The sequence below is a fragment of the Salvia splendens genome, chromosome 15 (assembly GCF_004379255.2).
Source record: "Salvia splendens isolate huo1 chromosome 15, SspV2, whole genome shotgun sequence".
Taxonomy (NCBI): Eukaryota; Viridiplantae; Streptophyta; class Magnoliopsida; order Lamiales; family Lamiaceae; genus Salvia; species Salvia splendens.
Genome location: NC_056046.1, coordinates 21228793 through 21300881, shown reverse-complemented (window position 1 = coordinate 21300881; position 72089 = coordinate 21228793). Strand labels below are relative to the sequence as shown.

The 72089-nt window shown below is 38.0% G+C and overlaps 5 long non-coding RNA genes and 1 other non-coding gene across 15 annotated transcripts; 1 reads left to right on the top strand and 5 right to left on the bottom strand.

Annotated features, from left to right (window-relative positions):
• Positions 1–4952: 4952 nt before the first annotated feature.
• LOC121769594 lies at positions 4953–5045 on the bottom strand. Its single transcript, XR_006043623.1, has one exon. It is a non-coding gene; the product is annotated as a small nucleolar RNA snoR128 (small nucleolar RNA).
• Positions 5046–16481: 11436 nt separating this feature from the next.
• Positions 16482–25770, top strand: LOC121767428. Its single transcript, XR_006043104.1, has 4 exons — positions 16482–16718; positions 16809–17000; positions 24417–24486; positions 25464–25770. It is a non-coding gene; the product is annotated as an uncharacterized LOC121767428 (long non-coding RNA).
• LOC121767427 lies at positions 23436–25275 on the bottom strand. Its single transcript, XR_006043103.1, has 4 exons — positions 25186–25275; positions 24427–24522; positions 24048–24141; positions 23436–23701 (listed from the first exon to the last, which is right to left on the bottom strand). It is a non-coding gene; the product is annotated as an uncharacterized LOC121767427 (long non-coding RNA).
• On the bottom strand, positions 25383–34644 carry LOC121767425. Of its 7 annotated transcripts, none has more exons than XR_006043097.1 (7): positions 34623–34644; positions 34294–34409; positions 34137–34209; positions 28869–28967; positions 28720–28789; positions 25779–28184; positions 25383–25500 (listed from the first exon to the last, which is right to left on the bottom strand). It is a non-coding gene; the product is annotated as an uncharacterized LOC121767425 (long non-coding RNA). The 7 variants fall into 7 exon arrangements; XR_006043094.1 differs by lacking the exons at positions 34137–34209; positions 34294–34409; positions 34623–34644 and adding exons at positions 29270–29367; positions 30167–30914 and having other exon boundaries at positions 25779–26126; positions 26522–28184; XR_006043093.1 differs by lacking the exons at positions 34137–34209; positions 34294–34409; positions 34623–34644 and adding exons at positions 29270–29367; positions 30167–30911 and having other exon boundaries at positions 25779–26610; positions 28133–28184.
• Positions 34645–34655: 11 nt separating this feature from the next.
• Positions 34656–38769, bottom strand: LOC121767426. 4 transcript variants are annotated; one of them, XR_006043101.1, is made up of 7 exons: positions 38075–38769; positions 37956–37990; positions 37634–37832; positions 35189–35286; positions 34976–35067; positions 34805–34887; positions 34656–34721 (listed from the first exon to the last, which is right to left on the bottom strand). It is a non-coding gene; the product is annotated as an uncharacterized LOC121767426 (long non-coding RNA). The 4 variants fall into 4 exon arrangements; XR_006043102.1 differs by lacking the exon at positions 37956–37990 and having other exon boundaries at positions 37634–37813; positions 38075–38768; XR_006043099.1 differs by lacking the exon at positions 37956–37990 and having other exon boundaries at positions 38075–38766.
• An 11202-nt stretch (positions 38770–49971) lies between these two features.
• On the bottom strand, positions 49972–50793 carry LOC121767820. The gene is made up of 2 exons (XR_006043209.1): positions 50655–50793; positions 49972–50117 (listed from the first exon to the last, which is right to left on the bottom strand). It is a non-coding gene; the product is annotated as an uncharacterized LOC121767820 (long non-coding RNA).
• Positions 50794–72089: the final 21296 nt, after the last annotated feature.

Genomic DNA, 72089 nt, shown 5'->3' with positions numbered 1-72089 from the left:
TGGTTTTGAAGCTTGTTTCCGCTGGGTTTGAAGTGAATCGTGTGAAAGAAGGGCAAATTGAAAAGTTTTTTAAGTGTTCAACCCAAACATTTCTCCTTCACATACATTATGCAAAAGAGTAAATTACATAAGCATAAGCAGTACCTTGATATTTCACTTTTGCACAAAAATGATACCTGATTTTTATTTTATGTCGTTTTTTGTATCTCTTGGCAAAAATAATTTTAGGTACCAAACATGTGATTTTTGAACCATGGTTTTTGAAAATTTAAATTAAATGGCACTCCCTCTATCCCACTGTAGTACATTTTGTATTGAGCACTCATTTTGAAAAAATAATACTAATAAATAGTTAAAGTAGAGAGAGAGTAAAGTAAGAAAGTAGTACATTATTATGTCTAGTACTTTACTCTCTCTCCACTTTAACTATTTGTCATTTTTTTCAAAACGAATGCTCAAAACGAAACGCTTCTACTACAGTGGGACGAATGGAGTACCAAATATGTGATCTTTTTTCTTCCTTCCGTCTTTCTTTTTTCTTCTAAAGTTTCTATTTCTTCTTCTTTATCTTCCTTTCTTCTTTCTTCTTTCTTCTTTCTTTTTTCTACTTTAGTTTCAATTTCTTCTTCGTTCTATTTTCTTTTTTTCTTTTTTTTACTGTGATATAATGAGCTCGAAATAATTGGGTATGTTTTCTGAAACTAATGATCGTATGAAGACAAAACCTTTTAATTTATCTTTATTTCTCCCATTATTAAGATTTTTTTGGAAAAAAAAATAAATGTCATGAAGAAGAATGATACGCATAGCATGTTATTCTATAAATAAATGTTTGAATAATGAGATTGAATATCAAACAAGTTTTTCGTATAAAATCATGATCCACTATTATATCTACTAATGTTTAACTAATAATTATTTTATTAAAAATGAAATTGTGATACATAGAATCATACTTTACTTTTATTTTAAAAAATTAAAATTTTTGCCTACAGACTGGGTACACAAATTATATAAAGAAGAAATGAATTAGGGAAGAGAGATAAATGAATTAGGGAAGAAGAAGAGAAGAAAAAAAGACAAGATTTTTATAATATCATTTAGATCCTTTTATAATGTACTATGTTAAAAATATCCTCTTCGGCAAAAATGAGAAAATGTGATTTTTGGAGGGCCTTTAGCTGCGAAAATATCACTAAAGTACCAAAAATGTGATTTTTAGTTACCAAAAATAATATAAAATAAATATCAGATACCATTTTTTTTTTGCAAAACTGAAAAATCATGTACTATTTATGTAGTTTACTCTATGCAAAAAGATCACTCATATCCTACACATGCATAGAAGGGACGTCTCTGACGCAGAGATGCATCGGCGATAGAATTGTCGAAATTGCCCTTTGAAGGCTTTGAGGGCATTTTCGCCAGAAAAAAAGTCTGAAAATACCTTAAATGATAATAATTCTAGTTGACAGACCTAAAATTATAGTTTTACAAAGTTCGTGGGCCATAAAAATTATTCACTCTATTAAATAGAAGTCGACTAGTTTTAGCGGAACACCCAAATTGACAAAAGTTAACTACTCGCTCAGTCCCACCACAAGTGATCAACTTTTCATTTCGAATTGTCCCACCTCAAGTGATTAATTTTCTTTTTTAACTAAAAACAAAACTTCAACCGTCCTTAATTTATTCACCCTCTCTTACTTTATTATCTTTTTATTTCTCTTACTTTATTCTTCCACTTTAACTCAATATAAATCATTTTCTTAAATCTTGTGTCCAAAAAAAATTGTCACTTGTAATGGGACAGAGAGAGTATTTTTTGAAGAGGTATGAAGTTTTCCCTTCGTTCCGGCTAAGATGTCATATTTCTTAATCGGCACGAGATTTTAGGAGTTGTTGGTTAATGTGTTTAATTAAAATAAAGAGAGTTGAATATTTAATAGTTAAGAGAAAAAATGATTGGGTGTATTAATTGGAGAGAGAAAGTTTTTAAAAATAATAATATGTCATTTTATTTGAGACAAACTAAAAAGGAAAATATGTATAGAAGGAGTATTGGGGTTATTAAAGTAATACTTACTTCCTTTATAAAGAATAGAAGAGCTAGTGATTGGCTGGTGGTCAACAAAATACTTGAAACTGAATATCTAATCCAAATTAATTTAAAATTTAAAATTCGATTCAATTTTTTTAAGATTTTGATTCGAATCGGTTTAAATTTATTAACAAAATTCCTTTTCACTTTAGTTCAAACCAAAAGTTGAATTTAGTTTTAATATAGACTTAAATTTGATATTTGATTTAAACGTTATATATTTTAATATTAAATTTATATCCAAATTTTATACTCTCTTTGGATCTCTTTTTTTAGTTCGTTTTTGAAAATGATGAACTTACTAATTTAGATAATATAAACACTACTAAATTTAGGGAAGAACTACCACAATTTCACATCATATACAATAAAACTTAATTCTTGCCCACTCAAGAGCAACTCTCCATCTCACATCACAATGAACCCACTCTTGAGTCAAAAGATTACTTATTTAAAACTCTGCATTCTTCCTATGAATACTACTTAGAACAAAAGTCATGTTCCTTCTACTTCTAATAAATCACAAGTCACAACACATCAATCTATCTCATGTCTTAAACGATTGTCGTTAAGTCATCAATATTGTATGTCTGGCTATTATATATTTCGAATCAATAAAGTTTTTCAACAAAAATAATAGAAACAATTAGTAACATCAATACATATATCAAAATCAAAATGTCTTTCATATTTGGTTGCAATACGGCTTTAGGTACATTACATGTGGGATAAATTTAGATAGGAAAGCTCAAATCACATCCCTCTATTCTCAAAGCACAACTACGTCATAGTATTTCGTACCAATACCCACAAACTTAGGGATTTTTATACATTACACAACAATTCAAAGTTTAAGCTTTGAGCATTCATATATTTCTCTTCTTTTAGATCACATTTCCTTTTTCTTTATTCTTTTAGTCTTTGACTTTTTCTTGATATAGATTGTCTTTTTCAACATAAATTACTCCCGCCGTCCCACTTTAGGACTTTCAGTTTATCATTTTTGGATGTCTCACTTTCGGAGTCCTGATTGAAATATTTCATAAATAGTATTAGGCCTCACATTCTACAAACTTTTTTCCACTCACATTTTATTACTCCCTCCATCTGACATTAGGAGTCTCATTTATGGGTGGCACGAGTTTTAAGAAATGTTAAGAAAAACGGGTGGAAAAAAAGTTAGTGGAATAAGGGTCTCACTTATATATATTAGTTTTAAATGAAATGTGAGTGGAATAAGTTAGTAGAAGGTGGGACCCTATTACCATTTATGATAAAAGTGAACCGGGACTCCTATTCACGGACGGACTAAAATGAAAAAACGGGACTTCTATTCGCGGACATAGGAAGTATAAAACTAATACTTCCTTCGTCCATGAAAAATAGTCTCATTTTGCCATTTTAAAATGTCCACAAAATATAATCCCATTTCTAAAAATAGAAAGTTTCTCTTTAATACTGTACCTACTTTTTTCCCTCTCTCCCATACTTATTCTACTTTTTCTCTATATCTCTCTTACTTTACCTACTTTTTCTCTATATCTCTCTTACTTTACCTACTTTTTCTCCCTCTCTTATTTTATCAATTTTCATTAAAACTCGCGCCGTCCACAAATATGACAATTGTTTTTGGACGGAAGGAGTATATAAAAGTAGGACTTACATTCCACTATCTTTTTTCACCAACTTTCATTTACATTTCTTAAAACTCGTGTCAAACTCAAATGAGACTCCTAAAGTGAGACAGAGGGAGTAGTAAATGATAACCCAACACCACTTTACATCTGAAGGGTAAAATATGTACCACTTCAATGAATATTTGAACCAGCATCTTACTACCAATAAGCACTTCAAGGACAGTGAAAAAGGCTGAAAAAAGGGACTATAAAAATGATACTCCAGTTCATAACGTGTATACCAGCATGACTGGCAAAGACAAGCTGAATTGTTGGAGCTTAACAGGTCATTGCTTGCTTAATTATAACATAACACCATGAATATGATCATAGGCTACTGAGAGATAAAGACTAAAGGGGTCAATTCCAACAGAGCTACAAATTTTGAAATTTTTGCCCAGAAATTCAAGAATCCCACTAAAACAGAATGCACTCTCGTATCCTCGGAGATTAAAACATGCTTTGTCAAAACAAAATTTAGGACATGCAATGACGATATTATAATATTTCCACAACAGAAAAAACATACTACTATTTGTTACAGAAGGATCCATTACTCACGTAGCTAAGCAAAATCCCAATTTCCAGTATATTATTTGTCCTTGGAACCAAGCACCTGTTGCTTAATCTGTTCAACCGTAGCAAACAACTCATCTCTATTCTCCTGAAAATAGAGATGACCTATTCGGATTGGCACCAGCAAAGGTATATGCAAGATTTATTTATTAAAAAATTTAGGATGCCAACCTTGAAGATAAGGTAGCGAGAGCTGAACCAGATCGTGTAGCCAAGCCCAACAAGTTCCAACACTTTTGGGACCTAAAAATTGATCAAATTTCAGAAATATTTTGGTTAGTAAAGGTTTCGTCAGCATGCATCATAGAAAAGTATGTTAAGGCTGAGTAGGCATTACTTACCAATGGAATAGAATCAACGGCACCAACAAAAGCAGCAGCTAGCCAAAGGGCGACAGCACCACCACCTCAAAACACAAGAATTGAAGATGTGTCCTCATAATCCAACTGCAACAGAAGGGCATATATGAATCATGAGACTCAAATAGTATCACACGATAACTTATTTAGGCCCATAGGAGTTTTCAAGTTTTGGGAAACAAATGCAGACATCTTTAGGGTTAAAATATGAGGGAATTATAGGAAAATTAAAATAAAAGGATGCTCAGGTAACCGCTCAGCACTGACATGATTGTCAATGTTTCATCAAGCATTCATGAGCTTCTCAAAAACTGAAAGTACTCATCATAGCAATCAAGCTCTCATCATCAAGATATTCAGCTTGCAACAACTATACATTAAAGAGACTCAGTGGATAGGTTGTCAAAAGGTTATATTTTATTACTAGCTTCTACATTCACATTAAATATGAAACTCACCACATTAACCTCACAGGATTTTTAACTACCAAGAAATTATTAAAAATTGGAAATCCCATTAAAATCTGGACATTACACACAATTTAGATAGCAACCATTTACTAGCTATAATCCGGGATCAATGAATACTATGTAAAAAGGAAGCACCTTAATATCGAATTCCTCCAAGAACTTCAAAAACTGCAGATTATCAACAAAAGAGCCTTCTTGCGGAGCTTCATTTTGCTGAGTTTCATAATCGTCGATATTTTCACCAACATCAGTTTTTTCCACAGTTATATCACCATCCGGAAGTCCTCCCCGCCAAGGTCTCCTCAAGTGTGGTTGATCTCAGAGATGAACTAGTACGGCATCTCAATCCTATTTTAACAGCCAATTTTCCCCAAAATCAATACAAATTATTTACAGAACTGACAAATGAAATCGTTGCTTACAAACAGAATGTTCATAAACAATTAAGAAAATTTAACTGAAAATACAATAGGCGAAATCCAGACTCTGCTTCTTTCCACTAATCTACACTACGGTGAAATACTCGCATAGGGAAAAGAATTGAGCAACGCTAACCATCGAATTACAGTAAACTGTGAATAATTCAGAATTTAAGAACAGCAATCTAAAATATCGAGTAGCGCCACTCCAAAATCATAACAAAAACAAAAATATTCGAATACACAACGAAATTAAAGAGAGGGGGCTTAATCGTTCTGAAACAGACAGAATTCGCATTTCGATAAGCAGAATCCATGAGGAAAACTGAGAATCGAGTAAACTGACCGCAGTTGAACCTGGTTGGCTTGAGCAGGGAAGGAAATTGAGGTTTGCAGTGAACGGACTGAATTTGATTGGCAGTGAGAAGCTTGGGATGGGGGGAAGCAACAGTCGAGATGCCTCGAGCTGTGCAAAGCTTCAAAGTTGAGTTCATGATTGAATTGGAAGGAGAGAGTTAGGTTTGTTGGTAATATCAAATGAATATTCACTAGAGTTTCAACGTCCACTTGTTTACCTAATTATAGAAATAAATAATATAATATAATTGTTTATTTATTAAAATATAATAAACAAGTCTAAAGCTTCTTACTAAGAAGGTTAAAGTAGGGAAATTCGATGAATCCTCATGAGTTTTCCAGTAGGGGACTTGGCTAGATCTAGTAAGAAGAAAAATGTATTCACAACCTAGATAGGCTTTGACTACCTATTGGTATGGTTGCGATGTTTGTGATAATTCTCTCTTACCTAAGAAGATATTAGTAACACCGGTGTGGTAAAGCATTAAAATGATCTAATACGAAATGTATTCTTTATTGCTATCTACTGAAATAATATATTTCAGAAATTTTAGTATTTTCTAGACTATGAAATTAATATCAATATTGTTTATTTAATCAGACGCCACTTTGACTTATCAATATGGGAGAGTTTGTACGTAACTCAAACATGATATCTTCGGTGGTAGTAATGGAATAACATGAAGGTATTGGAATATTATTTCATAGAATTCGCGTGCCCAGTGTGGTATGATTAAATCCCTAAGAGGTGTTTGAAAAAGGAATTTATTATTCAGAAATCTGGGCAGTTGGAATTTATTTCCACGAATAATAAATAAAGTTTCAAACTAGAAAAACTCTTTGGATAATTAACTTAATTCAAGTCACGTAGCAGACAAAAGAATTAAATTGATGGATTAAGATAATCTTAAACGCGGGAAATATTATAAAATAAAATAGACCCAAGTTATTTGTAATTTGTTGATTTAGATGGGAGTGCAATATTATTTTTTAGTGGAACAAAATAATATTCCATTGATAATATATTAAATCATGAGTCAATTGATTTAATTAGATATTTATCTAATGGGTGAGCCCAACATCTAAATTGCTCCGTGGATCCTCACTCTAGCCCAAACCTAGTCCAAGCTTATAAATGGGGATGTGATGTGGAAACCCTAGCACACAAGACATAACACAATTCTCCTACTCTAAACCCTAGCCGCCACTCACGTGGCTTCTCTCTCTCCCTCACCTCGATTTTCGAGCCTCACCAAAGGGAGAGCTAGGGTTTTGATTCTTGTCTTATCTTTATCATTCTAATCCATAGAATTGAATCGAGGTAGATTGTTTTGTGTAGTGTTCTTCCTAGATCTCATCAAACTATTATTGATTCTTCGATATCCGCCCACACGGATGAATAATCAAGGACATGGGAATAGAGTGAAAGATTCATGGTCGATAAATCAAGGATCTCCGGGTGGTGCAGCTAGCAACGTCAATCCTATGATGGATCAAGAGGTAACAATCGAATCTACGTCAAATTGCATGTTTACGTGTTTATTTGATGTATTAATCTATAGGTCTAAGTTAATTGCATGAAATTGGAATCGAATGCATAATCACCTAAATAGATCCGTAAGGACCTGTTTGTTTTCCGTGTCTTCCGTTGCGGTAGTCCCAACATCTGATCCCTAGGGTACCGTCCTCTCAAAATGTCATTCCTGCCCTTGGCTTTTGGTAGGGGTTTTTAGCTCCATCTTCTATGCGGGAACTCATGTTGGCTCCGGTTGATCTGACTTGATCCGTTCATGCAGCAGTTCTACTCCTTTTCCTCGATTCGTCTGTCCGCCTTGTTGATCAGTTCATCCTTTGAATATGGCGGATTTTCACACACACCTGACTCATATTCGCATGTTAGATAGTAGAATTGGGTGCAATTTTATCACGGAACACGTGCATGAAACGAGCTTCATCGTACAATTTTTACAAATATCTTTGTTTTGGCTACTAATACTTTCATCGGAAGAGCTTTGGGTTTCTTCTTTCACATAATCAGTTTCGTTGTCAGATTCTCTTAGGAGACTATTAATTTGATTCCTAATCAATTTAATATTTTTCTTCTTCTTTTTCCAACATTGATTTTCAGTATGACCTGGCTTATTGCAAAACCAACATTTTATTTCATTATTATTTCCGGGTGTAAAGTCTCGTTTAGGTTTTTGCTTCCTATATTTATTCTTATGAGGTCGTCTAATGAAAGGTTTCTTATATTCTACTTCATATTTTCTTCTTTTAAATGTTTTTGTCTTCTTTTTTAATCTAGAAGAAGAAGCTTCTACCTTTTCTATTCCAAATATTTCACAAAAACATCCTAACTCATTCTTGGTTTTCAGCTTGTCTTTTCTATATTTATTTTGAAGTTTTAACTATGAACATAAGGCTAATCCTTCTTTTTTGATAAAGGCAAACAGTTGTCCAAACGTTATATCTGTGAAAGGTATATTTTCTGATCCTATATCATTTTTGAGTTTTTGTATTATTCTTTCTCCAAATAATTTTGGTAATCCCATTATGAATCAATCTTTCCAAAAAGCTTGGTTACAATCATCTCTTCTAAGGACTTGGGTGAGGAAAACATATTTGTACCATCTATAATCCGATAGAGATGGGCATCTAAGGTTGGTTAAAACAATGGATGAACTTGTATATTCTTCTCTGGGGTTTCCTATAAAATACATGGCAATAGTTATTACCAAAGCATCACTGACTTCCTTCATTACTCCATTATGATCTTCAATATTTATTTTATGATTTAATATTTCTAACTTGGATACAAGACTAAGTGCATTATCCCACCAATGTTTTAATTGCCCAGTAAAACCATTAACTATTAAGGCACATGCTGTTTCTTCTTCTTGTCCGTTGTGTTTGTATGTTGTTTTTTCCATTACCATTTCTTGGAGAGTGTTTAAAATTTCATATTCTGACTTTCCATCTATATTCCATTCAGTTATGGAAGATCCATCATAACTATATTTATAAAAAAGTCATCTTTCTTCATACTGTAGGTCTGCCGGGGAAGGCCTATAATAATAGTTTTTATTATAATTAGTATTTTGTCTTTTGTTCCTGAAAATTTTATTTATTCTATTTGGGTCCTCCTCTTTTTCATTAAAAACTTCTTCTAATCTTTCAAAACTAGCTTCTGACGAAGAGCAACTTGACTGGCTAGGATTTGATTCATCTTCTTCATTAATTTCATCAAGAACATTAATTTCAGAAGTGCTTACTAATTGACAGACCCTTGATCTATCGGACTAGAGCACCAACGATTTGTAGGGAAACGAAGAACAGGAATGATTACGAAGAATAAGATAAACCATAGTTGAGGTGCTAGGGGGCGATTTCCGCCAGAACCGGGAATGAGAATAAATTTTAACTTTATTTCTCAATGAATGAAAATACGATAATTATTCTATTATATAGAATTCTAAACCCTAACATATGTCTTGCTAATCAAGAAACATAATTAAAATACAAGATTACAAAAGATATGGAGAATAAATAAAGATAACCAACTAAAATAGAAGATATGCAAAATAAATAAAATCAAGAAGATATGTTGGACGAGATATGCTTGACGAGATTCACAAGATGACGAGATTCACAAGATCGAGGACCCTATAAACTCTCCCACCGTTGAAAACCACCTTGCCCTCAAGGTGGGTGATGAAATAAAAGCACGAGTGTCTCGTCCAAGGTGAAATTACTCTCAAAATCTCCAGGGTCAAAAATACGAATTCCTTTCATCGCACCAAGTAGGACACTAATTCTCTTCCGTAATAGCTATCATTGTACCCAATAAGGATCTCCTTCCAACCGAATTGCTTGACAATTGTTGCATCAACGAAGTAACCATCCACAATCGTCTCTGGATAATCATCTAAAACGTTCTCTGATCTGTCCTTTGTGCTAGCCACCTCTCTCACCAATGCATCAACTCCTTTAAGAGCTACTAACTTCCTTATAAAACCACGAGAAGCACTCCAATAAGAACATGGGTGACTCCTTCTCAAGGTGGATGTACTCTCAAAATCTCCTGGGTCGAAAACACACACTCCTTTCTTCTCACCAAACTAAAGAAGTTCACGTCCCCATCGTGTTGAAGCAGTAGAGAGAGTCGACGACATCGGCCATGTTACGTAAATATCATAATGCCTCTAGAATGCTCTTGGGTCTCGGCCTGAACAAGACAAGGATACTTCGTGACCCAATCTGGACTTGCGTGCATATCCGACGGAGTTCACAGCTGACTCGCTGCTTTTGCGCGTGTTTGGAGTAGCGAAAGCGGCTGAAGTTACTCGCAACAGTGACTGCTTGTTCGTGACAGCAGTGCTGATCCGTGACAGCAGTGAGTCCACGGCAGAAGCATTAGCAGCACGGCTGGAACATGTCGTTCGGTCAGGCGGCACTTTCAAACTTATAGTAATGTTTCTGCCCAAATGCAACGTATCATCGCACGACAAAAATGAGTGGGTATCAGCAGCGAAAGCTTCAGTTAAATTATAAGATATATTATGCCCCGCTACACCATTTCTGCCCAAATGCCCCACTTCTTTCCCTTGTATCATCTAAAGTAATGCATAGCAGTTCAACATGTTGTTTTCCTTGAGCAGCTGCTGCATCGTCCTTTCCATAATCATTTTCATGAAACCTCTTGTTACATCCCGCCTCCATAGTCTTGTAAACCATCAAATCCTCAAGATTCGGTGGAATAGAGGATGCGTAAGCATGCTTCATGCACTCCTCCATATTCTGTCGAGCCATCTTTTCATCAAGAACAATGCTAGAGTCCAATATGCAATATGCACCTACATAAACTGGTTCACTCGTAGCAGTCTTTGAATTCTCAACAATATAGGGGATCCCAAGATTAACCTGATCAAATACACAAGAACCTGCCTCCTCAAAGAATGCCGAAGCAAATACCTCCTCGGCAATAGCTTCCGAATTCTCATAGCAATTTATTGTATCAAAACCAATTCCATTAGAAATAATATTGTTGGTCGATTCCATAGTTGGAGGCTGATCAACCAACTGATCATCATCAACAACATGTGAAACCTCATCCTCTAATTCGGGAGCAAAGTGGGTAGTCTCCATACCTACGTTATATGCTTCCGAAATCGTATCACACGAGACATCATCAACGCTGCAGAGAGTTGGCGCTGCATCAGTTATTGAAGAATCCAACATGACTTCTTTCGGTGCATCAACAATAGGCTCAGATTGATGGACATCGTCCACCATATGTGAATCACCCACAAGTAACTCCGGAGTAAAACGATGATAGACCGCCACCAAGAAATCCTCCCACGAACCATCAATGTCAGTTTTTTTATAATTATGAAACCAATCGGTCACCGGCGGATTGAACAAGTATTTCGTAAGATAAAGGCGATCATCGAGCGGAGTGTAGTGGTGGTTGTAATACTCTTGGATCTTACGGAACCAATCTGAGGCATTCTCTCCGTCGAAACGTGGTGGCTCGAGGCGGAGTCGTGGTACGGCCCAGGGTTTTGATACCCAGCGGTGGGTTTGTGACTGGCGGCGGAAGAGACCAGCCCTGCTGCGGTGTCATCACCGACTGCTGGTCCGGCGGCTCCTTCGGTCTCTGATTCGGAGGTGAGCGCTCGGCAAGGCTGCTCGGAGGCTCCTCGGTCAGTGTGTGCTGTCTGAAATTGGCTAGAAATTCGCCGTGAGCAGCTACTAGACGGCGTAAGTCCATGAGCGTCTCAGTGATATCGCAGAGAGCATGTTGTTGTGATTCCATAGTTCGTCGAAAATCGTGAGAAAGTGGATTGGTTTTTTTTTTTTAGAGAGATTTTGGGGAAGATTTTGGCGAGAGATTTGAGGGAATTTGAGAGTAGGAATGGGATGGAGGAAGAGTAAACAATGGAAGCACCAATTGATAGACCCTTGATCTATCGGACTAGAGCACCAACGATTTGTAGGGAAACGAAGAACAGGAATGATTACGAAGAACAAGATAAACCCTAGTTGAGGTGCTAGGGGGCGATTTCTGCCAGAACCGGGAATGAGAATAAGTTTTAACTTTATTTTTCAATGAATGAAAATACGATAGAATTCTATTATATAGAATTCTAAACCCTAACATATGTCTTGCTAATCAAGAAACATAATTAAAATAAAAGATTACAAAAGATATGGAGAATAAATAAAGATAACTAACTAAAATAGAAGATATACTAAATAAATAAAATCAAGAAGATATGTTGGACGAGATATGCTTGACGAGATTCACAAGATCGAGGACCCTATCACTAATTCAGATAATTTATTAGATATTTTCGATAGAATTTTATCAGTATTATTGTTGAATTTAATTTCTTTTTTCTTTTCTTTTCAGGATATCGTTATTTAAAAAAAAAAGGATTACAAGTGTCATTTAAAAGGCTTTGCTTTACATGTGCACTATCGGGATATTTATTATTAGCTAACATATCAAGTTGATTAGCTATGGTGCTTAAGATTTGGTTTGAATAGTTATTTTGTTGTATGAATTTTTTATGTCTTCATTTTCAATTCGATCTTTTGAATTTCTATTTTTCTTAAAAGAGTCGGCTGTTATTTCCCCTTTATAGGATTGTATGGTCATAGTTTGTAATGGTGGGTGAACAACAGTTATCGTAGTATTATTATGTAAACTCCATTTCTTATTTAGACTAGTATTGACATCAGCGGTTCATTTTTTGAAGCAATCATACTATCCCTCAGTAGAGAAGAAGATAGCAATAAAATCGTAGAACAAAAAGTTAGATTTTAATTCACTTCATATTAAGGGTTCAATTAGAAAGGTCTAATTTGTCATTAAAATAGCTAATTTTTCCAAAAATAGAAATTTGTCATCATGATTGTGACATACCAAAAAGAAAAGTGTATCATCTTAGTTGGAACGGAGTAATAAAATGTGCGTGAAATGTGTTTGTGAATATGGGGTCCATGACCAAAACCAGTGAAAAGTAAGAGTACCAATCAATTGAGTATAGACGAAAAAAAGGAAACTGGAGTCAATAATGGGGGCGGAGGGAGTATATAAAAATGGAATTTCCATTATGAAATTTTAATAAACTAGGAAAATGAAAATATTTTTTTTATTTGTGTTGAGTAATTAGAGTAATGAAAAGATTTTTATTTATTTATGCAATAATAAGAAAATGAAAACTTGATTTATATAAATAAATTTAAAACAAGTCGTTTCACTATAGTAAGTAAATATATGACATAGTCACATGATACTATTATAAAACAATCCAATAGTATATGCTTCACCAGTTTAATATTATTAGCAATCTATACGTATATAAAAGGGGAGTTTTGGAAAAAAAAAATTCAAGAATGCCATTGTAAGCTGAATAAGATAGTTATTGAGCATGTTTCCTCACAAGTTGAAATAATTATTAAGTTATACTTAGATCAGGTGAATAAATGGTTCACCTACCACATCTTCTGATGAGAGCATGCTAAGGTGAATGCAGCTTGATTTTTCGTCTCAACGAGAAGGTGATGAACCAATAGGTCAAAACACGCTATGCAGTTATTTTAGGACTCCCTAAATCCTAGAATGAGTACTTTGATGGAGACCAAGAGTAAGCTTATGCTCCACTTACTTTGTGAGGTATGACTACTTCCTTTCATTATTTAATACAAATTATGATCTCAAATGTTGAAATGACTACTGCCTTTGTAAAATAACCATGCAGTGCGGACAAAGCTAGGGTGTTGAGAATTTGTTGCAAAGCTGCAGTTTCTGTAGCATATATCTTGAATGATTGTTCATCATGTCACGTTATATCATGTATTTGTGCGAAGTAAAACTTTCCGTTCTCTGTGGTCTTGAACAACAAAAAGAATTACTATCAAATACTACTTTATATTCAATGGCCAACAACTTTTCTACTCTTTAAAAGTATCTATTTAGCTGATTTGATCTTCTTGTTTTCATTTGTTTCTAGTGGAGATAAATACTCTATTATATGTTCTATCAAATTAATTTTCTCCCTGCCGAAACAACAACAACGTTACTTGTCATAGGGAGTCTTATGCTTCTAGACTTTTTCCAATTCTAAATTATAATGACTTCTATTTGAGCTTCTAGTATGATTATATCCCTATTAGCTCTTACTTGTCCTTATTTTTAACATGCTAGCCATACCATTTTATTCATCTTTGCGTGAAACAAATTGTTGGCATCTCTAAATTGCTAGGGTATTAGTATGCTTTGTAGTTTGTAACAACCCACGCTTTGAAAAGATTTATGAGATTAAAATAAAAGCACGTTGCAGATATTTAGACCTAGAAACCTAAAGAATCATACATTGAGTTAAGAAAATCTAGAAGAGACATACGATAATTGTTGTGTGTTATATACAAATCATTTTCAACGACTCTCAAAATAATAAAAGTTTGTAATATCCGATGAATGCATCAGCAGTCTCATAAATCTAATATTACAAAAGAATCAAATCCTAATATATTATAATTTGAGGAGAGAGATGTGCAAGACTCAGATAACCCCGTTCAATGGTTGCACTTTACTCCAAGGAATAGCCAAGGTTCTTTGAATGAGTGTTCCTACATGAGGAGAAAGAGTTAGAAGGAGGAGATGATATGCATTTATTATCCATATCAAGAGAAATCATTTGCAGATTTCCAAATCTATTATCAAATCCATAGGTATTTGATACAAAGATCGAACACCCAAACTTCTCTTCACACACACCCACACACCAACATATCGAACAGGAGAATAGGAGTAAGAGATAGAAATATTGCAGACGATTATAGTGTCAAATCCTACAATCCAACATCAAAAAGGTAAACCCCAAGCCGTTCTTTCTTTCATATATGTACAAGCATGCACATATAAATCAGCAACTAGAATCAGCCTAACTGAAATTCACAAACAGAAGTTCAACATGATTTCACCATCAAGAGTCTTTTAGTAACCGAGGACACTTGTTTAAATTCATCGAACTCATAATATAGATAAACCAACTTCTACAACTATAGTAAGCACAAGTTAAGAACTTATCTCAAGAATGCAAATCTGCCGGATTTCCAGCGACTGAGTTTCGGCACGCCATTGCCGACTGTGGCGGCCCCACACCCCGATTCGTCACTGATTTCACCGCCTCTACAAGTCTACAAGTTAAGAACATCAGACTTTTAAATCAAAGGTCAAATCTTTAGGAAAATAAAATAAAATTGAAATAGAATGAAGTTAATCTCACTTTGCTTGTCAAAACTGGTGGAGAGAGGGCAGCAGCGGGGGTTTTCCAACGCGTGCAGCAACGGCATGGGGAGGAGGCCGAAGCGGCCGCCTGTGCATGCGCAGTAGTGGCAGCGGCAGATCCGAGAGAGGGAGATCTGAAGAGAGGGTGGCGCGAAACCGTGAGCGAGAGAGATGAGGGAGAAAGAGAGAGAAATAGAGGGGAAAAGGAGAGGGGGGGAGGCGCCCGCCGTCTGTGGCGAGCAGGGCCGGTGCAGGAGCTGGCGGCGGCAGCTAGTGGGAGAGGAAGAGGAGCTGCTCCTTTCTCATTTAGATTTAGGCTACGAATGGTTGAGGAGATAACTTTGGTATCTCCCAGCAATGAAAGGGCCCTCCCATAGAGCCCTTCCATTCTACTTCATTTCCATATCATCACTATTTTATTTTAATTTTTTAGCACTTCCACGCTTAATTTGTTATCAAATTAAATAAATTTAAATGCAAAAAATATTATCACGCCAATCTTCGTTGTATTGCAATATTTGTGAGAGTTTTTGGAATCCATTTTGTAGAGAGAGGAAGTGTTGAATGAGAAAATGGATGATGGGAAGTGTAGGGGTGATTGAAAATGATGGGAAGTGGATGTATATATAGAGAAATTAAATTAAAAAAATTTGAAAAAAATAAATAAATTGAGAGGGCCGATGATCGGCCCTTGCTTCACAATAGAGGGGCGATCAAACGGCCCTCATCATCGGCATAGGCCGATACATCGGCTCGTTGGGGGAGGGGGGCAATCGACGGCCCGTTCACCTCAACGGTGGGGCGATGAGGGTCGATGGGAAGGCCCCTCCGTCGACCCTCCACTGTGAATGCTCTTAGACCTTTTTTTGTTGGCCACATAATAATTAAATAAAAGGAGAGTCCATTTTTAGATTTTAATTTGTTGGGCTGATTAGTGAAAGGTAAAATCGGGCCTATTTTAAAAATACCATGGTTGGGTTAGGTAGGTTTAATAAAGAATCATTAAGTCCGGCTTTTAAATTAAAGCTTAGTCAGTATTTAGATGTGTTAAAAATGGGCCACTCACCCCTTAAAAGGCCTCATAAGGGGGAGGGTTATCCACACTTATATAGATTAGATGGGATCTTCACCAAGTCGATGTGGACAGAATTTAGAGAATTTAACAATAAGAATGTCAATTAAACAAAAATTAAAGAGGGAAAAAGAGCAACATAAAATACTCCCACATCACACTAGTTCTCAAAGAACAAAACAATGCTCCCTATTTATTAAATTACTCCACCACCTACACGTCTCTCACTCTCAAATTTTATCTCAAAACAGCAACTTCCTCACTCTCTAAAATTCACCAAAATATTAGAAGCAGAGTTCCCATCTTCTTCCTCTCCTTCAATCTCACTCTCCCTTTCTGTCTGTCATCTTCTACAATTCACCAAGATAGAAACGATCCCAACTCCCAACGGTAAGTCCCTCTCCCCTTTTTCCCAAATCTAAATCTTTTACTATTTCCAATGTTTGATTTCAGTTATTAATGGGCCGACAAAATTTGCAGAACTAAGATTGGAAGAGAAAACAAGAAAACAAGCTCTAATGATATTAAAGTTTGCAACTTTATCATTCAAAATTTCCAGAAATTCAACAAGAGTCTACTCGATTTCGTGAACTACTATGAGGAATTGAATGCAGATACTACCAGGGACTGTGTAGATAGCTTCCAGAAGAGGCAAAACTTGCAGAAGAGGAGGTATTAACAAAATCGTGCTCTCTCGATTTCTCCTTCACACTTCACGTAAGAGAAGAAAACTACAATGGAATGGCGTTGAAAATTGGCTAAGATTGTGGGAAGAGATATATAATAAATTATGTGGAGATTTGGTTTGTTGGAGAGATTTTAGGGAGTGAAGATATGGGGAAATCGTTTGGTAATGGGATTTGGGAGAAATATATTTGACCAAAACTCGACTGCTTGACTAGAATGAATAATTAATATTTCGGACTTCTAAAAAAAATCCATAAACTCTCAAAATAAAATGAAACGATATTCGACTCAAAGTTTGACGGTCATCCAAAAACTAACTTAAAAGAAATAGGAAAAGTCGGGGAGTCACAATCTACCCATCTTAACAAAAATTTCGTCCAGAAATTTGCATAAATAAAAAAACGGTTCATAGTGTTCTCCATCTTATCTTCCCATTCTCAAGTAGCTTCCTCGTTATTGTCATGGGCGTTGTCTCTCATTATTCTGTCTTGCCCCATTTCCATTATTTATTGCTCAGGCATTCCTAGGTGAAGTGTCCATTCCCACTACACTTGTAACATCCACTGCTTCCACCCTTCCATTCCCCAAAATGAAACTTAGAGCACTTGGCGCAGGGCAGAGTCCTATATTTAGCCCCTTGATGTCTTCTACCATACTGCGGGTTTCTGTTAGGTTGTTGCCTCTTGTTATCATATGGAGTCTGATCTCCATCCCATTTCCTCTTGTCTCGAGAGTTATGTTGTTGTTGTGGTGTTGGTGGTGTAGGATTCGCTACCATCTCATCCTTAGGCAGTGCTTCTTCCACATCTAAAGTGCAACTCAAAATCTCGGAGTATGTAATTCCTCTACGGCTGGCCACGGCTACCCTTATTTTGTGTCTAAGACCAGAACGAAATTTTTCGGAAATTTTCTCATCTGTGTCTACTAACTCGGGAGCATATCGGGTCATTTCACAAAGAACACGGTCGTACTCCGTCACCGTCATGCTTACTTATTTTAGGGGGTGGAACTCAACTATCTTTGCCCGTCTGTAGCTCATGGGAATGTACTTGTTGTACACCTCCTCCTTGAATTCATTCCATGTCAGCGCCTCACGGCGTGCGGGGTTCATTGTCCTTCGCTTAGTATCCCACCAAAAATCGGCAGGCCCAGTTAATTACGGTCATCCAAAAACTAACTTAAAAGATATAGGAAAAGTCGGGGCGTCACAAGATTAATATGGGAATGCATGATTAAATAATACTTCATTCATCCTATAAAAGATGTCACACTTGTAGAATGATATGAGATTTAAAGAACTTTAGTTTCTTGTGATCTAATGGTTAGATTAATGTCACGTGTCATCTAATAACGTAGAAAATTTTAGTCTAATAATATAGCTATGCTAATAATATACTCACTTTGTTCCATAGTAGCGGAGGCATTTCTTTTCGGCAAAAAGATTAAGAAAGAGGTGTGTAATGTATTAAATAAAAGATAATAAAGTAGGAGAGAGGAAAAAGTAGAAAGAATAAAACAAGAAAGGGAAAAGTGAGAAGAAAATGTGTTGACTTTTACTAAAAAGGGAAATGACTCCACTACTATGTAACGTACCAAAATGACAAAATGACTCTACTACTATGGAACAGAGGGAGTACTATTTTAGTAAAATAATGTTTCATATTAGTTTAATAATGTAGCTCGTCTAATAATATAGCATCTTAGTCGAATAATGTAGCTTAACCCAACGATCCAATCTAAGGATCCAATGGCTGTGACTTGTTTGATGAAACATTATTTTACTAACCACACCACCACTGTACACACTGCACTCAGTATACATATGCGATACATACTACAAATATTAAACACACTACAAATAAAATAACACAACACATGTGTAGACATATATAAAATAACACAACACATGTGCACACACTATAAATACTAACACAAAATACACAATTTATATGTTATACAACAAATATACACATAAAACACATAATTTATACATAAACACATTATAAATAAAATACTCTACACATTAAATGGACTGTTGATACTACACACTAAATGGACTACACATATTACACACATTTCACAAAAAATACACACACTTTACATAGTATAAACAAAATACACACTGCCCCACGAAATACCCACAGTATGCACACTTTACTCAGTACATATTGCGCACTATATACATAATATATATCATAGCACACTTTTCACATTGCACACAAAGTATAAACACCACGCACAACACACACAAAATGCATACTGGTGAATACAAAAAAATAGACACTATTCACTGCCCACACAATATACACGCAATTTATATACACGTGGCACATACTATACAAATATGATAAAATACACTAGACTTAGTATACATACGTGGCACATACTTTACAAACATTAAACACAATATAAATAAAACACACAAACACGACATAAATAAAACACACAAACACTACATGGATTGCACATACTATACACATTATACACGAAATACACATACTACAAATACATACATAAAATTCACTATTTATACACTACCCAACAAATGCACAAATAAAATACACAATTTATACATACGTGTTACATACTACGAATATTAAACACGGTATAAGTAAAATACACAAACACAATAAATAAAACACACACGCACACATAGCACACGCACTACGCACATATAGCTCACGCACTACAAATACATGCATAAAATACACTACACAATAAATGCACAAATAAATACACAATTTATACATACGTGTTACATACTACAAACATTAAACACGTTATAAATAAATCACAAACACAATAAATAAAACACACAAGCACACACTATACACCAATAACCATACTACAAAATATAAAAAAAATAACACAAAGTGCATATACATACAACATCATAGCGCAAAGTACAAAGTATATACAACACTCAAATACGCACACTTTATACACATACATATTAAACAATCACTATACACAAAATAAATACAGAAAATACAAACATTATAGAAACACCACTTAGTATACATATGCTACACATATTAATATATACTATACAACAAATGTACATATAAAATACTATATTTATACATACGTACCACATACTATAAACATTAAACATAGTATAAATAAAATACACTACACATTAAATGGACGATAAAATACATAAACACAATATAAATAAAATACACTACACGCTAAATGGATTGCACATACCACACGCATTATACACAAAATACACACTAGTACGCAATTCACAAAATAAACACACACACACTTTACACACAATATATAGACAAAATACACTTTTTATACACTATACAATACACAATTTATACATACGTCGCACATACTACAAACATTAACCACGGTACAAAAAAAACACAAAGACAATATAAATAAAACACATACACACTATATCTACATAAAATGAACATACTACGCACTAAACAAAAAATAACACACACTCTTGATACACATTACGTACTATATGCATACTATATATCATAACACAAAGTTCAAATTGCACACAAAGTATATATACCACACACAATATACATACACCACACACAATATACATACAACACACATGCTGCTTACTACACAAAAAAAACACACATTCTATATAGACCATGCACACGCAAGACATTATAGACATACTGCACACACTATACACAAAATTCATGCGCTGCACACGCACGCATAAACAAAATACATGCGTTGCAAACATAGATGCACACTTACATATATTGTACATCATACTTAAACGATACACAAAATATTCACTCGTACACAATAAACAAACTGAACACACTACAAAAAAAATAACAAAATATACTCAATGTATACTATACACACAATATACATGCACTGCACACACTTCACACAAAGTATACATACACTACAAAAAGTATTCCTAAACATATTATACATTACACGTAAAATTCACACTATACACAAAATACACTACACGTAAAATTCACACACTATACACAAAATACAGTGTCTGCACACAACAAAACACACTACATATACATACAATACATGATACATACACAAAATACACATAGTGTCTGCACACAACAAAACACACTACATATACATACAATACATGATAGCACAAAGTACAAAGTATATACAACACTCAAATACGCACACTTTATACACATACATATTAAACAATCACTACACACACTATACACAAAATATATACACAAAATAAATACAGAGAATACAAACATTATAGAAACACCACTTAGTATACATATGCTGCACATATTTATATACACTATACAACAAATGTACATATAAAATACTATATTTATACATACATACCACATATTATAAACATTAAACATAGTATAAATAAAATACACTACACATTAAATGGACGATGAAATACATAAACACAATATAAATAAAATACACTACACGCTAAATGGATTGCACATACCACACGCATTATACACAAAATACACACTAGTACGCAATTCACAAAATAGACACACACAAAAGAAAATAACACACTTTACACACAATATATAGACAAAATACACTTTATACACTATAAATACACAATTTATACATATGTCGCACATACTACAAACATTAACCACGGTACAAAAAAAACAAAGACAATATAATAAAACACATACACACTATATCTACATAAAATGAACATACTACGCACTAAACAAAAAATAACACACACTCTTGATACACATTACGCACTATATGCATACTATATATCATAACACAGTTCAAATTGCACACAAAGTATATATACCACACACAATATACATACAACGCACATGCTGCTTACTACACAAAAAAACACACATTCTATACAGACCATACACGCAAGACATTATAGACATACTACACACACTATACACAAAATTCATGCGCTGCACACGCACGCATAAACAAAATACATGCGTTGCAAACATAGATGCACACTTACATATATTGTACATCATACTTAAACTATACACAAAATATACACTCGTACACAATAAACAAACTGAACAGACTACAAAAAAAATAACAAAATATACTCAATGTATACTATACACACAATATACATGCACTGCACACACTTCACACAAAGTATACATACACTACAAAAAGTATTCCTAAACATATTATACATTACACGTAAAATTCACACTATACACAAAATACACTACACGTAAAATTCACACACTATACACAAAATACACAAAGTGTCTGCACACAACAAAACACACTACATATACATACAATACATGATAGCACAAAGTACAAAGTATATACAACACTCAAATACGCACACTTTATACACATACATATTAAACAATCACTACACACTATATACAAAATAAATACAGAGAATACAAACATTATAGAAACACCACTTAGTATACATATGCTGCACATATTTATATACACTATACAACAAATGTACATATAAAATACTATACTTATACATACATACCACATATTATAAACATTAAACATAGTATAAATAAAATACACTACACATTAAATGGACGATGAAATACATAAACACAATATAAATAAAATACACTACACGCTAAATGGATTGCACATACCACACGCATTATACACAAAATACACACTAGTACGCAATTCACAAAATAAACACACACACACACAAAAGAAAATAACACACTTTACACACAATATATAGACAAAATACACTTTTTATACACTATACAATACACAATTTATACATACGTCGCATATACTACAAACATTAACCACGGTACAAAAAAAACACAAAGACAATATAAATAAAACACATACACACTATATCTACATAAAATGAACATACTACGCACTAAACAAAAAATAACACACTCTTGATACACATTACGTACTATATGCATACTATATATCATAACACAAAGTTCAAATTGCACACAAAGTATATATACCACGCACAATATACATACCACGCACATGTTGCTTACTACCCAAAAAAACACACATTCTATACGGACCATACACACGCAAGATATTATAGACATACTACACACACAATACACAATCCATGCACTGCACACGCACGTATAAACAAAATACATGCGTTGCAAACATAGATGCACACTACATATATTGTACATCATACTTGAACTATACACAAAATATACACTCGTACATAATAAACAAACTGAACACACTACAAAAAAAAAACAAAATATACTCAATGTATACTATACACACAATATACATGCACTGCACACACTTCACATAAGTATACATACACTGCCAAAAGTATTCCTAAACATATTATACATTACACGTAAAATTCACACACTATACACAAAATACACTACACGTAAAATTCACACACTATTCCAAAAATACACATAGCATCCTCACACAACAAAACACACTGCACTACATACACTATACACAAAATACATAAAATATACACACTGCTTGCACTACACAAATACACACTTTACACATACATACAAAAAAACACTACACAATGCCTGCACTACACAAAATACATACACAAAATACAAACCCTATAAACACACTTCATGATGAATGAGATAATTTGAAGCATATAAGACGGCATTTGTCAAGAGCTTTGTATTAAGCTCAAGTTGCCCCTTCTGGTAACTTGCCTTGGAGGGAGTTATTGGAGGGAGTTATTGGAGTGTCTTGAATGCAGGAACCTATACAAAACAAATGACCATGATAGCACCAAGTAAGGCAAAATGAATAAAATGACAACTGCTTATATGTATAGCACGCAAAATCTTTCTCAAAGTGCAGATATTGCAATGCTTAATGTACAGTAAATACTACAAACAATGTTATAAACCAATTGCGGCTAGGCATTACTAATTAGTTAAAAATCACAAGAAAAGGTTGTACAAAACTCGTTGGTTTTTCAATGTAATTGTAACAATAGATTAAAAGGGTCTCGGAAATCTTTTACTATTATAAATGCAATGAACATTTATCTCTCTGAGAGTTATGATAAAAACTGCATGATGCTTCGATTTTAGAAACCAATACCTCAAGTCCAACAAACTTTGCAATATCCTGAGTTGCCATTGCTGGCCAACTCATCCAGGTATGATACACTTTCAGCTTCACAGAGTTGCAAAAACTGCAGCAGAAAAAATCACACTTACTTTATAGAATTAAGGGTCTGTTTATACAACCACACCAAGCACAAGTACAAGGCATTACTAATAAGTAGTTAAAAATCACAAGAAAAAGTTGGAAAATAATTCAGTTTATTTTCAGAGTACAAAACTTGTTTTTTCAATGTAATTGTAACAATAGATCTAAAGGGTCTGGGAAATCTTTTTCTATTATAAATGCAATGAACATGTATCTCTCTACAGTTATGACAATAACTGCATGATGCTTTGATTTTAGAAACCAATACCTCGAGTCCAACAGAGTGTGCCATATCTTGAGTTGCTGTGTTGCTGGCCACCTCATCCAGGTATGATACACTTTCAACTTCACAGTGTTGCAAAAGCTGCAGTAGAAAAATTCATACTTACTTTAAAGAATTAAGGGTCTGTTCATACAACACCAAGCACAACTACAAGCACATAAATATTTTAAGGTGTGCTAACTTTACCAGCAGCTCTAAGATTTAAAGACATATATCAACTTATCTTAATTGGAAAGTGCACTCATAATAGATAAAGCTTTAGATTTTAGGTGGGAGATAGCAGCCATGTATAAGGAAATATTTTCAGAGACGATAACTTTTAAGTTCTTGACGGTCGGAACCAGAATCAGAACACCTACATTGCCCCACTACTCCTTAGTTAATAAATATGTCACAGGGACAAGGCAAATAATAAAGAAACAAAAGGGGAAAAGGAAAACGAGAAAGTAACCGGGAATTGAGAAAGAATTCAGAAGTGTGAGATTTTAGTTAACTAGTGGGTTAAAGTTAAATGTGCTATTAATAGAACTTGTAATTGCTAACTCATAACAAGGAAGAAAATCCTGAGTAAAAGCAAGGGAAACCCAAAAGGATCAAGATAACGTGTAAACAGAGACTTAAAATTTATAAGACAGCTACATCCAATCACCTCTACGGGAGTTTCTCTTCTCATAGTTGTAAAACCAGTCCCAATGTTAATGTAATCCATAAAGCACACAGCGAGAGAGAGTAGCATAGTTAAACCTGATAATTTAGTTGCTGAGGTTGATCTAGACGACCGTGGTAAATCCGATGAGGCAGATTGTATTGACAGCAAAGCACCATTGAGTGACTGCATTGTGGGTTTTGAGTAGATTAGCTCTAAAAAATACAGTCAAACAAGGTAAAAATAGAAAAAGTATCAAGTCAACTACATCAAAGTATACAAAGACACTATTACTTGCCTTAGGAAGGGTAGGTGTGTTGTGATGGCTTCATGTAATTAGGAGTGAACTCAGAGAACTTGGTGGTCTCTTTTGCAGTGGGATCGAAGAGGGAATTGCTAATCGAGACAAAATGCTGTTGGGTCCAATCAGAGAAAATTGTGGGCGTGCAATTTGAAACCAAAAGGACAAAATTGCAGTGATCATGAGTTCACGCAAATCACTTTGAGTAGAAGTATTATCCACAACCACATAGACAAGGTGAAACCAGAAACCACATATAGGCATGTGGGAAGACGATTTGAAAGATGACATCGAGATAGCACTTTTGTCATGTTTTCTAAGAAATAGTCATCTGTTTCTCATATCCTGGTTCAACTACTTAACAGGAAGATAAAATAACATGTTTAATACCTCTATATGTGGAGCTGAAGATTGAATATGACCGCGTCGGTGAGCAGTATTGGCACTATGGCCACCATCAGGTTCAGTATAAGCCGCTGAAATACTGTTGAGTGCCCTCTCTATACTGTGGCCACTCAATGAGATGGTCCACAAACTGCTCCAATGCCATACTCTCAAAGGAAAACATCAGAATGTTATAAATCCAAGGTAAGACTGAAATTCACAATAATAACATTAACTGATAAACTAGGAAGGAAGAAATTTCTGAATCTGCAGGCTTCCTCAAAGCATCTAAAATAGCACGTAAAGCAATACCCCATGTACGGTGAGTCACACATTGATGTTTAATGACTGATCCTGAAGCAGAAGCATTCACAAAGGATAAACATTATAGACAAACTGATTATAACAGGGTAATATTCAACTTAGTTAGGTTGAATAGTATTTTACAATGCTACTAATTTGTAAACCAAAATTTGTTGTATCAATCATAATCATCAAACGGACAGTAAAGATAACAAACTCAAATATAGTAGACTACGTATTAAACTGCTTAACTGGCATATAAGAGATATTAAGTCATATTAAATTGTTGAGGAACTTGACTAAATATATAGAAATCGAAGTAGTCTAGATTCCATCCATTGTAATTGAAGTATTTACTACATAGTAACAACAAGCTGCAGTTTCCATTCCGGCATTGCAAAAATATTAAAATTCAGTCACCCTGCCACAGTAGTGGCAACACTAACCTCATAGAAAGTATCTTTACGTGACACTAATTGGGTGCTCAACCAGCTTCCAAGGCCCATGATTTCTTTTTAGATGCAAGTACAGCAAACTGAATGCCAGAGTAAAAAGGAAATGTGTCTAGTTAACAGATATATTAAGAAGCCAAGAATTGACAATCGATGGGTATACATATCAAAGAAACACTAATATTGCACATATTTGTACACGGCATAGACAAAGAAAAGTATGATGCTATGTATGTATTAATTAATTATGCTGCAAGGTAGCAAAAGGTGGATTAGAAAAAGATGAAAAACGTCAGTCACAGTATAACAAACAAAAATTTAATATATGTAACAGTTCAATAATTAGCTGCAAAAGGCAGCAAATAATGAATAAAATAAATATAAAAATATAGGGGCAACAACTAGGAAGCAGAAGACCACGCAAAGCAAGGTCAAAAATCAATAAATAGACTTGTGCCTTCTGTTTTCCACACCTTCCCCCCGACCTGCCACCCCCGACCTTCAGATCGACCAAGTACATTCTACTCTATTATGCACTAGGAACTATCACAGAAAACACCTTAGTTGCACAAGAGATAACATTTTGAAAAAATGAAACTAAATGCTTAGAGAGGCCTTCAAGTAGAATGAATCTAAATGCTTATAGAGGCCTTCAAATCGACTAAGAGTGACACGAGAATATGCTAAATTATATCAGTAGCCTCAAACGCAGCAGAATTGGCACACAGCTTAGTAATCTAAATCAAACAGAAATTCTTTCCTGCATACAGCCAAGAAAAGGGTTACAGGTTTAGTGCAACAGGTAGAAGAATTCCAAGGATACACAGCCAAGAAAAGGGTTACAGGTTTAGTGCAACAGGTAGAAGAATTCCAAGGATACAAAAATAATAGACTGTTGTATGTATTCCACTTCCTACAACTAAACAAAAAATTATATCTAAATGTATGTACAAAGAAGAGAATAACTAACCACACATCCTGGTATCGTGAAGATATCGTGTTCTTCAAAATTAGACAAAGAAATCCAACCCTAATTTTATCAGGTACCGACAAGTGTAGAGCATCAGAAAGATTTTGCAGTAGTTCTTCATTGATGGCTTTAGTATGAAATGACACTAAATATCGAACTAAAGTTAGGTTTATAAAAATACAAATATTAGTTGCAGCTTTATACCCTTCAACTCACTGGAATTAATAGTGAGGTGGTCAAAATTGAACTGGAGTAGTAGTATGCTACCCTCCATTCCATCCATTGTATAATAACAAGTTAAATTAACCACACACATCAAATACCCCCAAAACAGAAGTCTTGCTCGCCCTCAAACAACTTAGACAAATAAGCACATTCACAAGACCCAGGATTTGACGACTACAATAAAAGCTCGGATTTCCCACCTGCTGGAAACTAGTTCCTTCTCACATACCAAAATGCTGAAAACAAACCTCTACCATTGCATCTTTATCAGAATAAAAAAAAACATAATACTCTGTCAATTTAGATCATCTTCGAAACATTCCAACATTTAATTTTGAGTGATCGATTAAATTGTTTTCTTTAAATATATACTACCATCTTTCCTGTCATCTTTACAAGATCAGTCTTACCTTCCTACCTTCCTTTTCTGGCACTAAAATTCCTTTTTATGAAGCGTATTCCCTACAAAACAGTTTGAATCATTTGCAAATCATATAAGACCCCAAGCAAATTAAGTGTTATTTAAACGTGGTTTTTAACATGATTTTCAAATCTTAAGTGAAAGGAAGGAAAAGTTTTATATCATAGAAAAAAGAGAATTTCTTTTGTTTTCTTTTATCATCACTAGAAAAGGTAAGTACTACAGCACCAGAAAATTAACATAAGATGATCTCTTACAAAAACAGTGTGAATCATTTGCAAATCATATTTAAAAAGTTACATAAGATGACCCCGAGCAAAGAAGATTGTCAATCTTAGATTTTCCGAAACAAGCAGGCAGTACTTAAAAAAGTAGAGAATGCAATCATGCACATAATGAATAACTATGGTGAGTTAAGCAAGTTTATTAAAGAAAAAATAAAGTGCAGCTACAAGCAGCACTGTGACCATCTGCTAGAATGTTTCATTATCTAAATTGCAAAATAAGAAATATAGGACATGAAGAAATAATCAATGTCCGATTACAGCATGGAAGGAAGGCATATATTCAAATTACCTCAGCAGTTGTACATCATCTTCATTCAAAAATCCTGGAACTAAAGACTCTGCATGACATAACAGTGAACCTACATGCAATAGAGTATTAGAATATAGATATGTACTACTACTTGATTAACCAATGGGAAGAATTAGAAGCAGGCATACACAAGTTATTGCTAACTGTGGACACTTTGCCATCTGACAGTTTCTAATAGTCCTTCTCTATGACCCGTATGAACATGTTGAGAAACAGATCCTTCTCATCTGGGATTGAAACAAATGTTATTACTTGTTAAATATTACTATCAAGCAGCATACCCTGATTGAAACCGAAAATTACTAAATCATTTTACTCTGGTATACATCAGGAACAAAGCAATGAAGGTTTGCAATCATTTTAATCAACAAAGACGTTCTCTGATGAGCATTAGATGAACGAGGTACACTGCAAGGGGTGAATTCAAATTTATACATTGGCGATATAGGGTGTTTAAGACCCACGCAATAGTTGTAACTGACTAATTTGGTGAAATAAGAATTATTAAGATGATGTAGATAATACATACATTAATGGTGCATCCTCTTCACAAACTAGAATGTCAGACGAGCACCAGCCAGAAACAAACTCTCCAGAGGGAGTAGAAAGATTGTTGCTAAAGCTTCCCTATTAAGGAACACATTTGTATGGTCAGAAAAAAAAATGCACGATTTCCTTGAGAAAAGATTATAACAATTGATGAATCAAAAGAATTGATGTGTATAGTATAGCATACCAATTTCCATTTACTCTTGAGACAAAAAACGTCAGATGAAAAAAATAACTGACCATCATACATTGACAAATAGCTTAAACTCTTCTTACTAATCATTTGTATCTCTTTGCAATGACAAAAACCAAATGAGGAAATGAAGTCACTTGAACAGTTCGTGGTAGTTTTTCAATTAGACGATCAAAATGACAAAAATATGCTGGTAAACTTACAAACTCATTCTAGTGCTAAGTGACTTGTGAATATAGCAACTAGAGTTTAGGAAGCCCTCTTTATTCCATTTCTCAAAATACCAGCAAAAAAAATTAGTTGGTTAGGTTTAAGTAAAGAAATTTACCAGCAAATAACATGCAAAATACAAATAAGATTGTCCCCAGACTACATAGTACAAACATTCAAGATAAGATAAGCATGGAGGTGATCATTAAGTCTAAGTTATTGCAGGTGCTCAAACTCTTACCTTTTCATTTGAAATTAAATTTCATAAAATTAGCATCCATTTGTTAAAACAAGCAATTTGATCTCAAAATCTCTTCAGGCACATCATTACTGTGTTCACATAAGCAAAGATATTTTCTAAGAAACTCAGATATCATGCTTTAAGTCTTTTCGACCTTCAATCGTGAAACCTTACCATGAAATCTATAGGACTCTATAAGATTTTAAAATTAGTTGTACAGATGGAAAGCTTACAAAGTTTATCATAATGAATGACTGAAAATTTGAAGCATCTGAGACGACATCTGCCAAGCGCTTTGTATTACGTTCCAGTTGGCCCTTCGGGTAACTTGCCTCGGAGGGAGCATTTAACTCTCTTGAATCTATACCAAACATTTTTTCAGCAATGCAAGAACCTATACAAAACAATTGCCCATGTTAACAGTAGGGCAAAATGAGAAACTGAAAACTGCATATGTATAAAAGGCAAAATCTTCTCAAAGTGCAGATATTGCAATGCTTATTGTACGGTAAATGCTATAAACATTTGTTATAGACCCAATTGACTGCTCAACCAGCTTCCAAGGCCCATGATTTCTTTTTTAGATGAAAGTACAACAAACCTAATGCCAAAGTAAAAAAGGAAATGTGTCTAGTAAGTACTTGGGAATGAGCCTGTAAAAACAGATATTAAGATGCAAGATTTGACAATAATGGGAGTTATATATCAAAGAAACACTAATATAGCACATATTTGTACAGGCATATGAGACAGAAAAATAGGATACTATGTATGTGTTATTTATATAGCAGTAAGACAGCAAACAGTGGATTAGAAAAAAGTAGAAAAACGTCGGGCACTGTATAACTCACAAAAACATAATATATTTAACAGATTAATTTTAAATCTGCAAAATGTAGCAAAGAATGAATTAAATAAGTAGAAAAATATAGGTGCAACAACCAAGAAGCAGAAGATCAAGCAAAGCAAGCTCAAAAATCAATAAATATACTTGTGCCTTCAATTTTCCACCCTTTCCACCCGTTTTTTTATGTTAAGAACTCAGTCCCCTACCACCCTCGACCTTCTGATCGACTAAGTACTTTCTAGTCTATTTATGCACTAGGAACTATCACGGAAAACACCTTAGTTGCACAAGAGATAACATTTGCAAGAATGAATTTAAATGCTTAGAGAGGCCTTCAAATCGACTACGAGTAACACTAGAATATGCTGAATTATCTCAGTAGCCTCAAAGCAGCATGATTGCTCTGTAATCCGACTCAAACGGAAAGTTTTTCCAGCATACAACCAAGAAAAGGGTTACAGGTTTAGTGCAACATGTAGAAGAATTCCAAGGAGATAAAAATAATAAACTGTTGTATGTATTCCACTTCCTACAACTAAACAAAAAATTATATCTAAATGTATGTACAAAGAAGAGAATAACAAACAACACATCCAGGCATAGTGAATATATCATGTTCTTCAGAATAGACAAAGCAAGTCCAACCCCAATTTTATCAAGTACCAACAAGTGTAGAGCATCAGAGAGATTTTGCAGCAGTTCTTCATTGATGGCTTTAGTATGAAATGACACACTAAATATCGAACTAAAGTTAGGTTTATAAAAATAAATGGTTGAACATTGAAGCAAATATTGGTTGCAGCTTTATACCCTTCAACCCACTGGAATAAATAGTGAGGTGGTCAAAACTGAACTGGAGCAGTAGTGCGCTACCCTCCATTCCATCCATTGTATAATAACAAGTTAAACAATTACCCACACACATCAAATACCACCAGACATAAGTCTTGCTCGCCCTCAATCAAGTTAGACAAATAGGCACATTCACAAGACATTAGATAATCCTCTACTTCAAGTCACGTCAAATCACACGAATCATTTAGAGAAATTAGGTTGACCCCAAATTCACTCTCGGGTAAGACTTTAGAACAAGAATTGTACACGAACTAATTCCCTAAGAGCTAGGCATCCCAATGCTTCAATGTAAGTTCGATTTATGTCTTGGGAGTCTCAAACCATCGTCACTAATTCATAAAGAGAATTTCTTCCTGCTATTCTTTATTTTAAGCACATAAGATCTTTCTCCCAAACTCAAGTAAAATTCATCGCTCACAAGTCAATATGATGCATATATCAAAAGGTCTTATTCATTTGGATGTAATGGGGCTTATGGTAAAGGTGTGATCATATTTGGTTAAGTAGCTTATCACATTTTAAATACTAGCACATCCATCATAGCATCCTTCACAACATCCTTCACATCTCACTCAATGCGTGCAAAATTCTGACAGCTCAACACCCCAAACTTGAGATTTTTCTACCATCTAAACAAAGTCATCTCATTCTTTTGAGCATATTTCTGTTTTTTGCTCAATTTTTTTTTCTAGCCTTGGCTTTTTTTTTACACATGAAAGGCTGCCTTTTTATTTTATTTTTTTTACTAGCCTTGGCTTTTTTTACACATGAAAGGCTGCCTTTTTTTTACTAGCCTTGGCTTTTTTTTACACATGAAAGGCTGCCTTTTTTTTTCTAGCCTTGGCTTTTCTTACACATGAAAGGCTGCCTTTTTTTCTAGCCTTCGCTTTTTTTTACACATTAAAGGCTGCCTTTTTATTTTATTTTTCTTTGAAGACACAGCTTTTTTCACTTTGTATCTCAATATAACTGAATACCACCTGATGAATGTTCCAGGACTTCCATCTTTTTCTTGCCACCATAAATACCCTCCCAAGAATGTGCTAGCATTTTAATTTTAGTGACTAGGGTAGAAAATATAGGCCAACAAATGGATATAATAAGTAGGCTAATATAGTGACTTCAAAATTTTCAACAAAGAAATTAGGCTTTTGTGGCTCAAACGGGCTCACTAGGGGTTTATGTGGGGTTAGGCATGTGATAATTTGGATATGAGGCTTTTTGTCCTATTGCCTAAATCATTTTTATGCACCAATATCAACAAGATTGCAACTCATAAAGCTATCATTCAGTCGATCGGCCCTATGGCTTTTTCAATTAATTTTTCAAAACCGGAATAGTTCTCTCTCCTTAGCTCAAGAAATCGGGCACCAAAGAACACTCTTGTCACTTTATCTGAAGCACGGGAAACCTAGTTCTCCAGAAGTTAGTAAGCAACAACAAGTTTGCAGACCAACCCTCGAGAGAAATGAAGCCTACGCTAATAACCCATAAAAAAGTGGTGAAAGTAGTGACAATCAATAGAGAGAAAATCTTGCATGCATACACAAATAGCAAGTGGTGAAACTCTGTTCATGGAAGCATTTCGTCCTCAGTACAAAGTAGCGTAGTACTAGGGAAATTTTTGGATATTTATGAAGCTAATATATGTTGTTTATCATTTGGTGATGTGTATGAAATCATTAAAAACTAGGGAGATGCACATATTAGAGAGCCATGGCAGACAACCTCTTGGAAATTTACTCTTAATCATAACATGTCAATTACAAAAAAAAAATTAATTATCTATAAAATCAACATCAATTACAAAAAAACATTTAAATTCTCTATAAAATCAACATATCAGGCATGTATAAGAATAAACAGCAGTTAGGCACTCATGTATGAGTAGGAAACATCACAAGTTGAGTATATTAAACGGGTTTGAATGACACCAGAAAAAGATGAGAAGTAGAGTTACCAGAATCCTCAAAGACCAAGATTTGATGACTGCAATAAAAGCTCGGATTTCCTACCGGCTGCAAACCTGGTACCTTCTCACATACCAAAATGCTGAAAGCAAACCTCTACCGATGTATCTTTATCAGAAATAAAACATAATACTCTGTCAATTTAGATCATCTTCGAAACTTTCCAACATTCAATTTTGATTGATAGATTAAATTGTTTTCGTTAAATATATACTGTCATCTTTCCTGTCATCTTTACAAGATCAGTCTTACCTTCCTACCTTCCTTTTCTGGCATTAAAATTCCTTTTTCTAAAGCTTATTCCCTACAAAACAGTGTGAATCATTTGCATAACATGCAAGACCCCGAGCAAATTAAGTGTTATTTAAACGTGGTTTTTATTAACATGATTTTCAAATCTTAAGCAAAAAGAAGGAAACGTTTTATATCATAGAAAAAAGAGAATTTCTTTCGTTTTCTTTTATCATCACTAGAGAAAATAAGTACTACATCACAACATGAGATGATCTCTTACAAAAAAAATATACCTACTCTTTTTTTCATCAGGGCCGGGAGTCCAATATAGGAAGCTAGTTGCTCCTGCAGTCCACCTCTTCCCAAGCTCCTGCATGAAGAAACAAACTTCATTAAAATCTTATCAAGAAGAAAACAGATATGATTATGAATAAAAAAAACAGATGCATCTAACATTTATGGAAAAAGATGAATGACATCCATATGTTAAGCCAGAGAGGTTTTACATGGACTAAATGATCTTCCGATGCAGCACGAACGATTCGGAACTCAAACTGACTTACAAATAACCTACAAAGAAGATTGTCAATCTTAGATAGCCTTAAAATTACATTAAATACCAAATGCACTCATGCACATAATGAATAACTATTGTGAGTGAAGCAAGTTTATTAGAGAAAAAAAAGTGCAACTATAAGAAGCAGCATTGTGACCATCTGCTAGAATGTTTCATTATCTAAATTGCAAAATAAGAAAGATAGAACATGAAGAAATAACCAATACCCGATTTCAGCATGGAAGGAAGGCATATATTCAAATTAGTTCAGCTGTTGTACATCATCTTCATTCAAAAATCCTGGAACTAAAGACTTAACAGTGAACCTACACGCAATAGAGTATTAGAATATAGATATGTACTACTACTTGATTAACCAAGGGAAGAGTTAGAAGCAGGCATACATAACTGTGGACACTTTGTCATCTGACAGTTTCTAATAGTCCTTCTCTATGAACCAAATGAACATGTTGAGAAACAAATCCTTCTCATCTGGGATTGAAACAAATGTTATTAGTTGTTGAATATTACTATCAAGGAGCATACCCTGATTGAAACTGAAAATTACTAAATCATTTACCCTGGTATACATCAGGAACAAAGCAATCAAGGTTTGCAATCACTTTAATCAACAAAGACGTTCTCTGATGAGCATAAGATGAACGAGGTACACTGCAAGGGGTGAATTCAAATTTATACATTGGCGATATAGGGTGTTTAAGACCCACGCAATAGTTGTAACTGACTAATTTGGTGAAATGAGAATTATTAAGATGATGTAGATAATACATACTCTAATGGTGCATCCTCTTCACAAACTAGAACGTTAGACAAGCACCAGCCAGATACAAACCCTCCAGAGGGAGTAGAAAGATTGTTGCTAAAGCTTCCCTATGAAGGCACACATTTGTAGGGTCAGAAAAAAAGAATGCACGATTCCTTGAGAAAAGATTATAACAATTTATTAATCAAAAGAATTGATGTGTATAGTATAGCATACCAATTTCCATTTACTTTTGAGACATAAAACGTCAAATAAAACAAATAACTAACCGTCATACATTGACAAATAGCTTAAACTCATTTGTATCTCTTTGCAATGACAAAAACAAAATGAGAAAATGAGTCTCTTCCATATTATTCTCTCTCTTAATTTACTTTCCCCCATTTAACTATTTATTACGATTTTTACAAAACATGTGCGAAAAACGAAAGGGGTTATTTTAACTGGACGGAGGGAGTAGTATATAATGAGGTGCATTGAATCATTTGAATTGTCGTAATAGTTGATGTTCAGGAAATAGCAAGTGACAAGTTGCTTATTTGATAGTAAGGTGGGAGAGGAAGTGAGGAGGCAAAACAATGGATGCTTTAAGAGACATTAAGAATAAACTGTAGATTAGTAATGGCCTAAGCATTTCAAATAAATTAAGTACCAAAATAAAACACATGACAGCGAGCTTCAGTATTAATCAATATGATTCATGATAATAAATTGTATATTTGCATGATTTCGTACTTCAAGATCCGTTCCAAAACTTTGAAAATATAAAAAATTTATAACAATTACTACTACATGATAAGACTGATACAAATCAAATAAATTAGCAAAACGTAATCAAACCTACACCACACCAGTAAGACAATTAAGTAGACATCCAGTTTTCATTTAGACACAATCAAGTGAAAGAGAAGAACAGTTAATAAAGCAATTGGGAGCAAACCAAGCTCATAATAAGACCATTACAGCCAATAAACGAATCAACTAACACACTCGAGGCTGAATATGAATAACTATTGCAGCATCTCTCGTCTTCATTATATAAGACTAATTCTATCATCTTGACAACAACATCAACATTTCAAGCACATTATAAATATAAACTCTAGTCAACAAGTCAAATGTACCAAAATCTCATAAAAAGCAAACGAAAAAATTATGGTTTAGAGTTTAGGCCATGCAAGACAACACAGTATATTAACTTTGGAACATACTAGACAAAAAGATTGAAACCATAACATATTTCTTAATAAACTCAGATATCTGTAAAAAGTTATAATCTCAGCAGTCATTACAAATGACAATATATGGAAAAATAATATAAATAGCAAATTAAAAATTAGCAGCAAAATTCCCAGGTCTCCTGCAATGAAAAAGCAGCAAATACCCAAACTACTAGGTTTGTATTTCATAGCTTTCTCTACCAACACTCACCTAAAATCAATGTAACTGAAACATTAAAGAGATTCTACAACTAGAGGCTTTAATACATCCAGCCAGAACATCCAAAAACACACAAGAAAGCTTGGACACAAATCACAGATTCAAAAACAGCTAGAGGCGCTATGTCTGGTTAGGCATAATCTCACAGATCACTTGAGCATGTATACTCAATTCTAGATAAACATTAAATTCTAGCAGGTAGAACCTAAAAAAGCAAAAGGCCATTCTAACTAAAAATAGAACAAAGTACATATCATACAGTATAAGATGTCTAGCTTAGAAAGCTTAACAGTGTCTCAATGAGATTCAAACTTAGAATTCAGCGAATAAGAAACAACAAAATACTAAGGTTCTCCAGTCTTCTACAGATCTTCTCCTTGCTAGTACTTTGAAAATTTAGTCAACTCCGAGTGGTGAGAAGCAATAGCCAAGAGAAATGTGAGAACTCCTACAAGATGCTTAAAGGACATCTATCTTGAATAAGGATGGTATCGACTACTGCCACTATAACCTGCTCTACCCCCATAAATTCCCCCTCCTGCTCCACCATAACTAGCACCAGGGCCAGAGTCATATCCACCACTTGCCCCCCTCCACGACCATAGGCACCTAGCCCACTGCTATACCCCCCACCAAAGCCTCCACCATAAGAACCAAATCGGCCAGAGTAGCTAAGTGGCGAAAATGATGTCACTTGAACAGTTCGTGGTAGTTTTTTAATTAGATGATCAAAATGACAAAAAAATATGCTGGTAAACTTACAAACTCATTCTAGCTTTCACAATGGCTGAACCCAAATTTTAAGATAAATTCTTAAAGGGATAACACCAATCTACAAATAAGCAAGTGATGGCCTGCTCTTTCAACCCAAGAATGGTTGGACATCACAACAAGTTTAATAGCTTCACAAATCAAGAAGTGAACCCATATCTCATACACCCAAATCTAGCTCCCTAACATATCTACCCAAACTGGAAGATAAATTTGTAAATTGGAAAATTAGTGGAAACTTACCTAAGCCGAGAAGTCGAGATGGCTGGAGTATGACAATGCAGCCGAGATGGCTGGAGTATGACACCGACCGAAGCGACTGCTCAGTGGATCCTGGAGCGCCTCTCACCGCTCGGCGAGAATCAGCAGCAACGAAATCAGACGGCGAGTCCGTGAGGAGGTCGATGGTGACATGTATTCCGTCTAGACAATTAAAGAAACACTGACATACAACAAAGACAGTGAAATTCCAAAATGGGAACACAAAATACCAGAAAAATACAAATAAAAAGGGAAAAAGACAATGACGCAAAGAAATTTAACAAATTAAAACTCCATAATTCACCTTTTTCTAGCTTAATTTGCACGCATGATCACACACTACAAGTTCGCCCCCAACAAAACCAATTCAATTTACAATTCAATTAGGGAGAAAGATGAGAAGAAAAAGGAGAAAAGACCCACGACGGAAGGGCGGAAGGCGACGGGTTCGCGCAGCTGGCGGCGGCGGCAAGGCCGCGAGTCAGGGGCCACCCGACGCCGCCCACGAATCCGGACCAGCGACCTGCTGCAGGAGACGACGGCGTCTGATGATGGCGAGTAGCAGCCGCGGTGGGGACCAAACTCCGAGACAGCCACGTCCTCGGCTTTCTTCTCCGGGCGAGCAGGCCGGGGGCGTGAAATCTGGGAGGGCTATGACTCTTGGTGTTGGGAAAACACGAGTCGATTCCGCCAATTGAGAGAGAAAGAAGGAGATGGAGATGGAGAGGGGGGGTGCAGTGCCGTTGGAGGAGGGAGATAGAGGCACCGCTTTTTCATGTAGGGTTTCTAGGTAATTTTAACGAGAAATTTCGCACAACCTGACAGGAGGTGGAGGCCAGAGCAGGGTGAGTGAGAGAGAGAAGTTGCGGTGGTGATATGCTGGAGACGAGTTTCGCCGGAGATGAGAGAGTCAGATTTTTGGGAGAAAGAGAGATGCATCCTAATTTGGGAATTGTGAGAATAGAGAGGGAAAGAGAGTGGGATTGAGAGAGGGAGAGAATCAGCGACGGTGGTGGTGGTGCCGAGTTTCGCCGGAGAGATGGACCGTTAAGAGTCTTCAAAATAAGTTAGTAGATGGAGTATTTGAAATGGGAGAGACGGATGGGAGAGGTACAGTCTTCAAATTTTGAAATAGATGGGAGTGGTACGGATTTTCAAATTTTAAGTTTGTAGGATTTCTAAATAAAATTTAGATAGTTAAATCTTTTTTTTTCTTTGGTAATTTCATTTTTAATTACATAAAAGTTAGTTTAATAATACGATTGTATTCCATTTTTTTCAAATATATCAAAAAACTAATCTAAATTGGAATTAGAAATTATATATAGAACTTCAACTGAAATTATGTAACAGAATTTGATGGAGCACGTTTTACCATCCATTTTATAAAGCCGATTGTAGGCGACGAAGTTGATGGCCGACGCTTTACCATCCAAAACTTCGGTTAAGAGGTCGGATTGGTGGAGCACGTTTACGTTGTTGTTTGACCCGGGGACCCCGAAGTACACGTGCCAGATCCAAAGTCGGTAGTCGGCAACGGCCTCGAGTATAACGGTTGGGTGGGTGCCTTTGTGGCCGCTCGTGTAGGACCCCCTCCACGCCACCGGGCAATTCTTCCATTGCCAGTGCATGCAATCGACGCTGCCGAGCATCTCGGGGAATCCGTGCACTGTTTCGTGAAGGTCGAGCAGGAACTGACAATCGGTCGTGCTTGGCCTCCGGAGAAATTCGTCGGTGAAGGCTGCCCGGACGCCTTTGCAGAATTTGAGAAAGCACAGTCGCCCAGTGGTGTCTCCGATGTGGAGTTATTCGTCGAACATGTCGGTCGTTTGTCCAGTCGCAAGCTGGCGGATTGCTGCAGTACATTTCTGCAGCGTCGTGTGGCTGGGACGGGCGGCCGCGTCGAACCCTTCCTGGAAGAACTCTTCCCGGGCTGCCAAAGTATTCACGATGTGGAGAAATAGCAGTTTCCCCATGCGGAAACGGCGACGGAAGTACGTATCGCCCCAAATCGGGTTATCGCAGAAGTAGTCGCGTACTAACCTTGCGGCGGCTTCCTCCCGGTTATGATGGATGTACGTACGGGAGCGGCGTTGGGGCGGCGTGGCTTCTTCCGCCTCCCGTCGTCGATCTTCTTCAAGTGATTGTTCCATTATTTGACGCATTTGTTCTAAAGGATCCATTATTTTGATTAAATTTGGGAGAAGAAAAAAACAGAGTTGATTTGAGATAAAAATTGGGGTGGAAATAGAGAGGATTTGAGAGGAATAGATGTGTGTTTGTGAGTAAAATGAGTATGAAATAGGATTATTTATAGAGTAAAGAAATTAAAAGAAATTAAAAAAAATTAAAAAACAGATAAAAAAAACGGTAACATCACCGTTGCAAAAAAAAATTAATTAAATTCGATTTAAAAAAATGAATTATTGCTTCACCGTGACGAAACCCACTCGCGGGGCAGCGAGTGGGCGTCACGCATGCGCTGGGAGCTCGCCACGTCGCCTCGGCGGGTGGCGAGACGTGTCGTGCCGCGTCTCGCGACGACGACTCACGGCACGCGTTGGGCACGGCATGGGGACGACACGGGCATCCACAACGCATGTCTCCGCGGTTTCGTTCCGGAGACACGGAACGCGGCACCGTGAAGGCACGCGTTGTGGATGCTCTTAGGTCTATCTAAATAATCTATCCATACTTCTATTCTATAAGTAAGGATTTTGAGATCACTCCAAAAAATTACCACCAAGATTTAGGCTAATTTTATGAGAATTATGCTGATGGATATTTAAATTCCCTCTAAAACTAATACTTATTTCTTATAACAAATTACCCCTACAACTAGTATTTCTATTAGTACATGAAAAGTAATTTCAAATCATCAAAAGACTTGTGAAAGACTTATGTAAGACAAGTGTGTAAAAGAATTTTCAAAATTTACTGTACTTTTTAGTTAGTGGGCTAGGCCAGAATATATGAATTGGTGTAAAATAAACTTGAGCATGGTACATGAAAGGAAAATTATGCATAAAATACGATGACAGATTCCTGATTCAATATAATAAATTATTGTATAGTATATGAATAATTTATTATTTTCTTTGTCCCACAATAACAAGTTATATTTAGTGTGGGCACGGATAAATGTAAAGAACAGTGAATTAGAAAAATTAGTGGAATATAAGGTCCATTTTTTAATATTAGTTTTATAATATAATATTAATAAAGTGAGTTAGTGGAATGTGAGACCTACTTACTATTTATGCTAAAAGTGTAATGTGACTCTTATTGTAGGACGTAGGGATTATTTAATTCTATCTGTTATGCATTGTTAAAATCTAAAAATAAATCAAATTTTTAATATAATTGACAATTGGTCCAAAACTAAGTGACGAGTATTACTTCTTTATGTGCAATAACCAATGTATGTTACATTGTATACGTTTGGCTTATAAAATAAATTTTGAAGCTCTATAAAAATCAGTATCTACAATTGGTAGAGTATTTTCGTTAAACTAATTTTCTCTGTCTATCGGTGTTCCTCTCTCAATATTACTCTATCATTTTTTTCATCGTGTTTCAGTGTTTTGTTATAATTTGTTAAATTTTTTTTATTTATGAACAATACTTAGTTAAGTTATGTTGTTGTCGTTGTCTCTCTACTTTCAAGTGGACAACACATTATCCTAAAAACCATGATAAGTAATACTCCCTCCGTCCCATAAAGATTGTCCCATTTTTCCATTTCCATCCGTCCTATAAAATTTGTCTCATTTCACATTTTACCATTTTTTATAGTGGACCCAATATTCCACTAACTCATTCATACTCACATTTTATTATAAAACTAATATATAAAAGTATGACTCACGTTCTACTAACTTTTTCAACTCACTTTTCATTACATTTTTTAAAACTCGTGCTCGGTTAAAATGAGACAATCTTTATGGGACGGATGGAGTAATTATGATTTACATACCTTCCCACATAGAGAATGTAGATGGCTAAACTAAAGGCAAACGTTTCTCAAATGTCTTTGCATAGATTTCCTTTGCGTTTGCTTGATTCTAACTATGTCATGACAACACTTGCTAAGGATAGCATAGTCGGGGAACCGTGACTAGGGGTGGGGTATAAGAAGTGGGGGAAAGAAATAGGGGTAAATAAGATTAAACCTTGGTTGTGAGATATGACTAATCAAGTGTTGATACATAGAAGAAGAGATACTCGATCATGAAAACTCGAGTAGTTTGTAAAAATTTCAATATGCCAGAGTTTGAACAAAATAGACTTGGGTCTTTTAAGATGCACAGCGTAAGCGAATGAACACAGTTTCATGTATGAAGACATGAACCTCCTAGAGTCTTAGTTTGAATTAAATATTCTCTCAATAGCACTTCTTTCACCACTTTGTTGCTCAACCTGCACAGGGTAGTGATATAATGTAACTCATATATTATACAAACTCCAAACTTTTCAGCATAGTGTCAACACAACATCAACACAATGTCAACAATGTGTAAAATTTCAAGATTTTGATGTCAACACAATATCAACACAATGTCAACATGATGTCAACCGTTGACACTGTGTTGATATTTTATGTTGCTATTATTTTATAATCTGTTGATATTTTTTAATGGTCCAGGTCATAGTTTGGAGTTTGTACAATATTTAGAGTTTCCATTTGATTACATTCCAACCTGCACATTTAGAAATATATGCATGACTGAATACAAGAGTACTTAGTGAACACATTGCCGAAAATACAAATATACATTTGAAAATATTGTCAAGCCATCATCACAATACCACTCAGGGGTTTTATTAAAAAGACCTGAGCTTAATAAAAATCATTGTTTGACTGGGCAGTCTAAGTTCTTCCTGTAATTAACCATATTTGATCATCTTGTGCCGCAGAGATGGTGTTCTCATACGGTCACCTTCTCTGTCCATCTTGTCAGAGGTTTCTCATGCCGGGAAGGTGGCCACCTTCCATGGTCACCTTTTCTGCCTTTCACGGTAAGAGGTTTCCTGTGTACACTAGTCCAAGTAGGGACACCACCTTCACTGAGACCCAAATTCGATTCACATATATCATCATTCATAATTCACTTGGCCTTAGCCAAACATAGGCATCCTACACAAAACATTTTGGCAAGAGAACATCGTTTAAAATAAACGAACATAAGTTCGAGTTTTCATAAAATATCAAAAAAATAATTTGCATTTTTATCCACATTAGTATGTAGGATAGAAAAGTTCACCTCGTATGCATTCCAATATTTTTTAAAATAATTCTCTGCTTCACAATGTTACTTTCCTCTCGGTTCTCCCTTTTCGGACAAAAACAAGTTAAATTAAGCTTCAAGGAAATAGAATCGCATGATGATATGCATTCTATTTTATGCCATTCTTTTTCTTTTCTAGCATCGTGCGTTAATTAAATCAGAGTTTTGATTTATGCGAATAATTAAATTCGAAGACTTAATTCACACGAGATTACAATATTTTGGTTCACTAACATAAATTAAACTAGTCAAACTAATTAGTTAGCATCTAAATACTGACTAATCTTTAATTTAAAAACAGGACTTAATGATTCTTTATTAAACCTACCTAACCCAACCATGGTATTTTTAAAATAGGCCCGATTTTACCTTTCACTAATCAGCCCAACAAATTAAAATCTAAAAATGGACTCTCCTTTTATTTAATTATTATGTGGCCAACAAAAAAAGGTCTAAGAGCATTCACAGTGGAGGGTCGACGGAGGGGCCTTCCCCATCGACCCTCATCGCCCCACCGTTGAGGTGAACGGGCCGTCGATTGCCCCCCTCCCCCAACGAGCCGATGTATCGGCCTATGCCGATGATGAGGGCCCTTTGATCGCCCCTCCATTGTGAAGCAAGGGCCGATCATCGGCCATCTCAATTTATTTATTTTTTTCAAATTTTTTTTAATTTAATTTCTCTATATATACATCCACTTCCCATCATTTTCAATCACCCCTACACTTCCCATCATCAATTTTCTCATTCAACACTTCCTCTCTCTACAAAATGGATTCCAAAAACTCTCACAAATATTGCAATACAACGAAGATTGGCGTGATAATATTTTTTGCATTTAAATTTATTTAATTTGATAACAAATTAAGCGTGGAAGTGCTAAAAAATTAAAATAAAATAGTGATGATATGGAAATGAAGTAGAATGGAAGGGCTCTATGGGAGGGCCCTTTCATTGCTGGGAGATACCAAAGTTATCTCCTCAACCATTCGTAGCCTAAATCTAAATGAGAAAGGAGCAGCTCCTCTTCCTCTCCCACTAGCTGCCGCCGCCAGCTCCTCCGCCGGCCCTGCTCGCCACAGACGGCAGGCGCCTCCCCCTCTCTCCTTTTCCCCTCTATTTCTCTCTCTTTCTCCCTCATCTCTCTCGCTCACGGTTTCGCGCCACCCTCTCTTCAGATCTCCCTCTCTCGGATCTGCCGCTGCCACTACTGCGCATGCACAGGCGGCCGCTTCGGCCTCCTCCCCATGCCGTTGCTGCACGCGTTGGAAAACCCCCGCTGCTGCCCTCTCTCCACCAGTTTTGACAAGCAAAGTGAGATTAACTTCATTCTATTTCAATTTTATTTTATTTTCCTAAAGATTTGACCTTTGATTTAAAAGTCTGATGTTCTTAACTTGTAGACTTGTAGAGGCGGTGAAATCAGTGACGAATCGGGGGCAATGGCGTGCCGAAACTCAGTCGCTGGAAATCCGGCAGATTTGCATTCTTGAGATAAGTTCTTAACTTGTGCTTACTATAGTTGTAGAAGTTGGTTTATCTATATTATGAGTTCGATGAATTTAAACAAGTGTCCTCGGTTACTAAAAGACTCTTGATGGTGAAATCATGTTGAAGTTCTGTTTGTGAATTTCAGTTAGGCTGATTCTAGTTGCTGATTTATATGTGCATGCTTGTACATATATGAAAGAAAGAACGGCTTGGGGTTTACCTTTTTGATGTTGGATTGTAGGATTTGACACTATAATCGTCTGCAATATTTCTATCTCTTACTCCTATTCTCTTGTTCGATATGTTGGTGTGTGGGTGTGTGTGAAGAGAAGTTAGGGTGTTCGATCTTTGTATCAAATACCTATGGATTTGATAATAGATTTGCAAATCTGCAAATGATTTCTCTTGATATGGATAATAAATGCATATTATCTCCTCCTTCTAACTCTTTCTCCTCATGTAGGAACACTCATTCAAAGAACCTTGGCTATTCCTTGGAGTAAAGTGCAACCATTGAACGGGGTTATCTGAGTCTTGCACATCTCTCTCCTCAAATTATAATATATTAGGATTTGATTCTTTTGTAATATTAGATTTATGAGACTGCTGATGCATTCATCGGATATTACAAACTTTTATTATTTTGAGAGTCGTTGAAAATGATTTGTATATAACACACAACAATTATCGTATGTCTCTTCTAGATTTTCTTAACTCAATGTATGATTCTTTAGGTTTCTAGGTCTAAATATCTGCAACGTGCTTTTATTTTAATCTCATAAATCTTTTCAAAGCGTGGGTTGTTACAAACTACAAAGCATACTAATACCCTAGCAATTTAGAGATGCCAACAATTTGTTTCACGCAAAGATGAATAAAATGGTATGGCTAGCATGTTAAAAATAAGGACAAGTAAGAGCTAATAGGGATATAATCATACTAGAAGCTCAAATAGAAGTCATTATAATTTAGAATTGGAAAAAGTCTAGAAGCATAAGACTCCCTATGACAAGTAGCGTTGTTGTTGTTTCGGCAGGGAGAAAATCTTGCATCTGTAATTAGGCACGAAGAAAATGAAGATGGAATTAATTTGATAGAACATATAATAGAGTATTTATCTCCACTAGAAACAAATGAAAACAAGAAGATCAAATCAGCTAAATAGATACTTTTAAAGAGTAGAAAAGTTGTTGGCCATTGAATATAAAGTAGTATTTGATAGTAATTCTTTTTGTTGTTCAAGACCACAGAGAACGGAAAGTTTTACTTCGCACAAATACATGATATAACGTGACATGATGAACAATCATTCAAGATATATGCTACAGAAACTGCAGCTTTGCAACAAATTCTCAACACCCTAGCTTTGTCCGCACTGCATGGTTATTTTACAAAGGCAGTAGTCATTTCAACATTTGAGATCATAATTTGTATTAAATAATGAAAGGAAGTAGTCATACCTCACAAAGTAAGTGGAGCATAAGCTTACTCTTGGTCTCCATCAAAGTACTCATTCTAGGATTTAGGGAGTCCTAAAATAACTGCATAGCGTGTTTTGACCTATTGGTTCATCACCTTCTCGTTGAGACGAAAAATCAAGCTGCATTCACCTTAGCATGCTCTCATCAGAAGATGTGGTAGGTGAACCATTTATTCACCTGATCTAAGTATAACTTAATAATTATTTCAACTTGTGAGGAAACATGCTCAATAACTATCTTATTCAGCTTACAATGGCATTCTTGAATTTTTTTTTTCCAAAACTCCCCTTTTATATACGTATAGATTGCTAATAATATTAAACTGGTGAAGCATATACTATTGGATTGTTTTATAATAGTATCATGTGACTATGTCATATATTTACTTACTATAGTGAAACGACTTGTTTTAAATTTATTTATATAAATCAAGTTTTCATTTTCTTATTATTGCATAAATAAATAAAAATCTTTTCATTACTCTAATTACTCAACACAAATAAAAAAATATTTTCATTTTCCTAGTTTATTAAAATTTCATAATGGAAATTCCATTTTTATATACTCCCTCCGCCCCCATTATTGACTCCAGTTTCCTTTTTTTCGTCTATACTCAATTGATTGGTACTCTTACTTTTCACTGGTTTTGGTCATGGACCCCATATTCACAAACACATTTCACGCACATTTTATTACTCCGTTCCAGCTAAGATGACACACTTTTCTTTTTGGTATGTCACAATCATGATGACAAATTTCTATTTTTGGAAAAATTAGCTATTTTAATGACAAATTAGACCTTTCTAATTGAACCCTTAATATGAAGTGAATTAAAATCTAACTTTTTGTTCTACGATTTTATTGCTATCTTCTTCTCTACTGAGGGATAGTATGATTGCTTCAAAAAATGAACCGCTGATGTCAATACTAGTCTAAATAAGAAATGGAGTTTACATAATAATACTACGATAACTGTTGTTCACCCACCATTACAAACTATGACCATACAATCCTATAAAGGGGAAATAACAGCCGACCCTTTTAAGAAAAATAGAAATTCAAAAGATCGAATTGAAAATGAAGACATAAAAAATTCATACAACAAAATAACTATTCAAACCAAATCTTAAGCACCATAGCTAATCAACTTGATATGTTAGCTAATAATAAATATCCCGATAGTGCACATGTAAAGCAAAGCCTTTTAAATGACACTTGTAATCCTTTTTTTTTTAAATAACGATATCCTGAAAAGAAAAGAAAAAGAAATTAAATTCAACAATAATACTGATAAAATTCTATCGAAAATATCTAATAAATTATCTGAATTAGTGATAGGGTCCTCGATCTTGTGAATCTCGTCAAGCATATCTCGGCCAACATATCTTCTTGATTTTATTTATTTAGTATATCTTCTATTTTAGTTAGTTATCTTTATTTATTCTCCATATCTTTTGTAATCTTTTATTTTAATTATGTTTCTTGATTAGCAAGACATATGTTAGGGTTTAGAATTCTATATAATAGAATTCTATCGTATTTTCATTCATTGAAAAATAAAGTTAAAACTTATTCTCATTCCCGGTTCTGGCGGAAATCGCCCCCTAGCACGGTTTATCTTGTTCTTCGTAATCATTCCTGTTCTTTGTTTCCCTACAAATCGTTGGTGCTCTAGTCCGATAGATCAATGGTCTATCAATTGGTGCTTCCATTGTTTACTCTTCCTCTATCCCATTCCTACTCTCAAATTCCCTCAAATCTCTCGCCAAAATCTTCCCCAAAATCTCTCAAAAAAAAAAACCAATCCACTTTCTCACGATTTTCGACGAACTATGGAATCACAACAACATGCTCTCTGCGATATCACTGAGACGCTCATGGACTTACGCCGTCTAGTAGCTGCTCACGGCGAATTTCTAGCCAATTTCAGACAGCACACACTGACCGAGGAGCCTCCGAGCAGCCTTGCCGAGCGCTCACCTCCGAATCAGAGACCGAAGGAGCCGCCGGACCAGCAGTCGGTGATGACACCGCAGCAGGGCTGGTCTCTTCCGCCGCCAGTCACAAACCCACCGCTGGGTATCAAACCCTGGGCCGTACCACGACTCCGCCTCGAGCCACCACGTTTCGACGGAGAGAATGCCTCAGATTGGTTCCGTAAGATCCAAGAGTATTACAACCACCACTACACTCCGCTCGATGATCGCCTTTATCTTACGAAATACTTGTTCAATCCGCCGGTGACCGATTGGTTTCATAATTATCAAAAAACTGACATTGATGGTTCGTGGGAGGATTTCTTGGTGGCGGTCTATCATCGTTTTACTCCGGAGTTACTTGTGGGTGATTCACATATGGTGGACGATGTCCATCAATCTGAGCCTATTGTTGATGCACCGAAAGAAGTCATGTTGGATTCTTCAATAACTGATGCAGCGCCAACTCTCTGCAGCGTTGATGATGCCTCGTGTGATACGATTTCGGAAGCATATAACGTAGGTATGAAGACTACCCACTTTGCTCCCGAATTAGAGGATGAGGTTTCACATGTTGTTGATGATGATCAGTTGGTTGATCAGCCTCCAACTATGGAATCGACCAACAATATTATTTCTAATGGAATTGGTTTTGATACAATAAATTGCTATGAGAATTCGGAAGCTATTGCCGAGGAGGTATTTTCTTCGGCATTCTTTGAGGAGGCAGGTTCTTGTGTATTTGATCAGGTTAATCTTGGGATCCCCTATATTGTTGAGAATTCAAAGACTGCTACGAGTGAACCAGTTTATGTAGGTGCATATTGCATATTGGACTCTAGCATTGTTCTTGATGAAAAGATGGCTCGACAGAATATGGAGGAGTGCAGGAAGCATGCTTACGCATCCTCTATTCCACCGAATCTTGAGGATTTGATGGTTTACAAGACTATGGAGGCGGGATGTAACAAGAGGTTTCATGAAAATGATTATGGAAAGGACGATGCAGCAGCTGCTCAAGGAAAACAACATGTTGAACTGCTATGCATTACTTTAGATGATACAAGGGAAAGAAGTGGGGCATTTGGGCAGAAATGGTGTAGCGGGGCATAATATATCTTATAATTTAACTGAAGCTTTCGCTGCTGATACCCACTCATTTTTGTCGTGCGATGATACGTTGCATTTGGGCAGAAACATTACTATAAGTTTGAAAGTGCTGTCTGACCGAACGACCTGTTCCAGCCGTGCTGCTAATGCTTCTGCCGTGGACTCGCTGCTGTCACGGATCAGCACTGCTGTCACAAACAAGCAGTCACTGTTGCGAGTAACTTCAGCCGCTTTCGCTACTCCAAACACGCGCAAAAGCAGCGAGTCAGCTGTGAACTCCGTCGGCTATGCACGCAAGTCCAGATTGGGTCACGAAGTATCCTTGTCTTGTTCAGGCCGAGACCCAAGAGCATTCTAGAGGCATTATGATATTTACGTAACATGGCCGATGTCGTCGACTCTCTCTACTGCTTCAACACGATGGGGACGTGAACTTCTTTAGTTTGGTGAGAAGAAAGGAGCGTGTGTTTTCGACCCAGGAGATTTTGAGAGTACATCCACCTTGAGAAGGAGTCACTCATGTTCTTATTGGAGTGCTTCTCGTGGTTTTATAAGGAAGTTAGTAGCTCTTAAAGGAGTTGATGCATTGGTGAGAGAGGTGGCTAGCACAAAGGATAGATCAGAGAACGTATTATCCAGAGACGATTGTGGATGGTTACTTCGTTGATGCAATAATTGTCAAGCAATTCGGTTGGAAGGAGATCCTTATTGGGTACAATCAGTGTTGTTAGGGTCGCGGGGCGCCCCGGGGCGATGAGGGGGGACCCCGGGTCGCGGGGCGATGGGGCGACGGGGCGAGAGACCCACGAATCGGGGCGCCAGAATAGCCGAATGATGATTATATTTATATCTCTTTTATAAGTTTGTTGCTTGAATGTTTATCACATCAAATAAATCTACATACATCATTACTCCATATTAAAAAAAAGAAGAAGAAGATTAGACGAAAATATAAATTTTTAAACAACATTACATAACTAAATAACTGAATTTTATTATCAAAAATCATCAAAGTTCCAAAATGATCCGTAGAAAGTTGCATGTAAGTTTATGTCTGGTATCCGAATCAGCTCTTGCATATTTCCTAGCCGGGTCTTGAGACATTTTGTATAAAAATGATCTGTAGAAATAAACAATCATTTATTTATAATTAATGATAATTCACCGTGTCTGAAATTGCTATTGATAACAAAACTAATAAAACTAATAATTATTTTTATTCATCCGACGTGACCTCGTGAACAAGTGCTTTAAAAAAACAAAAAAGGCCAAGAAACATGTAAAAAATGGAATATGAGAGAAAAAAGTTGGAAAGAAGTAACACATAATTGCATTGCTTTGCTTCACGGAAGCATCTGTAAATTTTTATCATTCTCTTGTTTTGCTTCACGGAAGCTGACACAATTTATAGAATATTTAATCCTGACACCTTTTTTTATTATTCAAATCAAAACTCAACAAACTAATTATGGGATTTTGGACAAGATTACACCTGTACCAACTCTCATTCTCCTCTTGCCAAATCATGTTCAACCTCTACACTCATTTTTTTCACAAACCCCGATGCAAGAAAGATAAAAAGCCAAACTTTAATTTGAGTTCACCCAAGAAAAACGATGGAAAATAGGAGAATACAGAAAAACTTTGATGCTTGTACATGTAGATAAACCTTGAGAATCTGGACGTCGAGTCGTCGAAGGAGTGGTGGCTGAAGAATAAAGTGATTTTTGCTTTTGCTGAAGAAGACCCACCGAAGGAGTGGTGGCTGATGAAGAAGAAAGGAGAAGAAAAAATCGACTCGCTCCACGGCGACCCAGACGGCCCAGGCGACCCACGGCGACCCAGGCGACCAAGGCGCGCCCCACCGTCGCTCCACAGATCTCGCACGACCCCGCCGCATCGGGGCGAGGTCGGTCTCGACCCTTGCGACCCGCGACCCAAGCGCGCTCGGGGCGCGATTTTAACAACACTGGGTACAATGATAGCTATTACGGAAGAGAATTAGTGTCCTACTTTGGTGCGATGAAAGGAATTCGTATTTTTGACCCTGGAGATTTTGAGAGTAATTTCACCTTGGACGAGACACTCGTGCTTTTATTTCATCACCCACCTTGAGGGCAAGGTGGTTTTCAACGGTGGGAGAGTTTATAGGGTCCTCGATCTTGTGAATCTCGTCATCTTGTGAATCTCGTCAAGCATATCTCGTCCAACATATCTTCTTGATTTTATTTATTTTGCATATCTTCTATTTTAGTTAGTTATCTTTATTTATTCTCCATATCTTTTGTAATCTTGTATTTTAATTATGTTTCTTGATTAGCAAGACATATGTTAGGGTTTAGAATTCTATATAATAGAATAATTATCGTATTTTCATTCATTGAGAAATAAAGTTAAAATTTATTCTCATTCCCGGTTCTGGCGGAAATCGCCCCCTAGTACCTCAACTAGGGTTTATCTTATTCTTCGTAATCATTCCTGTTCTTCGTTTCCCTACAAATCGTTGGTACTCTAGTCCGATAGATCAAGGGTCTATCAATTAGTAAGCACTTCTGAAATTAATGTTCTTGATGAAATTAATGAAGAAGATGAATCAAATCCTAGCCAGTCAAGTTGCTCTTCGTCAGAAGCTAGTTTTGAAAGATTAGAAGAAGTTTTTAATGAAAAAGAGGAGGACCCAAATAGAATAAATAAAATTTTCAGGAACAACAGACAAAATACTAATTATAATAAAAACTATTATTATAGGCCTTCCCCGGCAGACCTACAGTATGAAGAAAGATGACTTTTTTATAAATATAGTTATGATGGATCTTCCATAACTGAATGGAATATAGATGGAAAGTCAGAATATGAAATTTTAAACACTCTCCAAGAAATGGTAATGGAAAAAACAACATACAAACACAACGGACAAGAAGAAGAAACAGCATGTGCCTTAATAGTTAATGGGTTTACTGGGCAATTAAAACATTGGTGGGATAATGCACTTAGTCTTGTATCCAAGTTAGAAATATTAAATCATAAAATAAATATTGAAGATCATAATGGAGTAATGAAGGAAGTCAGTGATGCTTTGGTAATAACTATTGCCATGTATTTTATAGGAAACCCCCAGAGAAGAATATACAAGTTCATCCATTGTTTTAACCAACCTTAGATGCCCATCTCTATCGGATTATAGATGGTACAAATATGTTTTCCTCACCCAAGTCCTTAGAAGAGATGATTGTAACCAAGCTTTTTGGAAAGATTGATTCATAATGGGATTACCAAAATTATTTGGAGAAAGAATAATACAAAAACTCAAAAATGATATAGGATCAGAAAATATACCTTTCACAGATATAACGTTTGGACAATTGTTTGCCTTTATCAAAAAAGAAGGATTAGCCTTATGTTCATAGTTAAAACTTCAAAATAAATATAGAAAAGACAAGCTGAAAACCAAGAATGAGTTAGGATGTTTTTGTGAAATATTTGGAATAGAAAAGGTAGAAGCTTCTTCTTCTAGATTAAAAAAGAAGACAAAAACATTTAAAAGAAGAAAATATGAAGTAGAATATAAGAAACCTTTCATTAGACGACCTCATAAGAATAAATATAGGAAGCAAAAACCTAAATGAGACTTTACACCCGGAAATAATAATGAAATAAAATGTTGGTTTTGCAATAGGCCAGGTCATACTGAAAATCAATGTTGGAAAAAGAAGAAGAAGAAGAAAAATATTAAATTGATTAGGAATCAAAATAATAGTCTCCTAAGAGAATCTGACAACGAAACTGATTATGTGGAAGAAGAAACCCAAAGCTCTTCTGATGAAAGTATTAGTAGACAAAACAAAGATATTTGTAAAAATTGTATGATGAGGCTCGTTTCATGCACGTGTTCCGTGATAAAATTGCACCTAATTCTACTATCTAACATGCGAATATGAGTCAGGTGTGTGTGAAAGTCCGCCATATTCAAAGGATGAACTGATCAACTAGGCGGACAGACGAATCGAGGAAAAGGAGTAAAACTGCTGCATGAACGGATCAAGTCAGATCAACCGGAGCCAACATGAGTTCCCGCATAGAAGATGGAGCTGAAAACCCCTACCAAAAGCCAAGGGCATGAATGACATTTTGAGAGGACGGTACCCTAGGGATCAGATGTTGGGACTACCGCAACAGAAGACACGAAAAACAAACAGGTCCTTACGGATCTATTTAGGTGATTATGCATTCGATTCCAATTTCATGCAATTAACTTAGACCTATAGATTAATACATCAAATAAACGCGTAGACATGCAATTTGACGTAGATTCGATTGTTACCTCTTGATCCATCATAGGATTGACGTTGCTAGCTGCACCACCCGGAGATCCTTGATTTATCGACCACGAATCTTTCACTCTATTCCCATGTCCTTGATTATTCATCCGTGTGGGCAGATATCGAAGAATCAATAATAGTTTGATGAGATCTAGGAAGAACACTACACAAAACAATCTACCTCGATTCAATTCTATGGATTAGAATGATAAAGATAAGACAAGAATCAAAACCCTAGCTCTCCCTTTGGTTAGGCTCGAAAATCGAGGTGAGGGAGAGAGAGAGAAGCCACGTGAGTGGCGGCTAGGGTTTAGAGTAGGAGAATTGTGTTATGTCTTGTGTGCTAGGGTTTCCACATCTTATCCCCATTTATAAGCTTGGACTAGGTTTGGGCTAGAGTGGGGATCCATGAAGCAATTTAGATGTTGGGCTCACCCATTAGATAAATATATAATTAAATCAATTGACACATGATTTAATATATTATCAATGGAATATTATTTTGTTCCACTAAAGAATAATATTGCACTCCCATCTAAATCAGCAAATTACAAATAAGTTGGGTCCATTTTATTTTATAATATTTCCCGCGTTTAAGATTATCTTAATCCATCAATTTAATTCTTTTGTCTGCTACGTGACTTAGGGGTGGCAAATCGTGCGTGTCGGGTCGTTATCGTGTCGACACGATAACGACACGAACACGATAACAACAAACACGAACACGACCCGTTAAGAAAACCTCAAACACGAACACGAACACGAACACGACACGAAACCCTCAGACACGAACACGACACGAACACGACACGAACCCATTAACGACACGAACCAATTCGGGTCAACACGACACGATAACAACACGTACACGAGATGACACGATAACGACTCGATAACAACACGACCTGATAACGGTTAAACCTATTAAAAATGAAAATAATAAGAATTAATAATATTAAAATATTATTTGTTAACGGATAACACGAACACGACACGAACACGTATTGTTAACGGATAACACGAACCCGACACGAACCCGACACGAACACGACACGAAATTTTCGTGTCCTTAACGGGTCGACCCGATAAGGACACGAACCCAATAAGCTCTGACCCAAACCCATTATTTTCGTGCCGGTTCGTGTCGTGTTATCGTGTCGTGTAAAAAATTGCCAGCCCTAATGTGACTTGAATTAAGTTAATTATCCAAAGAGTTTTTCTAGTTTGAAACTTTATTTATTATTCGTGGAAATAAATTCCAACTGCGCAGATTTCTGAATAATAAATTCCTTTTTCAAACACCTCTTAGGGATTTAATCATACCACACTGGGCACGCGAATTCTATAAAATAATATTCCAATACCTTCATGTTATTCCATTACTACCACCGAAGATATCATGTTTGAGTTACGTACAAACTCTCCCATATTGATAAGTCAAAGTGGCGTCTGATTAAATAAACAATATTGATATTAATTTCATAGACTAGAAAATACTAAAATTTCTGAAATATATTATTTCAGTAGATAGCAATAAATAATACATTTCGTATTAGATCCTTTCAATGCTTTACCACACCGGTGTTACTAATATCTTCTTAGGTAAGAGAGAATTATCACAAACACCGCAACCATACCAATAGGTAGCCAAAGCCTATCTAGGTTGTGAATACATTTTTCTTCTTACTAGATCTGGCCAAGTCCCCTACTGGAAAACTCATGAGGATTCATCGAATTTCCCTACTTTGACCTTCTTAGTAAGAAGCCTTAGACTTGTTTATTATATTTTAATAAATAAACAATTATATTATATTATTTATTCTCATAATTAGGTAAACAAGTGGACGTGGCATTTCTCGTATACATGCACAAGCTGACTGTACGAAGGCATGTACGCTCAAAGCATCTTTTAGTATACAAACCCCAACATCAGAGTCCTACGCCTCTCTATTAATAGCAAGCCAAGCGCGAGTAGGAGGGGGGGGGGGGGGCGCACAGAGAGAGAAACACATTCTTGATTTCAGCTCTTTTCAAGGGCTGAAATGGGAGCTCCCATCACTCAACACTCCTGAATTCTGTCACTCACGCACTTGGTCTCAGTTTAGTTTAGTTTAGTTTAGCAGTGTGGTGGTGTTAGTTTTATCAGCTCTAAACATCCTAAAACACTTTATCCATAATTTTCTTCGCAATTAGACAGAACATAAATCAAAACTCAGATCTAACCAATTCAAACCGCAACAAAATACTTGAGCTAAGATATGCATCGTAAATATGAAATCAAAAGTAGATCAAACTTCCACAAAACATAGATTAATAAACTGAAAAGACTACATCAACACATCCGAATCTGAACGTCAAGCATAAACTAAAAGTAAACAGAACTAAGGTAGAAATTGTTTCATAGCTTCTTCTTGAAGCGGAATTGCAGAACCCAAATATAGAGCTGATAAAACTAACACCACCACACTGCTAAACTAAACTAAACTAAACTAAACTAAGACCAAGTGCTTGAGTGACATAATTCAGGAGTGTTGAGTGATGGGAGCTCCCATTTCAGCCCTTGAAAAGAGCTGAAATCAAGAATGTGTTTCTCTCTCTGTGCGCCCCCCCTCCTACTCGCGCTTGGCTTGCTATTTATAGAGAGGCGTAGGACTCTGATGTTGGGGTTTGTATACTAACAGATGCTTTGAGCGTACATGCCTTCGTACAGTCAGCTTGTGCATGTATACGAGAAATGCCACGTCCACTTGTTTACCTAATTATGAGAATAAATAATATAATATAATTGTTTATTTATTAAAATATAATAAACAAGTCTAAGGCTTCTTACTAAGAAGGTCAAAGTAGGGAAATTCGATGAATCCTCATGAGTTTTCCAGTAGGGGACTTGCTCACCAACAACAGTTTGTCTAGATGGCGCATAATTTATCGAGTAAAATTCCGATACACGAGATAGGTTAAGCCCTCTTCTGACATTACCGAATTATGGAGATCGTCTAAATTTATTTATTTTATTTCCAATTCAAATTTTCACCCCTAACTTATTCCATTTCAGTGACAAACTGACAATCATAAAGATGGCTGGCTCGATTGCTAAATGCTATGAGGGCGCCATCTGCGTGGTCTTGAAGCGTGCCCAAATTTCTTGCAGCAAGATCTGCCCCTATATTGCTGATTGCGCTACGCCTCCGCGGGCCGTGCCCAAATTTCTTCTGACTAGATATTGTTGGAGTTGGTCATGTTGCTTTTTTATTACAGGTTAAAATCACAAGAAGCTAAACACGCTCGAAAATCCATAGGAGCACCTTTAGTTGAACAGTCGCTTGTAGTCGAGAAATTAATCGTCTCTTCGTCTGTCCAAATAGAGCTATCGATTTATTAATCTTCTTTAATCATGTTGTGGATCATAATGTACGCGTACATGATATCAACAAGGGCATCATTGTACCACATACGTCCCACACCCTTGATGATAATGAATCGTGCTTGAAGCACACCATTTGCGTGTTCCATGTCTTTCCTAGAGGTCTTTTGTATCTACGTGAGTAGAGCTCTGTTGGAAGTTGTGGGAGCAATTGAACAACTTATTGAGTTGAGGGACTGATTTGCAAATAAGGAAAAGAAAGGGGGCTTAAAAGGTTTGGGAGATGAACCAGCTCAAATCAGTTTGAGCTGAAACCGTAAGCTGTGGGGAGTATATGTGCATCTCCATTGTTCTGTTTTCTTAGTTAGTTAATCAGTTAGATTAGTCACACTTTCACAGTTGTGAAATTACCATGTTCTTCAATATTCATCCGAGAGATAGAGAGAGATTGAGAGATTGTGGTGATTTGAGTGTGTATTGATTGCGTTCTACTTCTGTAATCGAATCTTGAGTGATAGTGAATAAAGTGATCAATCTTCTCCGTGGACGTAGGTGGTAACACCGAACCACGTATCTTGTAATGTGATGTGAATTTTTGCTGTTGTTTTTCGTTTCCATTTGATTTCAATCGGCATCAGCGATTACAAATTGACGCCGTCTGTGGGAATTTGATTGCGATATCGACCGCGAAATTTGAGATGGAGAAGTTCACCTGAAGCAACCATTTCATGCTGTGGAAATTGAAGATCAAGGCAGTTATGATGCAGCAATGACTTTGGGAGATCTTGAGAGGAGGCGGCGATGCCAAGGCCGATAATGCGGATGAGAAGGCAACGGCGAAGAATCAGGAGCTCCAAGATAAGGCATACAACACCTTGATCTTGAGCTTAAGTGACAGAGTGTTGAGGGAAGTCTCCAAGGAGGAGACGACATCTGATGTTTGGGAAAAACTTGAGTCATTGTATATGACCAAGTCAATGGCGAATCGCCTCTATTTGAAGCAGAAACTTTTTACTTTCAAGATTTTGGAGAGTAAGAGTGTTCTTGAGAAATTGGAGGAGTTTGGGAAGTGTATGGATGATCTAGAGATGATAGATGAGAAGATCAAGGACGAAGACAAGGCTATGATGCTATTGAATTCACTCCCCAGTTGCTATGAGCAGTTTAAAGATGCGATTCTCTTGGGTAGGGATTCAAAGATAACATATGAAGAAGTGTATTCTGCCTTGAAGCTCAAAGAAGTTCAGAAATCAAGCTCCAAACCTGTTGATGTTGTAGCAGAAAGTCTGAATGTCAAGCATGGTACCAAGAAGTCTGGGAAGAAGAAGTCTCAGAAGAAATCTTGGAAAGATAATGGAGCTAATGGGAAGGAGACTAGATCATGCCATCATTGCAAGAAGCCCGGGCACCTCAAGAAAGATTGCTATGCACTTAAGAAGAAGTTGGCAGAAGAAAAGAATGCTCCAGATACATCAGATGTCACTGAGCATATTGAAGTGGCACATGTTATTAATGTCACAGATAGGAAGATGTCAAATTCATGGGTGATGGACTCTGGTTGTAGTTTTCACATGACCTCAAACAGAGACTGGATCATGGATGTTGAGGAATCTGATGGCTCAGTGCTTCTGGGAAATGATCATATATGTCAGGTTAAAGGAAAGGGGAAAGTGAAGTTCATCATGGAAGATGGAACTTTCAGAATTCTCATAGAGGTGAGATATATTCCAGAACTCAAAAGGAACCTGATATCTTTGCGGATTCTAGAAAACAAGGGATTTGAGTTTGCTTAAAGAAATGGAATTATGAAGGTGATGAAAGATGGGAAGGTCGTGATGCAGGCTAAGAGATAGAACAATCTATACTATCTGCAGGCAAAGGCCATATGTAATGAAGTGAATCTCACAGAGAAGCTGGAGCTTAAGATCTGGCACAAGAGGCTGGGACATGTGAACCTCTCTGGACTGAAAGAATTGATCAAGTCTGGGTTATAGATGCCAACTCTGAAGAAAGTGAGGAAGAAAGTGAAGGGGATTAAAAGGCATAGAACCATGCCTAATAATTCCCAACAGAACGGTGTGGCAGAGAGGGCCAACAAGACTATACTTGAGAGAGTAAGATTTATGCTTTTGGAATCTGGATTACCTAAAAGTTTCTGGGGGGAAGCTGCAGCTACGGCTGTTGTACTAATGAATAAATGTCCATCTTCAGCAATTGGTTTCAGCACCCCAGATAATAAGTGGTATGGCTCAGTTGGTGATTACAGCAAACTCGGGATTTTTGGCGCAAGAGCTTTTGCACATAACAGACATGGAAAGTTAGAGGCAAGGGCGATCAGATGTGTTATGCTGGGATACCCAAAGGGAGTGAAATGTTACAAGTTATGGTGCACTGAACCAGGAAAGGGGAAGGTAGTGATCAGCATGGATGTGATATTCAAAGATGATGAAATGCCATTTCTAAAGAGAAAAACTGATGGTGCTCAAATTAAGGTGTAGTTTTCTGCTGTTAGGGATGCTGAGACTAAATCACCTGATGATGAAAGCCAAAATCAGGAAGTTGATGGAAGGAATAATGAAGAGCCTCCAAGGATCCCAACTCCAAGACAAGGCAAGCCAAAAAGGCAGATCAAGCTTCCTGCCATGTTTGTAGACTATGATATGATGTACTATGCATTGGCTGTTGCGGAGAGCATTGACTATCATGAACCATCTAGCTTCAAGGATGCTATGAGAACTCAAGAGAAGGATAGATGGATGAAAGCAATGCAAAAAGAGATGGATTCTTTGTACAAGAACATAACTTGGGTTTTGGTTCTTAGACCAAGAAATCAGAAAACTGTTGGATCAAAGTGGATATTCAAAAAAGAAAATAGAAGCTTTTCAGAATGACAATGTGAGGTTTAAGGCAAGATTAGTGGCAAAGGGGTACACACAAAAGGAGGAAATAGACTATAATGAAGTTTTTTCTCCAGTTGTGAAGCATAGCTCCATCAGAATCCTCCTAGCTATTGTGGTGCAAAGAGACTGGGAACTACATCAATTAGATGTCAAAACAGCATTCCTACATGGTGATCTTATTGAGACAATATACATGGAGCAGCCTGAGAGTTTCATCAAGAAAGGGGATGAAGGAAAGGTCTGTCAGCTTAAGAAGAGTCTCTATGGTCTCAAGCAAAGTTCCAAACAATGGTATTTGAAGTTTGATGAATACATGCAGGAAATAGTTTTAGTAAAATCTAAGTATGATGACTGTGTCTACATCAGAAAGGAAGATGGAGAGATCTTAGCATATTTGCTTCTCTATGTTGATGATATGCTTGTTGCAGCTCCAAACATTCCAGAGGTTCAGAAATCATGTACACAATGGTTTGCACAAGACCAGATCTCAACCATGCTATAAGTGTGGTGAGCAGATTTATGGCTGATCCAGGCATTGAACATTGACAGGCATTGAAGTGGATTTTGAGGTACTTGAGGGGGACTACTGAATATGGGATATTGTTCAAGAGAATCAGAGTGAAGGTGGAGAACAGTTGAAAGGGTTCTCTGACTTAGATTATGCAGTGAGCTATGACACAAGAAAGTCACAATCAGGATATGTGTTTACTTTGAATGGAGCTGCTGTGAGTTGGATATCTTGCTTGCAATCTGTGGTAGCTCTTTCTACTACATAGGCAGATTATATAGCAATTGCTGAAGCAGTAAAGGAATCATTTTGGCTCAAAGGGATTCTGGGGATTTTGGAATTAATCAAGAATCAGTGGAGATCAAATGTGACAGTGCTAGTGCGATTTGCTTGACTAAGCACCAAACCTTCCATAAAAGGAGTAAACATGTAGATGTAAGACTTCGTTTTATTAGAGATGAAGTTAACAGAGGATTGTGAGAGTAACTAAGGTGTCTACAGATGATAATGCATCAAATATGCCCACTAAAGTCATTCCCAACACCAAGTTGAAGTATTGCTTGGAGCTGATTGGCTTGAAGCAGAAATAGGGGAATGGAGAAGGAAGATGAGATGGTCCAAGACTTGTTCACTTGTCCCAAGGTGGAGATTTGTTGGAAGTTGTGGGAGCAATTGAACAACTTATTGAGTTGAGGGACTGATTTCCAAATAAGGAAAAGAAAGGGGGCTTAAAAGGTTTGGGAGATGAAACAGCTCAAATCAGTTTGAGCTGAAACCGTAAGCTTTGGGGAGTATATGTACATCTCCATTTTTCTGTTTTCTTAGTTAGTTAATCGGTTAGATTAGTCACACTTTCACAGTTGTGAGAGTACCATGTTCTTCAAGAATCATCCGAGAGTTAGAGAGAGATTGTGGTGATTTGAGTGTGTATTGATTGCGTTCTACTTCTGTAATCAAATCTTGAGTGATAGTGAATAAAGTGATCAATATTCTCCGTGGAAGTAGGTGGTAACACCGAACCATGTATCTCGTAGTGTGCTGTGAATTTCTGCTGTTATTTTTCGTTTCCATTTGATTTCAATCGGCATCAGCGATTACAAGCTCTTTTGAGGTCAGTTGGTCACGAAGATGTCTTGACAAAAGCCAATGATACGATCCTAACTCTCTTCTATTATAATTATTTTGTTTAGATATCATAGGGATTTAGCATATCTTCTTTTATTATTTTGTTTAGATATTACAGGGATTTAGCATATCTTTTTTGTATCCACACATATTATAAATATGTGTGGAGTCTTCCATAATATTCATTCAATGAAATACAATATTATTTTGGCCAAGTCCACGTGTGATTCTTTGAATCCCTAATTCCTTACGCTACCTGCTGCCCGACGGAAGGTCTCCGCGCACAGCCGGAACGTATATCTGATCTGTAGCCATTGCCCGACGGGTTGGAACCCGCGCACAGCCGCCCAGATCTTTATCTCCGCCGACCCTCACGGGTGCCGGATTTATCTCTTCATAGTTGTTCTCTGTTCTACAACTGGTTAGGGATTTAAGTCCTTAACAACTGGTGCTTTCATCGTGATCTCACCCTCCCACCATCTCGAACCGAAGCTACATCGCTGCCCGACGGAAAACATTCCGTGCACAACAACTGCTTTGGTTGTCGAGTCCCGCCTGTCCGCCGAGCTCTAGCCGCCGGACAACTCTACTTCTGCAACGCCCAACGGGAAAGATTCCCGTGTGCCGCATCAAAGTCAGACGCTCATCATCCACCACAGCCCTGCTTCAGTCCGTCGACATGTCATACGACTACGTCGGCTATCGCCGTCGTCAATACGACGTCTCTCAGGCCACACAACCATTCCGTCCCTACCAGCTGGCCCAACCTCGCAGTGTAACCTGTTGGGACCCTCCGAGCAGCAAGGTGGAAGTACTCCGTTCACCGTCGTGGCCTGATCCAGAATCACCCTACGTCTCACACCACTTGGATCCACCTGATCGTCGCCCACGACCGAGATACCAACTCCAGGATTTCGATCCCTATGACCCTCCACCGACGCGGCAGCCCTCTTGTTGGGAACCACCGCCTCATCGGGCATCGCAGGGATACTCGGATTATGATCAGCCACCGCCGCGTCCACCGAGTTGCTGGAATCCGCCCAGACATCAAACCAATCGTCGCTGTCCACCGGCGCAACAGCAGGACCGTGACTACCTGCCTTTTGACCGGCCCCGACGCTCGGAGACGTGCAGGGATCGACCTCACCTTCAGGAGGAGGTGAGAGCGCTGCGAGTCCAGCCCCCCTCCCACCGGCCCCGCTACTCCACCGAACAGCCACCGCGGGACCTATACAGTCAGCCCACGCTGGTGACCAGTCAAACTTCTGACCAAGCTACGCACTCGCCTACCTGTTGGGATTCACCGGAAGAGTTGCACACACAGCCTATGTACCAGCCACCACCGCGCGACCGATCGTTGGGTCACCGCACAACGACGTTGCCTGTTGTTGCCCCCAGTCTCAAGGTTCGTTCGCCTTGCCCGGCCCAACTAGCTGCCGTAAGTGATTTCAACGAGAAGTTACGTAGTTGTAGATTGGAGCAAGCCGCCCTTCTCGCCTGCCTGAATGCATTGTTTGAGGAGAATATTGATGACGATAATCTAGCTGAGGATGTTCCCGACAACGTTGCTCACAATGGGAGTGCTAATCTTGTTGTACCAAATGACGAGTCCCTAGAAGAGAACACCAAGACCAACAATACGCCGCTGCAAGTGCTTGTCGGGGCATATGACGAGAAGATTGATGATATTAGTGTTCCAACACATAAGGAATTGGAGATGAAATATGATGTAGCGACTTTGCTGGAGAAAGGAAATAAAACCGAAGCCCTTCGATCTAGTTTAGAGCAGAAAGAAAAAGATTTCAGTGTGTTGAGTGAGAAGCCGAACAAGAGAGAGAGCATGGAGAATCAGAGCCTTGTTGATGGCATCGAGGCTGGATTGGATATGAAAAAACAGGACAGTCAAGAGGAAATGGAAGAGAAGCGAAGGTTGTTTGAGGATGAGCTTAAATTAAAAGCAGAAGAATTGGGTAAGACAGGTGATGCTCACTCCGGTTCGCAAGCACTTGTTTGTGTCTATGTGGATTTGAATGTCAGTAATGTTACAAGTATGAATCCTCGATTACCGTCGCTCGCCGCCGATGCAAGGTTGATTCCTCCGGAAAATGACACGCCGTGTTTGAGCATTCATGGAGGTGTGGCAAAACTTTTCATTTTTGCGTTGAATTGTCACGACAACAATATGGCGGGGGTGTCCACCATATCTTATACCCAACACGGTTCTCTATTGGTGATTTTGGGTGGAAATGATGAAGGGAGACGCACAACTATTCGGTGGGCGTTTGATCCAGGAGGAGATACCTCGCCAGAGCTTCTACTTTCAACTCTCTTCGTGGTTTTATGGTTCCTACCTTGAGGACAAGGTGGATTTCAACCGTGGGGGAGTTGATACGATCCTAACTCTCTTCTATTATAATTATTTTGTTTAGATATCATAGGGATTTAGCATATCTTCTTTTATTATTTTGTTTAGATATTATAGGGATTTAGCATATCTTTTTTGTATCCACACATATTATAAATATGTGTGGAGTCTTCCATAATATTCATTCAATGAAATGCAATATTATTTTGGCCAAGTCCACGTGTGATTCTTTGAATCCCTAATTCCTTACGCTACCTGCTGCCCGACGGAAGGTCTCCGCGCACAGCCGGAACGTATATCTGATCTGTAGCCGTTGCCCGACGGGTTGGAACCCGCGCACAGCCGCCCAGATCTTTATCTCCGCCGACCCTCACGGGTGCCGGATTTATCTCTTCATAGTTGTTCTCTGTTCTACAACTGGTTAGGGATTTAAGTCCTTAACAGCCAACCACCTTAGATAGATGCCATTTGCGATGTCATTCGATACTGACGTCCATTGGAAGTGAAATATGCACATGGCGCCCTTCTTGCCACGACATCATTGAAGACATAAGAGTGGTTGAACTCATTGATGTTATTTGTAACACCGATATTAAAGAATGCATGCCAAATTTAGAGATGTTGGTTTACAACTACCTCTAACCTCTAGGATGATGGTCAGGTGTAAACCACGACCCTTGTAATGTACCCCTCAAAGCCATTGGGCACTACTTCAACTGCCAATGCATGCAGTGTATGCTACCAAACATATCGGTAAAAAGTCGTGCACAATCTCGTAAATTTGGATCAGGTACCAACAATCAGCGGTCATCATGGAAACCTAAGTCTACGTTCCCAAATGTGCCATGGATTCGCATGACACTTAAGCACTCATGCATTGTGTTGTCGACAACGTGCAAATAGCCATCGAACTAGTCTGCACCTTAGTTTAAACAAAGAGGAGAATGATAATGTGACAAGGAGTTGTGGCGTGGTGTTAAGGACTCGCTCCTCAACGATGATCGGCGGCTCGATGGCTCGGCGATCCAAGATTTTTCCGGCGTCCCGTGGAGAGGGATCGGCGGTGATGCTAGCGGCGGCTGTGCGCGGAGGCTCTCCGTCGGGCAGCGGCAAGCTAGAGTTTATAGGAAGAACTCGTTCCTTGTGGGCAAATAGATGTAATTTTTATTGATGAATGAATTAATGAACATAGCCCTATTTATAGACTAAGGACCCTAGGGTGGTTCGACTCCTAATCCTAACGCATCTCGGGAAAGAACCACAAAGAAAACCCGAAATAAATAATTAACCAAAAATAAACTAATTACCAAAAATAAAAGGATAAGATAAAAAAAAGGAAATTAATACTCCTAACTACTTCGGGACGTAATCCCCGAACAAATCGGGCGGACGCTGGTTCCTCTTCGCCTTGGTCGTCGCGATCGACGTGTGCATGTCTTTCTCCCCCGACGACGCGGCGCTCGGCGTTGGTTCCACCGCTGTCGCCGTCGGTGTTTGCCTTCCCGCGGCCGGCTCTGACGTGGGGTTCGTATCAACTCCCCCCTCCATAGCAACCTCCTTGTCCTCAAGGAGCACATTTGGAAATTTCCGCTGCACCAGTTCAAGAGGCTCCCACGTAGGAGAATCGGTTCCATCGGACCAGCGAACCAACACATGCTCCACGGGTCTATCGTCGTGCCATAAAACCTGTTTATCCAATACCCGAACCGGATAAACCACCGGCATGTCCCCACAGAACTCCGTCGGCAGCGCTAACCCTGCGTTGCCGCGAGCCACGAATTCGCGAAGGAGGCTTACGTGGAAGACGTTGTGAATCCTACTCCCCTCCGGTAGCCGCAAGCTATACGCGACCGGTCCAATCCGTTCCAGCACCTCAAATGGCCCGTAGTAACGTCGCGCTAGTTTGGCGGACTGAGGACGAGCCACCGAATGCTGCCTATAAGGTTGGAGTTTCAAAAGAACCAAGTTACCCACTTCGAACTCCACATGGCGACGGTGTTTGTTGGCTGACTCGCGCATACGCTGCTGGGCGCGCTCTAAATTCCGCCGTAACTCCACCAACAGCTCCCCTCGTTGGCGGATCAAATCCGCCGCTTCTGGAGGCGTTGCCCGTGAAGGGGCCGCATAAATCAAGTTTGGCGGCTCCCGTCCATAGAGCGCTTTATAGGGAGACATTCCCAAGCCTGCATGATGAAAACAATTGAGAGCAAGCTCAGCCCAAGGAAGAAAATTCGCCCATTTGGATGGCCGATCGGCCGTGAACGCGCGCAAGTACTGTTCCAATCCTCTATTTCGCACTTCCGTCTGACCATCCGACTGGGGGTGGTAAGCCGTCGAGAAATTCAACTTCGTGCCACTAAGCCGCATTAATTCCTTCCAACACAGGTTTAAGAATACTGAGTCCCTGTCGGAGACCAAGGTTTTTGGAAAACCGTGGTGGCGCACGACCGTATTGATGAATAATTGAGCCACGCGTAACGCATCAAACCTCGTTGGCAATGGAGCAAAATGTGCGTACTTTGACAAGCGGTCTACAACCACCATTATTACCGTGTAGCCCCGCGAGTGAGGTAAGCCCGTAATAAAGTCCATGGACACGTCTTCCCACACTTGGGATGGAATTGGCAGGGGCTGTAGCAATCCGGCCGGCTTTTGGGTCGAGTATTTCGTCGTCTGGCACACGATGCACGCTTCCACAAACCTCTTAACTTCTTTCTTCATGTTGGGCCAGTAAAAATCGGCAGTCACGCGGCGCAACGTACGCTCGAACCCTGGGTGACCCGCCGATTGCGAGCAATGATATTCTGTCAAAATCGGCGTCCTTGCTGACGACCGTGAGCTCACAAATAAGCGCCGGTTGTAGTACACCAGGCCGTCTACTAAGGTCAAATGAGGTGGGGCCCGACCTTCCTTGATGTCGCCCATGATCTCTCGCATTTCTGGGGACGTCGCGGTTTCCCGCCGAAGTAACTCTAGCAGCTGCGGGATAGGGTGTGCCGCGGCTGCCAGGAGTTCGCCGTTGCGCGCTGCCCCTGGCTCGTCGTCGGCGTCCGGGGGCGCTACTGCGTGCGCGCCGTCGGAAGGTTCGTCTGCCTCGCGCCGTGACAGTGCGTCGGCTGCGCGGTTCGTGATTCCCTTTTTATACTCGATAACGAACTTATATCCCATGAGCTTACGCACATATAGCTGTTGCTCCGGCGTCTGCACTATCTGCTGGAGCAGTTCTTTTAAACTCTTTTGATCACTCCTAATAATGAACTCTCTTCCCAGGAGATACTGACGCCATTTTTGTACCGCCTCGACAATCGCGTACAATTCTTTGTGATAAGTAGAAGCGACTCGGCGGCGAGGCCCAAGTTTCTTGCTAAAGAAGGCAATCGGGTGAGTTTCCTGTAGTAATACTGCGCCAATGCCCGTATCCGAGGCGTCCGTCTCGACGCAGAAGGTCTTCTCAAAATCAGGTAGACGAAGTACCGGGGCTGTCGTCATGGCTCCCTTCAGATCCACGAAACTAGAGTCCGCCTCCGGGGTCCATACAAAGGCGTCCTTCTTCAACATATCGGTCAATGGTGATGCAATCAGTGCGTATCCTGCCACGAAACGGCGGTAATACCCGGTGAGCCCCAAGAACCCCCGGAGTTGCTTAACATTCTTCGGCTTCGGCCAAGCTGTCATCGCACTAATTTTATTGGGGTCGGCCATAAGAGAACCGTTACTGATCAAGTGTCCCAAATATTCCACGGTGGAACTGCAGAAAGAGCACTTGGGCAATTTGACGAAGAAACTATTTTGTTGTAAAACTTTCAATACGGCGGACAAATTCTCCCCATGATCTGCCAGTGTCGGGCTATAGACCAGTATGTCATCGAAGAAAACAATGACGAACCTTCTTAACATCGGCTGAAAAATTGCGTTCATTGCTGCCTGAAAGGTCGATGGGGCATTTGTTAACCCAAAAGGCATTACCAAGAACTCAAAATGGTCGTCATGTGTTCGAAAGGCCGTTTTGAATACATCTTCCTCTTGCATCCTGATCTGATGATATCCTGACCGCAAATCTAGTTTCGTAAACACCCTGGCCTTTCCCAATTCATCAAAAAGCTCATCCGCCGTGGGTATTGGAAAATGGTCCGGTACAGTGGCCGTGTTCAGCGCACGATAATCAATGCAGAAGCGAAAAGATCCATCTTTCTTACGAATCAGCAGCACTGGGGAAGAGAATGGACTGTTGCTTCTCTGAATAATCCCTTGATCTAACATATCCTTGACCTGGCGCTCTATCTCGTTCTTTTGAAAATAGGGGTAGCGATACGGCCTGACATTGATCGGTTTCGCGCCCGGCAGCAGATGTATACGGTGATCATAAGGGCGCGATGGTGGCATCCCGGCCGGCATGCTAAAAACCGGTCTGTAAGATTCTAGAACCGCAGCTATGGGTGACGCCAGATCCGCCGGGAATTCCTCTCGGTTCTCGGGCAGGGTAGTGGTTGGTTCTGGATCCAAGAGCATGATCTCATATACCTCCAAACCTTCTGAAGGGGACATCAAAGCTGCCAGTGATGCGCCATCTATCTTGCGGGCGGGTGGCGTAACCCCCGTCAACTTAATACGGTTCTCCCCGTGCACGAATTCCAATGTCTTGCCCGCAAAATCTGCGGTCACTTTCCCCAACGATTCCAGCCAGTCCATTCCTAGAATCACATCTGGCCCGTGAATAGGTAAAATATGGAGATCCACCATAAAAACCGTGCCCTGCACCTCCAATTTAGTCTGTCTGGAGACGTGTGTGCAAAGAAGGGCCGCCCCGTTACCCACAATCACCTTGAATGGTCGAATAGGCGATAGCGGCAAGTGCAATGATTCTGCAATCTTCGGGTGGAGAAAATCCCGGTCGCTCCCTGTGTCAATTAAGACACACACCTCACGATCGTGTATAACCCCCACGACTTTAATCCGCCGAGATCGACGACCCCCATCCATTGCGTGAACATGCGACACGTCTGTTGGTACCGTCTCCTCACCCGAAAATCCATCCGCCTCCTCATCCTCCTCTGCTTCGTCCTCGGCGTAGCATAGTAGTCTTTGTTTGCACACATGTCCGACGATCCACTTTTCGGGGCAATAGTAACACAAACCCAAACGGGCGCGCTCCGTCTTTTCGGCTTGGGATACCCGAATGGCATCGGGTCGCAGCCTTTCCCCACCGCGGCTGACTGGGCCCGCTGTCTGGCCCCCCGTGGCTGGGCCCGCTCCTGACGTTGGGCCTGCCGAGGTAATAGGTTGGCCTCGGCCCTCACGGTTCTGCCAAGGCCGACGTTGTGTCGCTGAAAGAGCCGATTGAGGCCCGCGCTCATACGGAACATCTGTCCACTCCAAAACCAAGGCCATTGCGGCTGATAGGGACCCTGGTCTGTGCAACCTTACGCGTTCCTGGACGTCCGGCTTGAGGCCCGCTACAAACAAAGTGAACAATTCTGATTCCGGGATCCCTTGGACTCGATTCAAGTATTTTTCGAACGTATTGTGATATTCCAACAGTGGTCCTGTTTGCGTGAGTTTTGCCAATAGACCAAAATAATTCTGAGAGCTCCTTCTATCGAAGCGATGGCGAACATCCTCCAGAAAGTCGTCCCACGTGACGAACTCATTGTTTGCACAATAATTAAATACCCATTCTGCCGCTGGCTGGTCAAATAACATCACGGCATAATGTAATCGTTGAGCTTCGGGCATCATAAGGTGATTGAAGTAATATTGGACTCTAGAAATCCAGTTTGTCGCATCCGACCCGTCGAATCGCGGGGGATCCATCCTCACCCCTTGCTGCCTCTCGAAACCCTGGCCACCCCCCTGATATCTCTGTGGAGGGTCCCAACATGTTGGCGGCCGATTAAAAGAATGATCGAACCTCCCAGATGATTGCCTCGAAATGCGGTTGCCTTGTGTTGTCCATTCGGGCCCATTACGACCGATTGTATCGCGTCGTGCCCTAGCGTCCTGCGGACCCTCGTGAAAACCCCAAGTAGGGTTTCGTCCGCCAGCGGCCCAATCGCCCGATCTCATGCGACGCGTCTCGTCGTACCCCCAGTCACCTCCGACGCCAAAACCCGAAGGTTGGTCCGTCTCCCGTGACCCAGAATGGTCAAGATTGTCGGCATGACGGGCTGTATCATTTCTCTCTGTCTCGAATTTACCCAATTTCTCTAATCTCTCCAATCTTTCCAATACAAGATCTAGGGTCGCGGGGCTGGTTTCCTCCATTCTCGGCTCCTCCGGTTGGCGACTCTCGCCGTCGCCGTCGTCCCCATGTGGAACCCGAAACCCGCCATTCTCGCGGCGGTTTGCTCGCGGCTGTCTCCCCCCGAATCGCGTCGCCGGATAGGCGTCGGGGCGGCCGGAGCTCCAAACGGCTTTGCCGTTGTTGTGATTATAGTTGTTGTTCTCAAAACGTGGCATGAGTACTGGATGAAAGCACCAGATGTTAAGGACTCGCTCCTCAACGATGATCGGCGGCTCGATGGCTCGGCGATCCAAGATTTTTCCGGCGTCCCGTGGAGAGGGATCGGCGGTGATGCTAGCGGCGGTTGTGCGCGGAGGCTCTCCGTCGGGCAGCGGCAAGCTAGAGTTTATAGGAAGAACTCGTTCCTTGTGGGCAAATAGATGTAATTTTTATTGATGAATGAATTAATGAACATAGCCCTATTTATAGACTAAGGACCCTAGGGTGGTTCGACTCCTAATCCTAACGCATCTCGGGAAAGAACCACAAAGAAAACCCGAAATAAATAATTAACCAAAAATAAACTAATTACCAAAAATAAAAGGATAAGATAAAAAAAGGAAATTAATACTCCTAACTACTTCGGGACGTAATCCCCGAACAAATCGGGCGGACGCCGGTTCCTCTTCGCCTTGGTCGTCGCGATCGACGTGTGCATGTCTTTCTCCCCCGACGACGCGGCGCTCGGCGTTGGTTCCACCGCTGTCGCCGTCGGTGTTTGCCTTCCCGCGGCCGGCTCTGACGTGGGGTTCGTATCACGTGGCAAGACGAGTTTCAATGTAAATTCTTATTTGACCCTAAAACGGCCATGTTTAATTTGGGCAGCCAAAGATTCATTCTAAAAATGTCCCAATTTTCTTTTAGTAGGTCCATGAACAATACCGAAATTGATCAACTAGAGCCCACACTAGCACCTGCTTTTTCTCTTAACTCTCATCCCAAAACTTGACCTTCCATACTCGCATCATTATTAATATACGTACACTCGCCGCCATATTTCACTTATATACTTTTACTTCACTTTTCTTTTCCTTCATTTTATTTAGACATATCATTTTGTAACTTTGCCACACGACCAAGTATGAACACTAACAAGGGTGACAAATTGGATGGATTGATTCTTATCAGCTCAACCTTATAATGGTCGAATCTAATGCTAATTCAACTTGTTAAGAAAATTCTTAATTCAAATACGAAATTGACCCTGCTACCTCCGAACCCGATACGTACAAGACTCGAACCCATTAATAATAGAATATTCTTCGTGTTAGGGTTGATGAGATACAAACCCAATAAAACTTGACACCTTACACTTTTTTTAAATAATTTCTACAATTCTAAGATTTGAATCTCAACTTCATTTTTATTTTACATATTTAACGCTAGTGAACATGAGCAAATCATATTCCTCAAAGGAGTGTTTATATATACGTAAAAGTGGTTTGTATACATTTAAAATAAAAATACTACATACGTCTCACAATAAGAGTTACTCCCCTTGTCCCAATTAAGTTGATACAAAACTTTTGGACACGAAGATTAAGAAATTATGTTGAAAAGTAGGGGGAAGGAATAAAGTAGGAAAGATAAAGAGGTAGTAAAGTAGGTAATGAAATAAAGTACGAGTGATTGGGTGTTTTGTTTTTTGTCAAAAAGGGAAATGACTCAATTTAGTTGGGACGTCCCAAAAAGGAATACAACTCAACTTAGTTGGGACAAAGGGAGTACATTTTACCATTTCAATTTATCCTACAATAAGAGTCGCATTTCACTATTACCATAAACGGTAAGTAGGTCTTACATTCCACTAACCAACTTCACTCACATTCTCTTATAAAACCAATATGAAAAAGTGGATCTCATATTCTACTAACTTTTTCAATGCACAATTCTTTATATTTCTTAAAACCCGTGCCCACACCAAATGTAACTCCTATTGTGGGCCGAATGAAGTAAATAAGTTTAAATAGTTAAAAAAGTACTCCCTCGTTCCATAGTAGTAGAGTCATTTCATTTTCTGCACTCGTTTTAAAAAATGTTAGTAATAAATAGTTAAAGTAGATAGAGAATAAAATAAGAGAGAAAATAATGTAGAGAAGAGTTATCTACATTATTTTCTCTCTTACTTTACTCTTTCTCCACTTTAACTACTCTCACCGTCCCACAAATATATGGACATTTGGGACGACATATTAATTAATGCACAATTGGTAAAGTAAGAGAGAGATAAA